This window comes from Myotis nattereri (genome assembly GCF_964212035.1).
Source record: "Myotis nattereri genome assembly, chromosome: 16".
In the NCBI taxonomy this organism is placed as follows: Eukaryota; Metazoa; Chordata; class Mammalia; order Chiroptera; family Vespertilionidae; genus Myotis; species Myotis nattereri.
The window spans coordinates 9,737,004-9,808,932 of record NC_138091.1 but is presented as its reverse complement, the minus strand read 5'-3'; the positions used below and the strand labels follow the sequence as shown (position 1 = coordinate 9,808,932).

General features: G+C 47.6%; 1 protein-coding gene and 1 pseudogene across 2 annotated transcripts; both read right to left on the bottom strand.

The window, feature by feature from the left end:
- Positions 1 to 9,573: 9,573 nt before the first annotated feature.
- Positions 9,574 to 10,862, bottom strand: LOC308532628 (phosphofurin acidic cluster sorting protein 2-like; annotated as a pseudogene). Its single transcript has 2 exons — positions 10,184 to 10,862; positions 9,574 to 9,771 (listed from the first exon to the last, which is right to left on the bottom strand). The product of its transcript is annotated as a phosphofurin acidic cluster sorting protein 2-like (transcript).
- A 25,759-nt stretch (positions 10,863 to 36,621) lies between these two features.
- Positions 36,622 to 49,140, bottom strand: LOC308532627 (phosphofurin acidic cluster sorting protein 2-like; the record flags this gene model as incomplete). The annotated part of the gene is made up of 7 exons (XM_081110141.1): positions 36,622 to 36,861; positions 37,222 to 37,428; positions 37,780 to 37,960; positions 38,066 to 39,286; positions 39,389 to 40,180; positions 48,796 to 48,907; positions 49,119 to 49,140. 7 exons carry the CDS (start codon positions 49,138 to 49,140, stop codon positions 36,622 to 36,624), a joined length of 2,775 nt encoding a protein of 924 aa, XP_080966267.1.
- Between the last annotated feature and the right edge of the window lie 22,789 nt (positions 49,141 to 71,929).

The following is a 71,929-nucleotide window of genomic DNA, read 5'->3' as shown; positions in this document are numbered from 1 at the left end:
TCACAAAATGTAATAGCATGCAGCCATTAAAAATGATGAAAATATTTACAGAGTATGCTCACCAGCACATTGAGTGAATAAAAATAATTTAGTAAGAAAACAAAAATTGGAAGAATTTTGTTAACAAGACCTGGGTGATTTTTACTTCCTTTACATTTTATTTTTAACTAGAGGCCCAGTGCACAAAAATTTGTGCACTCGGGTGGAAGGGGGTCCCCTCAGTGGGCCTGTGCCCTCTCGCAGTCTGGGATCCCTCGGGAGATAACGCCCTGCTGCCTTAGGCCTGCTCCCGGGTGGCAGAGGGCAGGCCCAATCCCTAGGTGCAGCCCCTGGTCGGGCTCAGAGTAGGGCCGATTGGGGAGTTGGGGCACTGCCCCCTGTCATGCACAGAGCAGGGCGGATCGGGAGGATGCAATGCCACCCCCAGTCATGCTCAGAGTAGGACTGATTGGGGGATTGGGGCGCTGCCCGCTGTCACACTCAAAGAAGGGTCGATAGGGAGGTTGCAGCACCACCCCTTGTCATGCACAGAGCAGGGCCGATCAGGGGGTTGAGGAGCTCCCCCCTGTCACTCAGAGACTAGGGCCGATAGGGGAGTTGGGGCACCGCCCCCTGTCACACACAGAGCAGGGCAGATCAGGGGGTTGTGGCACCACCCACTATCACCAACAGAGCAGGGCTGATTAGGGGGTTGGGGCGCCGCCACTCTCACACTCAGGGCAGGGCCGATGGGGAGGTTATGGCTCTACCCCTTCACACACAGAGCAGGGCCTATAGGCGGGGCGGAGGGCGGGGCGATGCACCCTGTCACACACAGAGCCGTAGGGCGATCAGAGGTTGGGGAGCTCCTCCGTATCAGGTACAGAGCAGGGCTGATCAGGAGGTTGGGGCGCCTTCCCCTGTCACGAACAGAGCAGGGCGGATGGGAGGTTGCGGCCCCACCCCCTGTCACACACAGAGCCACAGGGCGATAAGGGGGTTTGGGCACTGCCCCCTGTCACACTGATCCCGGTGCTGGGAGGCATATTACCCTTTTACTATATAGGATAGAGGCCTGGTGCATGGGTGGGGCTGGCTGGTTTGCCCTGAAGGGTGTTCTGATTCAGGGTGTGGGTCCCCACTGGGGTGCCTGGCAAGCCTGGGTGAGGAGATGATGGCTGTTTGCAGCTGGTTACACACTCTTCAGGGTTGGGGTCCCCACTGGGGTGCCTGGCCAGCCTGGGTGAGGGGCTGAGGACTCTTTGCAGCTGGTCACACACCCATCAGGGTGGGGGTCCCCACTGGTGTGCCTGGCCAGTCTGGGTGAGGGGCTGAGGGCTGTTTTCAGGCTGGCGGGTGACGGAAGCTCCCAACCGCTCCTTTTTTCCTTTTTTTTTTGAATTCTGGGCCAGCTTTAGCTCTGAGGCTCCAGCTCTTAGGCCTCCGCTGCTGAAAGTAAGTAATCGAAACAATGTATAAGTCCAGCTCTGACTCCAGCTCTGAGATCCCAGTTCGCTGAAAGCTGGTTTCTGGGGTTTTTTTAGCTTCTATATTTATTAAAATGTTTCAAACTGCAGGCTCAGAGCCTGGCAAGGCAGGCGGGAAATGTTGGAATCCTCCGCCACTGAAGCAAGCAAGCCTAATGTTAGTTTCAAGCTGCCTGGCTGCCGGCCGCCATCTTGGCTGACAGTTAATTTGCATATCTCCCTCATTAGCCAATGGGAAGGGTAGCGGTCGTACGCCAATTACCATGTTTCTCTTTTATTAGATTAGATGATATTACAAAAATTCAACAAAATCCAAATAGTAGAAAATAAACATATGTGGATACAAATTTAATATGGAAGTTAATGCAACAGTTATCATAATAAAAAGGAAGTTTGGCACATAAAAATAAAAAGCTGTGGACCAACTTATTAATAAATGTGACTAAGAGGACCAAACATGAGCATATCTACTTCATTAGCTTATACTGGAACACAAGTATGGTTTAATATTAGGAGAGCTTTAAAAGCTCTACACCTATGCTCTACCCCTATGTTCACTGCAGCATTATTGACAATAGCCAAGATACAGAAGTAACCTAAGTGCCCATCAACAGATGACTGGATAAAGATGATGTGGTGCATATGTACAATGGAATCTTACTGGGCCATAAATAAGAAGGAAATCTTACCATTTGCAACAACATGGGTGGGTCTAGAACAGTGGTTCTCAACCTTGGCTGTGCATTAGAATCACCTGGGAATCTTTTTAAAATCCTGATTTCTGGGCCTTATCCCCCAGAAATTCTGTTTCTTTGTTATGGGGTGGGGCCACAACATTAGTAACAAAGAAACAGAATTTCCGGAGGATGAGGCCTAGAAATCAGGATTTTAAACAGGTTCCTAGGTGATTCTAATGTGCAGCAAAGGTTGAGAACCACTGATCTAGTCTAGAAGGTATTATGCTAAGTGAACTAAGTCAGGCAGCCAGAGACTATTACCATAGAGCTTTATGTATATGTGGAATCAAAAAAAAAAACAAAACAAAACAAAAACAGACTCATAAAAAAAGAAAGAAAAGGAATGGTTACCAGAAGGGAGGGTGTGGGGGTGGGTGAAAAGGGGAAGGGAAATATAGTCAATAATATTGTGATAAGTTTGCATGATGACAGATGGTTATATGAATTGGTGAGGTGATAAAATAGTCAATTCACTATATCGTACACCAGAAAAAATATAACGTTATAAGACTGTATGTCAACGATACTGAAATTAAAATAAATTAAAAATAAATAAATAAGTTTCTCAGATGCTGTACGTTTGTTAAGAAATTAAACCTAGGAATGAATAGTCTAAAATAAAAACCGTATCTTTATAAAAGTTAATAAAAAGTGCTAGGCACTGAAAAAGCACCTGATCAAAAATGCAACTGCTGAAACTGATTATTAAAGTACTATTTTCAAGTACAAACAGAAAGATAGTTGCTAAATGTCTTTCACTTAAAATCCTCTAAATGTCCTCATTGCACTTGGAATAAATTTTACAGCCTGAACAGGATTCGGCAGGCGTGGGGACCCCGTTGGCCAGCACAACGTCCTGTCTCACACTCTCCTCTTAACTCCAGCCACCCTGGCCCCTATGTCATTCCTTCACCCCAGTGGGCTCTTTCCCACCTCAGGCCTTTGCACACACACCTCTCTGTCTGCAAGGCTCTTTGCTCAGGACTTCATAGGACTGACCTTTTTTCTCCTTTACATCTCACCCAAAAGAGACATCAACATGTGGAAAGTGTTCTTTATATCATGGAATTAAATAGAGTTTATGTATATTCTCTCATTTTTTATTTTTAAAATTTTGATTCCACCTTCATTCGGTTTTCAGAAGGAAAAGACAGTAAAATATATTAATCGTAAATACATTAAAATGTCTTGGGTGAGATCTGAAATATTGATCTAAAGTTTTCCCCTCAATAATTGAGCAGCTGCCCCAGTGCTAATTGCTGCCAAAGGGCCCCCACAATAATCCCCTGAGTCTCATGTGTGCTGCGCCCTGTTCCTGATGTCGCTGCCCATCTCCCAGGACCTGCTCACTCCAGCACCAGGGCCGCACTGCTTGAGAGTCCTTCCTAATTGACAGAGCAAGTCCCCTTCCTATATTCTTGTCAACTGTTTCCTGATTTGTTTGCATATTTATTTGTAGCTAAAATTTAGAAGAGTGTTTGTTTCCCCAAAATCCTATTATAATTTTTTACTTTAAACTAGAGGCCCAGCGCTCTATTGAAATCACGGGAGGAGGCACCCTGAAGGCTGCCACAGGAGTTGGACCTGACCCATGCTGCAGGCAGTGGGACCCACACTGACTTCCTCACCAGGCCCCCCTGCTCCCTTCCTGTGTCCCTTCCTGGGCTGCCCTAGCCAGGCGCAGTGACTCTGCCCATCCCAGGCCTCCCTGCCCCCCCTGCTTGTGTCAGCTCTGGCTCAGGCAGGCCCCCTGTGTCTGTCTCTATCTCTGTCCCTGGCCTCACCTGCACAGGCAACCTCCTCCTGTCTGGTCGTGACCCTTTAAAGCAGTGGTTCTAAACCTTCCTAATGCCGCAACCCTTTAATACAGTTCCTCATGTTGTGGGGACCCCCAACCATAAAATTATTTTTGTTGCTACTTCATACCTGTAATTTTGCTACTGTTATGAATCATAATGTAAATATCTGATATGCAGGATGTATTTTCATTGTTACAAATTGAACATACTTATCACAAAAACAATATGTAATTATATATGTGTTTTCCAATGGTCTTAGGCGACCCCTGTGAAAGGGCTGTTCAACCCTCAAAGGGGTCGCAACCCATAGGTTGAGAACAACTGCGTTAAGGCTTCCTGGCCTAATTTGCATATTACATATATATGTACATTTTAGATTAATCCAGGAGAGTATGTCCCTTTATAATATTTTATCTTTCTATCCAGAAATGCGTAAGTCCATGCATTTGTGATTAAATGGAGAAATAGAGTGTTGGAAGGCCCTGGGCAATTCCTGTTAACATCTTACTGCTTTAGATTATTTTGTTGATGTTACACATGGTATTTCCACCTGATGATTGTTTACATACATATCTTACCTAATAATAGACAAACATGCAAATTGGCCATACCTTTGCTATGCCCACCAGCCAATTGGATGAGTATGCAAATTAACCAAACAAAGATGGCAGTTAATTGGCATACATAGGCGCGGAGCTGGGAGTCCCCTGCCCAGGCAGTCATTAGGCCTGGGCAGTGGCGGAGCCAGCGATGGTGGGGAACATGGGCGGAGCCGGCCATGGCGAGGAGCTGGACGTCCCCTACCCAGGCCTAATGACTTGGCCACAGGCATTAGGCCTGGGCAGGGGCAGAGCCAGCAATTGGTGTAACTACAAAGGAAACACCATTTCTGACTGCTCATTGGCTAAGCTCCCTGTATGCTACTTGTAATATTCTTAATAACTTGCGTAATGAGAATCGAATAAGGTGATCTAAGGTATTTTTACCACACTCCTGGAGAAAAAAAGAAAGGTCTGCTACTGGAGGGCTAAGCAATGTCATATCCTGCCCTAGCTGGTTTTGCTCAGTGGATAATGCCTCGGCCTGCCCACCACAGGGTCCGGGTTCAATTCTGACTAAGGGCATGTACCTAGATTGCAGACTCCTCCCTGGCCTGGGCCCAGGTCAGGGCTCATACAGGAAGCAACCAATCAAAGTGTTCCTCTCACTTTGATGTTTCTCTCTGTCTTTCGCTTTCTCTTCCACATTCTCTAAAATTCAATGGAAACATATCCTCAGGTGAGGATAAAAAAAGGAAGAAAGAAAGAAATGCCATATCCTGTAGTAGAGCTCAGGAAGTATGTCTCAGCGCTGTGGCTGTTGCAATGGTGTGAGCACACTCCACGATGACATGCTTCCTTGGCACACCAGGAAGTAGCAATGCCCGCCTGAACTAACTCCTAGAGCCACATGCATAGTACCCCAGCCTTTCACCCCCGAGGGATCCCCTACTTCAATATCCTATGAAAGACACATCTTGAAAATCCCTAAAGAAAGTTGTCTTTTTTTCATGGTGAAGGGACTGGAGTCCGTGTTGATGAAAACACCTTGGTGGCTGTGGTGACTGGCAATGGCTGCAACAGTGGGGTGATGGGGCTGGTGCCTTCCCCTGATGAGCCCGGTCGCCTCCCACAAAGGGAGGCCAGACTGTGGCTGAGGCCCGCTCCCCAAGGGGAACAGGGAACAGGCCTAAGCCGTCACTAGGACATCCCCTTAGAGCTCCCAGTATGTGATAAGGGGTAGGCTGGGCTGAGGGACCCCCCACAACCAGTGCACAAATTTTCGTGCACCGGGCCTCTAGTGTATTTATAATAGTAATGGGCAATATATACTAAGTGCCTACCATATGCCAACTCTCTATGTTAAGCACTTTATTATTCAATTTTATCCTTGCAACTCATTTTTCACGTGAAAAGAACAAGACGTAAAGAATTCAGCTAACGTGCCTGAGGTTTTAATGCAAGTGGCAGTGCCATTCTTATCACTACAGTTTTCTTTGTCAATCTTCACCCAAGGATAACGTTCCCTGGCCCAGACCAGGGCCAAGGATCTAGCCTGCAACTGAGGTATGTACCTGGACTGGAATCAAACCCAAGACGTTTCAGTCCACTGGTTCCCAGCTCTGTCTCTTTCTCTCACTCACAGGCTGCTCTAATTTCATTGGAAACATCCAGAATTGTCTTCTGGTCACTAGTATAAATAATCTTATTAAACTCACTGGGTTGGCAGGTCTAGGACTGGAAAGGTGAGCTCTATAGAGGCCAAAAGCATGATCAGGCTGGGAAATTCTGGCGGCTAATAAAAATCTTCAGGGTACTGGTCCAGTTAGATGCCCAAGATGCAGGAGATGACCCTGGGGAGAGAGATAGACAGACAGCAGGGTTTGAGGCCTGGCCTTTTTTCCACATGACCCTCCCAGAGCACCACTCAGAGAGCCTGGGGTCCTGTGCCTGCTGCTCCTGCCCATCCAGAAGGCAGACCTATCCCTTGCCCACATTCAACCTGGCAGTCCTGGCAGAGATGTGCCTGGTCATTCAAGAGGGCATGGCAGAAAGCCCACCTAAATGACAGCTCTGCAACAATTAGGGAACCGCCGTCGTCTTCTTCAGGGGAACCTGACATGCTCTCTCAGTGTCCCTGTACCCTCCTACTACCCTCCTGCCAAAATGTCAACTCCATGAGGACAGGGAGAGCTGGTTTCCACTCTGTTCATGTCACTCATTGGCACACAGTAGGTGCTCCAGGAATAGCTGATCAATGAGTAAACGAAGAAAATCCATCTGCATTTCTGATGTCCAGAGACTACCTCACACCTCAAACTTTGGCTCCTGCTCCTACATGCTACCTAATTCACTAGCTGCCCTGTGGGGTTCTTCTCCTCTAATTGACAGTTAACTCCCATGGGTAGAGAGCAACAGCCAAGCTGCCACTGAGGAGGTTCTACCAGATTAGTGAGCACGGTCCCGGGATAGGGGTGCAGACTGGGCTGGGATTAGAAGCAGAAGGGTATGAATTTTCTGAGGGGCTCACTCTGTCCATTGACTTCCCCACTCGCCCACTCCACCCATATCTACATGCACAGTTCTCTGAGTCCTTCCCTTTTTCCTAGAAGAAGCCCTCAGACCTCTGCCCTCTTGCAGAAGGAAGAGTCCTTGCAGAAGTCCTCTCGACTAGAAGGAAGCTCTGGAGTGCAGGCTTGGGGTCTGCTCTGTGCACTGGATTATGGTCAGTGCTTAGAGATATGTCTGTACCTGGCAGGGCTTCTCATATATTTGCTGAATGAATGAACCCAAACCATGCCCATCTCAGACAGCTGGGTGAGTCTGAACTCCACCTCTCAAACATGGGGTTTCTGATCTGGCTTCACCAAGGACCGGGACTCATAATGGATCTCCAATCTCTTTATCTAATGAGAAAAGTGCTTAGCCCTGAGCCCTGAGTAGAATCACAAATTTGGCAGAGACATTGTCAACAGAATGAAAAAATAAGCAATTGGCTAAAACACAGCCCTCCAGCAGACCTCACCATTGTCCAGGCACCCAGAGGCACCCCACTGAGACCCTTCAATAACCCTATTGGGCCTCACATTCTGGGGAACAATCACTTAGAGACATGCAGTGACCTGAAGATTCACAGCAAACAAGTGGCCAAATGACCACTGTGCTGTGCAGGGGCAGGAGCTCACCTGGTACATGGTGGATCCAACTCCTGTTGTAGCAAATGATCTATAAAAACACAGAGAGGTGGGGACAAAAGTGGGGTCCCTGCCCAGGAAGGTGGCATCAGGTATTTGCCCAGTTTGTCCAGTCAGTGTGCCAGGTGGTCAGTACCACATTGGTCCTTGGTGTTTCTCTGCTGTTCTGCCTCACGAGGATGGAGTTTATGGGACAGCAGGAGCGGGTAGTGCTGGGGCCACTGGGATGGGTGGCAGTGGGGCCCCAGGCTGGCTGACCAGCCTCTGTTCTCAGTCAGGTGCCCCCGTGGGAGGCCAGCACTGAGTCGGGCAGAAAGGGAAGCTGACTCCCCTGGGAGGCGGAGTCCAGGCTTCCAGGAGGGGCAGGTGTTGGCATTGAGAAGCTTTCTCAATGGCAGTTTTTGGGTCCTGAAGACCATCACCTTCAATGATTGCCCAGCTCAACACTGTTGGCCTCCCACTTGCCAGAGCATTCTGGGTAATAAGCAGAGCAGTTGGGGGCTCCCTGTGGGCACCACCACGTTAGTTTCCAGGTTATGAGCTTATTCACACTGAAAGGGTTACACTTTGTGTTTCAAGAGTCTGTCTCGGTGCTAAACCGAAATGTGAACAGAAAAGCAGCTCATCCTTCCCGGGCTGGGCCAGGGCAGAGGGAAGGGTAGCGTATGGACAGGCTAAAAGGTGGGGTTGGAGCTTCCCACTATGCAGGTGGGGAAGTGCTGGACGTGGGAGCTCCAGGCTGTTCCACTCCACACGGTCAACAAGGACCCACAGTTGTCCTGCTGGTGCTTGGCCCTGCTGAACAGGCGGCTGATGCCCTCCAGGCACTGGCTCTGGTTCTCCAGTTCCTTCTCCTTGGTTTTCTTGGGAAAACACATCACCTTCCTGTTGTTCTCCTTGTCCATGACCTGGAGGGCGTGGCTGCAGCCTCACCACTGCTGGGCAGCCTGCTCACGTGGAGAAACTGGAAGGGGAATTGGAGGGTGTTGTTGGCGGTAGCCTGCGCTTTGTTCTCAGAGTCTCCTTTTCTGTCTGTGGGCTGGGCTGCCATCCAGGAGTCCACCTGCAGCCCCATCAGCTCAGCTCCAACACCCTGGCTGGGGGAGGACTCATCTCCTCTCACTGGCGGGGAGTAGAGAAGGATGCGTGATGCCTCCTTGTTTGCCGCAGACCCGTATGGAGGGTGGACAACAGCACTCTAGAGCCCAAGCGGGCCGCATAATCTGAGTTTCTTGAGGCGACCCAGAATGGTCTCACAATACCAAGCTCCACAACCCCCACGAAGGGAATGATGTTCGAGGACTCCTCATTGGGGCTCCTCTGTTTGTAGGTGAGTGTGGCCTCCATGATGGGCAGTTGGTGGACACAATTGGCTCCTGTGACGCACTGTGTGGTTCTCATCACCATGGGCAGCGTGTCCTGCACAGCCCTCTGGGCCTCCTTGTAGAACAGGTCCCGCCTGGGCAGGTTCTGGATGAAGCTGTTGTAGCGGTAATGCACAGAGCCCAGGTACCTGGCCACAAGGTAGGAACCCAACTGGATGACCAGGAAGTGCATGTAGCCCAGCCAGGGGGAGAGAGGCATAGGTTGTAGGACAGCAGCTCAGGAAGACCCATTACACGGTGCTTAAGAAATGCTGTGCCCCTGACACCACGATCTTCACAGGCTGGGGGTCTCGGAATTATAGAGAAGGTATCTCTGTTTCCACGAGATGATGGTGCTGAAGGCTGCCTGGACCTCAGCCTTGGAGAAGATGCACACCCCGGGCAGCATGTGTTGCTGCTGGACTCAGTCGGGAACTGCCCCTGCCAGGCAGGGGCGTTGAGGAGGAGGATGTTCTAGGGCAACTGGCTGTCAGAGATGAGGAAGTGGTTCAGCTGGTCATATACCGTCTCCCTGAGGATCTGCAGCTGGCTCAGGGGGTCGGGGCAGTGCTTGTTGTCCAGGCTGTTGGCCCGCTTGTTTCTGGCTCTGCCACCTGCTGCTCCTTCAGGGATGTGCTCCAGGCCCAGCGGCCAACGTGCTCCCCCTGGGATCTCGTGGAAGGGATAAGGAGAGACTCGGTCTTGGTGATGCGCCCACTGGTGGCTTTGGGCTCATCTTCTCTGTCACATGGGTTGGACCTGGAGGCTCCTCCTGGTGCTGGCACTGTGGATTCTCTAGCACTCCATCTGAGAGCTGGGCACTGTGGATGCTCTAGCTGGGCTGGGACAGGCCTTCCAATATGGCCTGAGTCAGGGCTTCGGGGTCCTGAAGACACTCTCATGGGCCACTCTCACAGTTCTCGAGTGAGTCATACAGCAGATCTAGGTCCTCCTCCACCTCAGGCACATGCTCCGAAGACTCCTGTTCTGAATCCAGGACCTCCTCCCACTCTTGCACCCTGAGCAGCTACGCCCCAACTTTCTTGTTGGCATCTTGTTGCCTGGTCATGAGTGGCGATCTTACTACACTTTGGTGTTGCTTTTTGGGATCCTCAAAGTGGAAGTCCTCCTCCTCTTGGTCCTGTCCATGCCCGGGATGATAGCTGCCCTGCTGATCTGAGACTATTTCATAATCTATCTCTGAGTAATGAACCAGGGACTTGGACTTGGGGCCAGCCTTCTGGGTGCTGTCCTTGGGGTCTATGGGCTGGCTGGACAGGGAGGACATGCTGACCTCATCCATGTGGGCAGATTCCTCCATGTTGGTGCTATGGAGTCTCAGCATCTGGCCACCCTCGAGGGGTCACTACATCACCTCTGCCATGTCGATGGTGCCCATGGTGAGTGCCCGGTAACCCAGAATGGTCTGGTTGTTAAGGCGCTGCTTCTGCTGCAGCAGGATCTGTAAGTTGTTGCCTTTTTTCTTGAGAGAGTGAGGGTACTGTAGGGGGATGGTCAGCGCCAGGTCGGTCTTCACGTGACCAAGACGGGACAGCGGAATCTCATCAGACCTCAAGTTGTTTAGGGCCCTGCATTTTTATAGTGATCACCACAGCCCTGAGCTCCTTCTCCAGCTTCTTGTAGATGAGCAGCTTGGTTAAGGTGAGGCTACACAGCCTGGGTACGCAGGTGGGGCTGGAGCATTCCACTTCCCAGGTGGAAAACAAGTTCATGGGCACCTGTGTGTTGAGTGCGGCGGGCATGCTTTCCTGGCCCGCGGGCACCGAAATGGTGGTCTGATTTCTATCCTGTCTTGGGAGAGGGTTACATGCCATCAGAGGCAGCTCATAAACTGCCAGGTGGGTTGGGCACTCCAGCTCAGAATGAACCCCAAGCACTCAGTGATTGGTGGCAAGAGATGGGACTGGTGTGATTCCAGGGACCACAGGCGAACCTGGCGGCGTGGCAAACTCAGAGATCTAATGTAACTGAAAAGGTTTGTCTGAACTTAAAGTGTTGTTTGTTTGTTTTTTGGTTATTTTTAAATAAAAGCAGCTTATGGTGGGTACTGTTGTCCTAGGTTGTCATCTTCCCTGAAAACGTCAATCTTTATATTAACTGAGCCTGCCTATTTTTTTAATAAATCTTTATTGTTCAGATTACAGTTGTTCCTCTTTTTCCCCCCATAACTCCCCTCCACCCGGTTCCCACTCCACCCTCTGCCCTTACTCCACACCCCCCTCCACTGTCCTCATCCATAGATGAACAATTTTTGTCCATTCTCTTCCCGCATCCTCCACATCCCTTACCCACTCAGAATCGTCAGTCCACTCCCTCTCTATGCCCCTGATTCTATTATATTCACCAGTTTTTCTGTTCATCAGAATATTTGTTCACTTGATATTTAGATTCACTTGTTGATGTGTATTTGTTGTTCATAATTTGTATCTTTACCTTCTTCTTCTTCTTCTTCTTCTTCTTCTTCTTCTTCTTCTTCTTCTTCTATCTTCTTCTTCCTCTTCTTAAAGGATACCTGTCAGCACTTCATATAATACTGGTTTGGATGGTGATGAACTTCTTTAACTTTTTCTTATCTGTGAAGCTCTTTAACTGACCTTCAATTTTGAATGATAGCTTTGATGGGTAAAATAATGTTGGTTGTAGGTTCTTGCTATTCATCACTTTGAATATTTCTTGTCACTCCCTTCTGGCCTGCAAAGTTTCTGTTGAGGAATCAGCTGAGAGTTGTATGGGTACTCGCTTGTAGGTAACTGACTTTTTTTCTCTTGCTTCTTTATGATTCTCTCTTTGTCTTTTGCTCTTGGCATTTTAATGATGATGTGTCTTGGTGTGGTCCTCTTTGGATTCCTTTTGTTTAGGGTTCTCTGTGCTTCCTGGACTTGTAAGTCTATTTCTTTCACCAGTTAAGGGACGTTTTCTGTCATTATTTCTTCAAATAGGTTTTCAATATCTTGCTCTCTCTCTTCTTCTGGCACCCCTATAATTCGTATGTTGGTACGCTTGAAGTTGTCCTAGAGGCTCCTTACACTATCTTCTATTTTTGGATTCTTTTTTCTTTTTGCTTTTCCGGTTGGGTGTTTTTTGCTTCTTCGTATTTCAAATCTGTGACTTGATTCTTGCTATCCTCTAGTCTGCTGTTAGAACTCTGTATAATGTTCTTTATTTCAGTCAGTGTATGTTTAATTTCTAGGTGGTCCTTTTTCATAACCTCGAGGGTCTCACTAGATTTCTTGAGGGTCTCACTCAGTTTATCGGTGGTCTCACTAGACTTATTGAGGGTCTTACTAAATTTATTGGAAGTTTCTAGAAAATTCTTGAAAAACCGTATAAGTTGGGTTTTGACCTCTATATCCAGTAATTTGCTTTCCTCCATTTCTGTCATTTGTGACCTGTTTCTTTGTCTCTGCATTTTTATGCTTTCCTGTGTTGATAGAGTGTTCTTTCTGTGCTAGCTATCCTATAGGGCCCAGTAGCTCAGCCTCCCCAATTACCGGAGGTGGACACTCTTGGTGCACCCCTTTGTGGGCTTTGTACACAGTCTTGTTGGAGTTAAGCCTTGGTTGTTGTAGGTATCACTGGGAGGAATTGACCTCCAGGCCAATTGGCTGTGAGAATGAGCTGTGTCTGCAGTGAGAGAACTTCTGTGTTGAAGACACCGTTATAGGGCAAGACTTGCTTCACTGGGGCTTTAGTGCTCACTGAGTCTGTTCCCTGAGTGTGTCCCTTATGGATCTGAGAAGTTGTGATCTGAATGGTCCCACTCTGACCACTGGGTACAATGGCTCTTGGATCTCTAAGGAGGTGCTAATTTAGCCTCTGCCTAAGGCTGTCCAGCAGGAGCCCAGCTGTGAAGCAATGCAAACCACTGGGGGCCTTGGGCCTTCTTTTGGGTATTCTCGCTTTCCATGACCCAGCTGCAGTTTTTTAGGTAATTTTAGATTGTAAAGGGCCAGGCCTTTCATATGCAAAAGCCTCTGTGCACAGCTTGGGTGGGGCGGGGTATCAGGATCAACAGGGCAGAGCAAACAGCTTTGGCTTCTCCTCAGTCCTGCCCTAAGAGGCCCTGCTTCTCAGTGTCTCAGTAATCACTGCAAGTACCTCTGATAGAAAGCCGCCCTCGAGTTCCGACTGATGCCAGACAGTACAGTTTCTCCTGTGTGAGTCTGGGTCCCCAGAGACTCACCTGGAACTGGAGTCAGGGCTGTATGGAGATTGTGCCTCCCTCCCGATTGAAAAAGACAACCATGTCCTCAGTTGGCAGCCCTTTCCATGTGCACCTCCGTACCTCTGCACTTTACCTCCGCACCTCCTCTGAGTCTCAGTGTGCTTTTCTCTTTCCTTCTAGTTGTAGAATTTCCACTCAGCAGCCTTCCTGTGGTTCTGGATGATGTTCGTTTTGTCTTTTAGTTGTATTTTTGAAGTGGTTGTGCGAGGCAGCAATTTCCAGTGTTTACCTATGCCACCATCTTGATTTTCCCGTCTATTTTCTTTTTACATCTATAACAACATATTTTTGTAATGTCACAGTAATTTTCCTTTTTATTGAGACACTCGGAGCACAGGCACTGCTCTGGTCTCTGCAGAGACCACACATCCCCTCATTGCTATTGAGTTCATTGTTGACTGTTTACTGACCTATACACACCTAAGTTTAAGAAGTGCATGTCTATCATTTTACCTTTTTTCCAGGCCCAGAGATTTCCCTGCTGTGCTTTCTCCTGCTTCCCTCATCTATCAACAATGAATTTCATGAAACCACACAAGTCTCCACTTTTGATTGTAATGTTTAAAATGAGGTGCAAAGCTCCATTCTCTGGAGCATAATTTTCTCATTCCATTGAGATTTTGCTTCACTGCAATTGTCTACATTTTGGCTCAAAAAGGTCAGAAAAATTCTGCACAGGTTTCCATGTTTTCTAGATGGACAAGAGAAAAGGTTCTCGGCAGGCAGGGTAGACTTGGGGGTGAGTTATGATGTGACACATTGGTATTTTAGTCATTTCTTAGTAGAGAATGGACAACAGCTCCCTGTGTTACCAAGGTCACCCTGGGATTTCTGACAGAACATCCCATTCTAAGATGGGAACACAGAGGATTTTCCTGGGGTGGGAGAGTCTGGATATGAGGACAAGTGGGTTGTTCAGGGCAGCACCACTGACATGACAATAGGAGGGGGTCACGTCCAGGTCGCACAGCAGTGAACAGCTGGATCGCCAGCCCTGATAACAGGTCCCCCCTTGGTAAGTAGTGCAGCCCAGGTTGGCCCCGGCTCCTGACCTGGAGGGACCATGGGGATGTGGTCCTCTGGGAAGCAAATGGCAAAGCAACAGACTTGGTATCTTCAGCCCCACGTCCTTTTGGGAAAAGCATCCCTATTAATCATGATGATGTGTGAGAGTGGGAGAAGGTTTATAATGATTGTCAGGCCAACATGGACACTGGGAGATGGGCATTAAAACAGGAAAGTCTGTAAAAAAAATACAAAAATACCCTTGACTGAGCATGACGTGAAATGGAGCAAGGTCTCTCTTCTGATATTCCTAAAACTTTGTGGGCAGTGACTTTGCATCTCATCTGAAGGGGGCTGGACAGTGAGAGTGGGTTGTGGGGAGGATACAGGCCCCAGATTCCTTTGGAAATTGGACTCTAGAAGGGACCTAGCAGAGTGGCAGGGCAGTTACTGGAACCCAGGGCTACCTTTGACTACATGGGATCCTGGAGTTTGGGTCACCTCAGCACCTGCACTCACCCTGCAGGAGTACAGCACACTGGAAGAATTATGGGGCACCTATGCCTCCTGCAGAGGCATGGAGGTGAGGACCCCATCTTTCAGGTCCTCTCAGTTCTCCTGTGAGGAGCTCTGGAAAGACAGTTCCCAGTCACAAGGAGGAAAGCCTCAGAGCCCAGTTTTGCTGGTTCTCTACCCCTGTAATCCTCCACTCCAGACACACACACACATAGTGTGGTCTGCTGAGATCTCCACTGCAGAGGAAAAGGTGTGACAGCCTGAGGGCTAGGATTCCCATTGGCACCAATAAGGGACCCCTCTGGAAGCCCATCTCCACCTGCCTGCCCTGTCTTAGTGGGTAATCACAGCAGGACCTCTAGGTGATCCACTGCCTGCGAAAGCTGTCCCTGCCCCAGAGTTCTCCCTTCAGGTCCCTCTTCCCCAACACATGAAGGGGAGGGGATGTGGGCTGCACAGGGATGGCACACAGAGGTGGCATGGCCTGAATGGGTCTGACCCCAGCCACCTTGTGTTACCTGTGGCCAAATTCTAGGAAGTGGACACATACGTCAGGGATGAGGGTTGAACCAATGTCTGCACCGTCTGAAAAAGCTCTCACTGCGGGGACTCCGGAAGCAAGAACACCAATCACCGGGAACACAGCAAGAGAACATGTTGCACTGGCAAAAGCCTCCTGGCAAGTGAGCTGCCTGTTGGGCTACATGTGGGTGCCTGGTTACGGGGGTTTTAAGTTATATTGGGTAGTGACCTTATTGTTAGGTCAGAGAGAGCCCAGGATCGGATACATGCAGACATGACAAGATAATGGACTTCCCCTGGAATTTCTCACAGATCAAGGTGCCAGACACAGATACCAGCTTCTTCTCCCTGAATTCACATACCCCCACACAGATAAGAACTTCGTCCTGAATATTCCGTCCATTCCCTGCAGCAGAGAATTCCTCAGCTCATGTCCCCACCCCTCACCCAACCGCAGTATAAAAAAAGCGCCCCCCTCCCTGTTGGCGTGAATCCACGTGCCCTATCCTTGGGGTACGTGGGTCTCCCGGTGACGCAGAATAAACCTTTTCCTTTCCTTTCTTTTCTGATTCACTGGACTCTATTTCTTGCTCCGCCTCCTGAGCCACCTAACCTAACATGTGGTGCCTTGAAACCCAGGTGGCGCGAGCACTCCATTTGGCCGTGCCTCCACGGCTCTGGGTGCCCGCCTCTCCCTCCTCGTGGCTCTGGACCCATCAGGACCTCATCTCTTCAGCTCAGCAACTTTTCCCAGTTTGGCAGCATCAGCGGTGAGTCCCGCCCGGCCCCGTTCCGGTCCAGGTGGCCGCCTGCCCGCCAGCATCTCTGTCCTTAAAACGTGGCCATGTCAGAGATTGCCTCTCCCGACCCTTCCAGGAAGGCTCCTCCGGACCTAGGGGCCTCTACCCTGCCCACGGTCCCTCTGTCCCTCCGTAGTGTGGATTAAACTGCTGGGACGCCAGCCTTTAGCCCCGCTACAGGCCACGGGTATTGCGCACGGGGAATCCAAATTCCAAACCTGACCTGAACACACCTCTAGGGTGCCAGCTCACCAATCTGGCTAAACACTGGGCCTGTCCCGGAACAGCTTCCTTTTTCTGTAGCCCCAGTACTGTCACAACGACCTCAGTAATTTCTGCCAGTGAACTGGGAAATTTGCCCAAGTCTCTCTCTCTCAGTCTCTCTCTCTCAGTCTCTCTCTCTCAGTCTCTCTCTCTCAGTCTCTCTCTCTCAGTCTCTCTCTCAGTCTCTCTCCATCTCTCTGCATTCCCCATCCCTCCCCCAAAGTTCCTTCTGCCATTTCTCCTCCTCCTGTCCTTCCTCCTCCCTCCGGGCTGTCCTTGCTCCGTGCCGCTCCCCACACCAACGAGCCCACCGTGTGTGTGTGTGTGTGTGTGTGTGTGTGTGTGTGTGTGTGTGTGGTGCATGTGGGGGTGGGTTCATGTGCTGTGTGTGGGTGGCGGAGCGCCGTAATCATCATCATTGTCTCTGTGATCTCCCACCCCCCCCTTCACCAGAGGCCACCACAAATTCCCCCGGCGTAAGCCGCCGCTCTCCCACCGGCCTCGTGCCCCTGTCCGTCCACACTCTCCCCTCCTCCTCCCTGCTGGACTCTCCTCCAGCCACGCCTTCCCTCGACCCACTGGCCCCGCCTCCCCTCTTCTGCCCGCCCCATGGCTGCCGGGAACTCAAACCACCTTTTACAACCCCATGCCCTCCTCCGTGCAGTTGGTCCATCCGCGCACCCCCGCAGCCGCTAACGCTGTAGCCGCTGCGGGAGCTGGAAACTCAAGTCCCCTGCCGCCCCTGCCTGCTTTCCCAGTCGGTACACACACGCCTCCATAGGCTCTACCTTCCTTCTGTCCTTCCTCCTCCTTTCTGCCCCTGGGAGGTTGCGGCTTTTAAACTGAACTGCCAATACCTCTCCCAGGCCCACCCAGGCCACCTCTCCCGCGCTCTCCCCTTCCCTTACAGGCCTGCCTTAGTAACCTGTACCCCACGCAGTGCCCTCTGTAAGGTCTAACCACCCGCCTTCCACTGAAACTCCGCCACCATGACTGCCAGCACTTTAGTTCACAGGTGGCCGGCCAGTTCCCTTTGTGAGAGGTTGCAGCTGTGCTCTCTTCAGACCCTCTTAACGAGAAGCTTCCTTCTCCCCTAGAGCCCAAATCCTAAGAACGTCAGCTCCAAAACAGCCTCTTCCATTTCTGCGCCCATTCTACCCCTGCCATAGTACTGTCCAGGAACTGAGGGCATAGTCTGAATCTATGCCCCCAACTCTCTAACCCGACCTTTAAGGTCTTTATTGGTCCTCAAACCCAGGTCCGAGATCGAGTGAAAAATGGCCTTGAAGGTTCTTAATGCCCTGGAGGAGCAGGCACAGTCAGAATGGGAGGCCTGCCTTCCACAGGAGGTAGACCTGCAGACACGCCTTAGTTGTTTGTGGCCCTGAGGTTGACGGCAGCCTCCATGGCCCTAAGGTGGCTGTGAGCGGTGGGGGTGAAATGAAAGGAACGCCACCAGAGAATGCTTCAAATGCAGAAATGAAGGCCACTGGGCAATGCAGTGCCCCTGGCCCCAAGCTCCGACCAAGCCCTGCCCGGCGTGAGGTCAAAATGGTCACTGGAAGAGTGACTGTCCCTGGAAAAGTGGCGGGCCCCTTACGCCTCAGAGTGGGGGGACCACCCTTCCAGTCCAGGACACACCCGCTGGCCATGTTGGAACTGGCTGAAGACTGAAGAAGCCCAGCCTCGATGACTCCATTCCCCTTGCTGAGCCTCGGGTCACAATGAAGGTAGTAGGTCACCTTCCCGGTTGACACGGGGGCTCTCTTCTCTGTCCTTCCCTCCTTTTTAGGGCCCCTTTATCCTTCCAAGATCTCGGACATGGGTATTGACGGCAAATCCACCTGCCCTCTGGCCACTGGACCCCTTCCCTGCCTCCTTGATGATAGCATGCCGCATGCCCCTGTTAGGACGAGACATCCTCACCATCCTAGTGGCCATTCTGCAGCTCACTCTGAGCCCTTCAGCTTCCCTGCTCCTCCCACTCCTGGCCCCCTCCCTTTACAGGGACAAAGATCCTCCACTGCCATGCATCCCGTTATGGGGCCCAGTTGTCCCAGACCACAGTAGCCTAGCTCAGTCGTAGCCTAGCTCAGTCTGCACCATGAATGCCTTTTCTCCTTCTCTCCACCACAACTGTCCCCTCCTCTGAACTGAAAACTGCTCTGACCTCGCCCCATCCCCTTCCACCCTTCCCAAAGGAAAAAATGCAGCAACTTTAAAATCCAAGCGGCTAGAGGCCTGTGAACAGGCTGCGCGACCTGCTCCCTCCCTCTCTGCCTTTTCTCCAGCCTCCAGGTCCCTGGCTTCCACTGCTCCTTCCATTTTCCCTTGGATATCAGCGCATTCTATCATTTCTTCCCACTTTCCCTGCAATACCTATCTCTCTCAGGCTCACCGAGTGCCTCCCACCATCCCCGAAGAAGATTCGGCGTCACCATCCATGACCGGATGAGCCATCATTCCTCACAGGCTCTTTCGTGGCAAGGGACCCTCTAATTTTGCTCAGGTTTTTCATATTTTCAGGTGAAACAGACATGGAATGATGAGGGAATCATCAATTCTACTGTCTGGATGGGAAATCCTCTAGTGTCACTCTCTATTTACGAACCCTGGACCTACTCCTATGCCTACCCTCATCAACACAACTTTCCATCTACTCTCCAACATCAATCCCTCCTCCTCTACATTCTGCTGGATTTCTGTCACTGGCTCGAACCCTCATCATAGCCACTCAATTCCAGCCTATTGGACCATGTAACTAAACTCTCTCTAGAAATTCACAGCTCCTGGCCAGACGTCCTGCCCATGGCCCTGACCAAACTCCAGCTACACCAAGGAGCCCCACTTTCTTGAGCCCTTTTGGCTCTTCTTGCTCAACCACCGTCTCCTTACTGATCCCTCTCCCCTGGGTACGTATCTCCTATATCTGTCTTTAACCAGGCAATTGCTCTGAGAACACGAGAACAGGTTTCTGCCCAAGCCAGAGCTGACCAACCAGCACTCCCAAGACCAACCCTTCACCCTGGTGACTCGGTCCTCCTTAAGAACCTACAACCACAAGCCTTGGATCCTAGGTGGACAGGACTTCACACTGTAATCCTCACAGTCCCCACTGTGGTCAAGCTGCTTGGCGACCTGTCCTGGCACCGCCTCTCCAGACTCAAGAGGAACCCGGAGCAGCATGACATCTATGAATGTGAGGTGTTGGGCCCCACTAAGGTCTGCCTTAACCGCCCTCCCCTCCTCCTTCCTTCTCCTCCCTGCCGTGTGCAACCTACACCCACCCCCACCTGCTTATGTGTGGAGGTTCAAGGTCCGTGAAACCTACTACCAGAACAGCAAACAAGTCACCTGGCAGGTAGGATCTCAGGACTGCCCTCTGTTCGGATGTCAGACAAAGATCCAGATGGCTGTCGACATCCAGTCAGTGTCCAAAACTGGCTGATCCTATGTCTGTTTTGCTTACAACCAGCGGAACCCAGACAGATGTAATCAAGATGTCAGCACCTATGGGGTTGCCACGGAAGAGACTATCATACCACACCACAGCCAGTCTCACCAAGGCCAGCCCAGGTACCTTCTTTTGGTGCAACGGCACCTTAAGGAACTGCATGAACTCCTCTGATCCCGGGCCTTGCTTCGTGGTCACAGTAGTTCCCCAACTAACCTTGTATGGAGAGTCGGAGCTCACTGGTTGCTCCCTCCATCCCATCCCTGGACCCGCCGGGCTGCCTTCCCCCCTGTCATGTTAGGGGTGAGTATTGCTGCCTCAGTAGGCCTCACTGGGGGGCCCTCGGGAACAGTCTGGTCACTGCTCAGTACTTTAATGACAAGCTCCAGTTAGCCCTGGAGTCTACTACCGCCTCTTTTTAGCCTCCCTACAGTGACAAGTGACATCAGTAGCCCAAGTAGCCCTGCAGAAGCAGCTCGCCTCAGACCTTCTGACTGCAGAAAAAGGAGGAACCTGCATATTCCTTCGGGAAGAATGCTGTTATTACATCAATGAGTAGAGTAGTGGAGCAAAACGTAAACATACAGACCCTGACTAAGCTGACTGAAGAACTACATGCAGGACACTTCTAGGACAACTCTCCTTCCGGCTGGTTCCAAAGCCCCTTAGCCACCTGGGTCCTACCCATGATGGGGCCCCTGATTCTCACCTGTGTCTTTTTTTCTCCTAGCCCCCTGCCTCCTCAAGTTCATCCACTCCGGGATCACGGAGATGTCACGAGTGACTGTGAATCAGCTCCTGCTCCATCCCTACACTCGGCTCCCCTCCGACCTGCCTCTGCCAAACCCTGGCCTTTAACTGCCCCCTCTCCCCCCTTCGCCGCCCTTGGTCAGCTGGAAGCAGCCAGAAGGAGTCACCATCCCTTATCACCAAAAGGCCCTTATCACCAAAAGGCCGGGATGTTAGGTCGGAGAGAGCCCAGGATCGGATACATACAGACATGACAAGATAATGGACTTACCCTGGAATTTCTCACAGATCAAGGTGCCAGACACAGATACCAGCTTCTTCTCCCTGAATTCACATACCCCCACACAGATAAGAACTTCGTCCTGAATATTCCGCCCATTCCCTGCAGCAGAGAATTCCTCAGCTCATGTCCCCGCCTCTCACCCAACTGAAGTATAAAAAAAGCGCCCCCCCCCCCCGTTGGCGTGAATCCACGTGCCCTGTCCTTGGGGTACGTGGGTATCCCGGGGACGCAGAATAAACCTTTTCCTTTCCTTTCTTTTCTGATTCACTGGACTCTATTTCTTGCGCCGCCTCCTGAGCCACCTAACCTACAAACTTATACCTGGTATTGTCTTCCCTGAGTCCCTTCATCTCATGACAGCTATGCAAGTAGTCCGGTGGGCTGCTGTCTGCAGACAACTCTTCTGCATAAAACACCTTTTCTGTACACAGTGGCACCAGCACACCCCTCTACCCAGCCCCCTAGAAGCTCTGGGTGCAGCCAGGGTCCCAGACTTGAGGAAATCTTCCTGGGTGCAGACTCAATCCCTCATTCTTACCTTTTCTTGATCCTGGATCAGTCATTGTGCCTGTCAGGGCCCGTCACTGTCCTGCCTGCACAATGGGTTATGGAGCAAGTGCTTCTTATGGCTGTTCAGGCTACTGTGGGGGAGGAGCTATAAAGTAGGAGGAGGACTGTCACATGTAGGTAGTGCCTCCAAACTCTTTTCCTTCCTGTTGTCACCTCCTCTGTGTCTGCTTTTTTTTCTAATCCCCCCCAAAGTCATCACATCTAGAGTGAATGTGTGTGTGTGTGTGTGTGAGTGTGTGTGTGTGTGTGTGTGCACATGACAGTGCTCCCTTTCTGGACTCCAGAACAAATCAGCCCCCACAAAGGGAGGAACAGGCAGAAGCTGCCCAGTATGTCAGGATTTCTAATGTCCAGACCAACTCTGTGGGGAGGTGGGAGCCTTCGCCTGGAAGGTGTGAACATTCCTGAAGTTTGCACTCTGAATGTCATGTACCCTGGCCAATACCTGCCTAACCAAGGGCTTCAGTTTCTCAATTACCCAATGAGGGTGTGATCCACAACTACGTAAGCATGAGCTGAGCATAAGGGGGCCCGACTTTCTCCACTGCGGGTGGGTTGTGGACAGAGGTGCACCTTTGTGATTCCAGATCTGGGCGCCATTTCAGAAAAATACTGTCTAGGCTGCCAAGTGCTCACAGTCTCCCCTGTGCCATCTCCATGTCAGCACACGATTCCAGCGGCACAGCCTTTTCCAGAGCCCCTGAGCAAACCTGGGGGCACCTAGGACCCCCTCTTGGAGGACACAACTGGGTTTATTTCAGTCTCTGCATTCTGACCGTCTGTGATCCGGGGCAAGGCATGGACCTCTCGGGTCACTGGCTCCCTCCTCCATGACTCCCCATGGACTCCACCTTCCTCGTGTGGTGTGAATGTGTGCCCTCCCTTTTAATGTGGCTGTTCTTAGTGACTCCATAGAAGACGGCAAAGGGATCCAACACGACCTCCATGATTTGGTTCTCAAAGCCGGTGCTTGGGACAGAGAGAGTGGTTGAGCATCGTCCTGTGCACTGAAGGATTGCCGTTCCTGTTCGGTTCCTGGTCAGGGCCCATATCTAGCTTGTGGGTTTGATTCCCAGTCTGGGTGCATATAGGAGGCAACCTATTGATGCTTCTCCCACACACTTTTGGTTCTCTCTCACTGTCTCATAAATTTAAAAAAAAATAATTTAAGAATTTTAAAGCAAATCCATTTTATTTTTTTAATCTTGATTGTTGAAAGGGTTACATATGTCCCCTTTTTACCCCATTGATGACTTCTAGCTGATCCCTACCCCCCACCCCAGGCCTTCACCACCCTATTATCTGTGTCCCTGAGTTATGCAGATATGCATACAAGTTCTTTAGTTGATTTATTCCCAACCTGAAAAGTTTTTCTTTACCTGTCAGACTGCCTATCATCAACAAATCAAAAAATGACAAGTGCTGGAGAGGATGCGGAGAAAAAGGAACACTTGTGCAGTGCTGGTGGGAATGCAGACTGGTGCAGCCACTATGGAAGACAGTATGGAGTTTCCTCAAAAAACTGAAAATGGAACTCCCATTTGACCCTGTGATCCCACTTCTAGGAATATATCCCAAGAAACCAGAAACACCAATCACAAAGGATATATGCACCCCTATGTTCATAGCAGCACAATTCACCATAGCTAAGATCTGGAAACAGCCTAAGTGCCCATCAGTAGATGAATGGATTAGAAAACGGTGGTACATCTATAGGATGGAATACTCTGCTGCTCTAAAAAGGAAGGAACTCTTACCATTTGCAACGGCATGGATGGAACTGGAGAGCATTATGTTAAGTGAAATAAGCCAGTCAATGAGGGAAAAATGCCACATGATCTCATTCATTCATGGATAATAAAGACCATTATAAACTTTTGAACAATAATAGACACAGAGGTGCCTCAAACAGATTGTCAAACTGCAGCGGGAAGGCCGGGGAGGGTTGGGGGGCAGTAGGTAGGGGGGTAAGAGATCAACCAAAGGACTTGTATGCATGCATATAAGCATAACCAATGGACATAAGACACTGGGGGATAGGGGAGGCTAGGGTACTGTCTAGGGCGGGGGGAAAAATGGACACAGATGTAATACCCTTTGTAATACTTTAAGCAATAAAAAATAAATAAATAAAATAAATATAAATTGATGCTTATCCACTTGCTTACTCTGATCTGCTCTCTCTCTCTCTTTCTCTCTCTCTCTCTACATTGAGGAATAAGCCTCTGTGCTATGAGTTGCTATCTGGAGAAACCCATGTGACCCAACACTGAATGAGACCAACAGAGAGAGAGGAAGTCAGGCCTTCCATCCAAACTGTATCCCAAAGACCCCCCCCCCCCCCCCCCCCCGCTCCCCAAAGTGAGCTCAGACCCTCAGTGACAGAGATCCTGCCACAGGTGAGACCACAGTAGTCCCAGCTGAGCCATGCAGGATTCCTTGACACAGATGTGTGAGCTAATAAGTGTGTGTTGGTTAAGTCTCTAATGTGGGGTAACTGTCAGCAGTAGATCACTAGCACAGTGGTCCCACACCAGACCCTGGCCCTGCCCTTCTATCTCTCTCCTTTTTTCCTCCCAATTGCCTCCAGGCCCCAGCCACTCATTTCTCACACACTCTGCCTCCATTTTGGATGATGGCTGTGAAACTTAGGAAAGGACCTGCAAAGTAGAGCCAAACTGAAAAGTGTAATTCGAAAGAAGAAACAGCACCTGTTGAGACCACAGTTCTGAGCTTCCAAGGTAAGGAGACGTGCCTGGAAACATGTTCCTGTAAGGCCGCTGAAACCTCCCTTCCCCCTCTTAACTAACTTTTCCAGTAAGCACTGGTTATTGTAAGATCAAAGAGAAAACCCCCCCCCTCCTCCTGTGTTTTAACTGACCTTTCCAGTAAGCTCTGGTGCCCTGGTCTGGTCATAGCATAGCTAGCTTATCTCTTCCTGGGATCGGTTTGTGTAAAGACAAACCACCCTGCCCCTTAGGCAACTACTAACAAAGGTCTGTCCCTGCAGGAGATGAGTTAACTGTTAACCTAGTTCCCTGTTTTCCGGCCACCTGCGTGTGGTTTTTGCCTTTATAAACTCATGTTCTGCAATTGCTCAGGGCTCCAGTCAGCCAGCGCTTCCCTTGTGTTGCTGTCTGTCTGCCTGAGAGCCCCTGCGCTGCGCTTGTAATAAAAATCCTCTTGCTTTTGCATCAAGTTTCGGTCTCCGCGTTTGACTTGGGGTCGTCGCCCCCTCCGTCGGACTCACCGGGAGTCTTGGGACCTTACATTTGGGGGCTCGTCCGGGATTTGGGGTGACCACCCCTCAAGCGCCGACATCGGTCTTGGAGGTAAGCAGACTCCGGAGTCGTTCAGTGTTTGTCTTGTCTTTTGTTCGTTCTCAGTTTCGGTTTTTCGGGAAGACAGGTTGTCGGCTCCGTAAGGAGTCGGCTCCTCTGGTCGAAGGGACTTCGGCCAGAAAAACTGTCACCCTGGGGGACGCCCCAGGGACGGGTGGTGACCAAGAGGAGGTCTTGGTCACTTCTGGTTCTGGCTGTCCGGCAACGGGCACTCGCGTGTCCGGCCGGACTAGCATCAGGGAGGAATATCATCCCTCAGCGGCCGTTCTGTATCTGGGTAAATTCTTGTGGATCCGGTGTCTTGTCGCGTCATTGTTTGTTCTTTGTTTTTGTCTTCTACTCCTCCTCTCCCATCCAGGTAACATGGGCCAAGGAAGCAGCACCCCTCTTTCTCTTACAGTGGCACACTGGAAGGACGTCCGGAGTCGGGGACTCAACCTTTCCGTCAGTGTCAAGTAGGGTCCTTGGCAGACTTTCTGTTCATCCGACTGGCCAGCCCTAGGCATGGGGTGGCCAGCGGATGGGACTTTTGACCTGTCTATTATTTTTGCAGTAAAGAATAAGGTGTTCCAATCAGGCCCGGCGGGCCACCCGGACCAGCAGCCGTATATCGTCGTCTGGCAGGACCTGGTCCAAAACCCTCCCCCTTGGCTGAAACCCTGGCTGCGCCCGGAGCCTCCTGGGTTTTCGTGGCCCAGGCCCCCGCCGCAGCAGAAGATCCCCAGCGCCTGACGGGGCTGGTCGAGTCCCTTATGTTCTCTCACCAGCCCACTTGGGACGACTGTCAGCAGCTTCTCCAGACTCTCTTTACTACAGAGGAAAGGGAGCGGATTCTTTTGGAGGCCCCAGTGAGATCCAGCCCCTTAGGGGTGCTGTTTTGGACGCAAAGGGAGGCAAAACCTCCCCTGAGCCATTTGTGGAGACTGAGGGGTCTCTAGGGGGTGCGCAACCTGAGAAGTTCCAGGGCCCCGGAGAACTCCCTTCGGATCCAACGAACGGGCAGGGGACGTTCGCCCATCCCTAAAAAAAATTCATCGGAGTCACCTGAAAAACCTCTAGAGGTAGGTTCTGGGACCGGTCACTGGTGGTGGACTCAAAAGAGGGCTGGACGCAGCGGAACCTCGGAGTCCGACCCCCGACGCGACGGCGTCTGGGGGTCCTGGTCTGGGCAACCTTAGGTTGCATTTGTCTGGTTTGTTTTGTCTTTGCTAGCCTTTTTGGTTTTGGATTTTTGTGAGCCTTTTTGGTTTTGTTTGTGTCTTTTTGGTTTTATTTGTTAGCCTTTTTTGGTTCTGGTTATTGTTTGTGAGTCCAATATGTTCAGTCTGTCGATTTTGTCATTTCGCCGAAATCCTCTTGGAGGACATTGAATGGTTCTTTCCTTCCTCTTTAACTTTTGGGGGATTGTGTGAATGGATTACTGATGTAGGTTATCAAGGATCTCTAAGGGACTTGTCCTGTATCTGGAGGAATGGCTTCTAGATGGTATTCACCGTCTCTGGGACTTCCAGGAGGGAAGTCAAAACTCGGACTGGCAAAGGGTTTGAGTCTGGCCTGTCTTTTAAAAAAGGTAGAAGAGAAGCGTTCCTAGGCAGTTTTCTACTGCCTCTGTTCAGGGACTTGTTCTGTATCTCTGCACAATTGAAACTGATTTGTTGGTATTTTGTGGTGTAAATGTGGCACGCGCCTGTGTAAAAATGTTTTTGTTTGTTTCTGTTTTGTTTTGTTTCCTTTGAAAAAAACCTTCTAAACATCTCCTGAGTTTCTGTGGTGATTCAAAGTTTTAATGGGGAATGTATCTAGTTGTCGTGTCTATTAGTCTTGCTTTCTTTGTTCAGTATGAGTACCGTTTCTTTCTGGATGAGACATGGGTCGAGAATCCTGTCCTGGGATGTGGGAAAGGGAGGCCCCCACATCTGTTCCTGTCAGGCCCCCAACAGGGGACTTGGGCAGTGTTCCTGTTATCTGCTCAAGATCCCAAGACTGTAAAAGTACTTGTTCACTGAAAGGGTGTAAGTGTGGATGTTTATTTAATGTTTGTATGTCTAATTAGGCATAATTATTTGTTCATATAAGTGTGGAAGTCTGTGGAAAAAAAAATGTTTGATTTAAGGCTGAATGCTCTGACCGATAGCAAACTGGGTTCTTTTCCAAAGGGCGCTTGCTCTCTGTCAGAGGTGGAATCAGCCCGCCTAACTAGTAAAAATTGCTATCTGTTTGTTTACTAAGGACATTGATTTGCTCTGTGATATTTCTGTGTTGGGTTGAAATTTTGGAATTCTAAAGTAGATTTAAAGGTATTTGTGGCTTTTCTTGTCTGATTGGGACATTCCTCAGGGCACAGAGAATTTATAGGCCCTGCCCCTGCCTGTGATGAACTGAGGATCTTTCAGGAGACCCTCCAGGCTTTTAGTAAAATTTCCTGCACACCCTAGTCATACTCTGCCTTCTTTTTCCAAGGCGACTAAGAGTCATTTTCCTCCACAGGGATTGTCTTCCTCTAACTCACAATGGGAAATAATACAGGCCAGTGTCATTTGGCTTGCTGGTTAAAGGAAGACAATGGGCCCTGGAATCTGTAAAAGTGGGCGGGAATAAAGCTGGTCAAATGTACTGAAAGGGTTCGGTACCTGTTGCTGCTGGCAGAGGAGGGGCTGATATCACCTTCCAGTCTTCCAGTGCACTCCCTTGGGAGAGGCCTGATCGCTGCTCTGTCACAGGGGATGGTACGATGGCAGGGGCCTGGTACCCAACCCACTGCCACAGGAGCGCTTTGTAATGTGCAGGGCATATTTCCCCCGGCCAGCTAAGGGCTGCTGGCCCCCACCATGCCACCATTGCTGGCTGGAGGCAAGCGCTTTTTCCAGTGGAAACAGAGAGAAAAGGGCTGCCAGATAAAAATGCCTCTTCCCCTGTGGCGGGAGCACCTCCACTGGTCACCTGGGGACCTGCGTCAAGCTCCCCACCTCCGCCTATCCAGCTCCCATCTCCCGCACCCTCTGGTCCTCTGCTCACCGGGGTGTAATTCCCTCTCATCCCCCGAGGGGTTATTTTGAGTAGGTGGTGAGGAGGAAAATTCCCTGCGCCTCCTTGTGCCTCCCTGCGCCCCAATGAGACCCAAGAACCCCCAGGGACAAGGCCTCCTTGGACACTTTTCACCGCGTTCTGTTGGGGGTTTCGGGGGGGGGGGTTGCTTAAAAGGAGGTAGAAGGAATGAATTGGTCACAGCTGGTAGAGGTAGCCCAGAAAGTCGTTAACAGTAGGGACACCCCAGAGGAGAAATAGGACTAAAGGAAAGAAAAGGCCGGCAGCAAACTAGGAAGAAATTAGTATGCCTATTGTAGGAAGTAGGGGCACTGAAAGAGAGACTATCCTGGTAGGTTAACAAAGGAAAGCGGAAGGCTGAAGGGAAAATGCAGGCTCTGAAGGATTTACACTCAGGGAAGGGAACTAATAGGGCCATGACCCCCAGTTAGTTTCCTGGTGTATTCTGGAGCAGCCTATTCAGTCTTGACAGAGCCAATGGGACCTGAAACATCTAAGAAGACATCGGTCCAGGAAGCCACCGGACAAACTGCCTTTTTCCTTGGACATCAAAGAGAACTGTGGACATTGGAAAGAACGTGGTAACACATTCGTTTCTGGTCATGCCAGTTTGCCTGTACCCCTTTCTTGGACGTGATCTCTTACAGAAACAACAAGCCACCATATCCTTTGAGGGGGACGGAGCACACTTCACTGTGGATCCAAGGAACCCAGGCCCCGACCCATCTACCCCTGGCCGCATTCTTCTAACCTGTCCTCTCTCAGATGAATATCTCTTGCAGGAAAGGGCCAATGTGACTCTGCTTACTTGGGGAAATTACGTCTCTTTCCCATGGTTTGGGCAGAAAACAACCCCCTGGAGTTAGCAAGTCATCAAGCACCTGTAGTGGTCCAATTGCAAGCCACCGCCACTCCAGCTTGTGTTCGGGAATACTTAGGGGCAGTTGGATACTGCCGCCTGTGGATACTGGCGTTTGCGGAGATTGCTAAACTGGACCGAAGTGGAACAATGGGCTTTTTGAGGAGCTAAAGAAGGCTCTCATCTCAGCACCTGCCCTAGCCTTGCCAGACGTCAGGAAGCCCTTCCACCTCTACGTGAGTGAGGTAAGGGGCATTGCCAAAGGGGTTCTCACCCAGACTCTAGGTCCCTGGAAGAGACCTGTGGCCTATCTGTCTAAGAGACTGGACCCCGTGGCTGCAGGGTGGCCAGCGTGCCTCCGGGCAGTGGCCACCACAGCATTGCTGGTAAAGGAGGCAGATAAACTGACTTTGGGCCAGGAACTAGCCCTGACAATACCCCATGCTGCGGAAGCCCTCCTTTGAGGTGCTCTGGAGAGATGGATGTCAAACACCAGGGTCACCCAGTACCAAGCTGCCAAGGAAGCCGTGCAAAAACCAGTGTGGCCTTTACAAGAGAAGGTATTGGCAGAACAGAAGCAAGCTACCAGAGGACCAAATGCTTGGTCGACTCTACCAGATAGCAGACTGTTGGTCCCAGAGGCTCTAGGTCGGACTTTAGTTGCCCAGTTACACCAGGCTACCCACATAGGTGTCACCAAGACTTCTGAACTTTTGTGAGGCAGGTCACAGGTAAATGCAAGGTAAAGAGGGTCCCCCTGGGAATTCGGGCCCAGTGAAACTCCCTAGGAGAGCATTGGGAGGTGGATTTCACAGAGATTAAGCCACCGACATCAGTGTATAAGTACCTGCTAGTTTTTATAGACTCTTTCTCTGGATGGGTTGAAGTCTAGCCCATCAGGACAGAATCTGCCTCTATAATGGTCCTTCAGCAACAGTATCAACCTGTATCCCTAGACGAAGGTCTCTAGTTCCATGATTGAAACTCCCCAAAAGAAAAGGGGGGAATGTAAGGCCACTGAAACCTCCCTTCCCCCTCTTAACTAACTTTTCCAGTAAGCCCTGGTTATTGTAAGATCAAAGAGAAAAACGCCCCCTCCTCCTGTGTTTTAACTGACCTTTCCAGTAAGCTCTGGTGCCCTGGTCTGGTCATAGCATAGCTAGCTTATCTCTTCCTGGGATCGGTTTGTGTAAAGACAAACCACCCTGCCCCTTAGGCAACTACTAACAAAGGTCTGTCCCTGCAGGAGATGAGTTAACTGTTAACCTAGTTCCTTGTTTTCCAGCCACCTGCGTGTGGTTTTTGCCTTTATAAACTCATGTTCTGCAATTGCTCAGGGCTCCAGTCAGCCAGCGCTTCCCTTGTGTTGCTGTCTGTCTGCCTGAGAGCCCCTGCGCTGCGCTTGTAATAAAAATCCTCTTGCTTTTGCATCAAGTTTCGGTCTCCGCGTTTGACTTGGGGTCGTCGCCCCCTCCGTCGGACTCACCGGGGGTCTTGGGACCTTACATTCCAGCATCAAGAAGGGTTCAAGAATCTGGAAAAGGCTGTGCGCAGATGACATAGAAATCCGGAGACTGATAAAGAGTCCGGAGACGAGTTATAATTTTGAAAGGCATTGGGGGTCAGAGGACCTTCAGCTAAAGGGACTGAAGAGTACCTCCTTGTCTAGGCCCCTTGCTTTTATTAACACAATTTGTCCTAAGGCAAGGTGGAGATAATACACTTCAAAAGGTAAGGTTTCAAAGGGTACAGAGGCATTGTCAGTTTGGGGAATAGCCTAAGGCTGTTCAGGTGTTTGGCCAGTAGGAGGCAATAACATGTAGATTAAGATGCCTTTTAGCTGTCTGGCAGCCACAATCAGTTTCCTATTCAGGTTTGGGGAAATGCCTTTAGCCATTCCCAACATGTGTGACTCAACCCTGTTGAGACCCCAAGTTTCATCAACCTTTTGATGAACCTCTTAAAATTATGGCATGCTGGAATTGGTCTACTGCAGAGACACTACAGGCAAGGCAGGCGGCTGCCCCTCCAGGCCCACTCCAAGTGCATGCAAGTGCACTGTCATCACCAAGGACCTCTTAGGGAGACCTGCCCCTGATTTCCAGACCTCCTTTAATTTCACAAGCCTTCATCGGCTGCCATTGTAAAATCAGGATGAAGAGGGTAGACAGGTACTTATTCATCTTTCTGGTTTAGAAATCACATCCTAAAGAGAGCCTGTGCAGTGCCCCCGCGATGGGCTCACGTTCTCAGGGCTTATGGTCCTCAGGGGTCAGTGGGAGGTCTCATCAGACTCCATTCAGATTTCCTTTCTCTCTGTGTCAACCAACAGGGCTGATCTCCTTGAGAGCAGGAACCCTGGGTGTGGTCCCCAGTGAGCGCCCATTTGTCCTGAGTCAGTGTAGCTTGTGCCATGGCGGGGTGCTGTACAAGGCTGCTAGTCCATCCTCACCAGGGTGGTTCAGAGCACTGAGGAGGATTGATGGAAAAGGAGAAGCCAAGCTGTCTCCACAACCTTGTTCAGCCTTGGGGCGTGAGAAAGAATGGCTGCTGGGCTCTGGAGAGACAGAAGAGCCTCAGGCAAAAGCCCAACTGAACCAGAGCCTAGGGTCTGAGGGCAGACAGACAGAGGCTCTGACCCCAGAGGAAATTTTGAAGCGGTGCCTGTGGAGGAGATGAGTGTGGACCCGGGCCCTGGGACATTCCCTGTCCCCTCTTCAGTGCTGTGGGCCGACAGAGGAGATGCTCAGAAAGCTGTTCAGTGCCCGTGGGGCAGGGTGGACTTTGTGTCCAGGTGCAGGTGTCAGTAAGGGTTCAGGAAATGCTCTCTGCTGGTTAAACCCTACAGCATTCTGCAACGTGGACCTCAGGGGGCGCTTAAGGCCAGGCTTTGTCCATGTGCTGGTGGGAGATGAAGTCAAACAAAATGTGGGTTTGCAGCCCTGACATCAAGGGTCCCTGCCCCAATGCTGGTGGGTCAATTTCCCCCAAAGTCCCATTGTCTTGGGCCTCAAGTACATCACATCCTTAGAGCAGATGGCTCCTGAGAGACTCATTCTTCCCAAACTATGACTCATAGTAACACGACGCAGGCCCAGAAGAAACAGACTTGCTCAAGACTCTGAAGGATTGTAGAGTTAAATTTTATGGAATCTAAATTAAATTTATATTTGAGTATTTCATTACATTTTCTTTAATTAGACTGAATGTTACTGAATAGTATGAAAAAATACATAAAGTTAAACATATATATGATGAACACAAATATTTTAAAACTTCATATAAATGAGGGAGGGAGCCCTCTCTGTTGTGGCAGCTGACACACGCTGTGGCCCAGGATCTAAGACCACAGGTTCCAACGGAGCTGAGGTGCGTTGCTCACAAGCTGCAGGTGGGTCCACATCTGGAAGTTCAGTGACGGCTGTGCCTGGAGCCGGCTCTGGCTCTGGAGAGGGCAGCAGAGTAGGCTCCTGAGTTGGTGTTTCCCCTTTAGGTGTTTCTTCATCTTGCTCTGGAGCTGCTTCTGTAGATCCAGGAAGAGAACATGTTACCACCATGACTGCCTTTTGTGTGCCTTACAAGGAAGAAACCTCCCATCTCCATCACGGAAGTCCCAGTTCAAGGCCCCACCCCAGGAAGCCCTCTAGACTGCAGGCCCTGGGCAATGACCTGAGTGGCTCTGTGCTTCTGCCTAAGCTCAGCCTCTGGGAGCTCTTTTCTGTGTGGGCCAGCCTGATCCCCACTCACCCACACCACCCAATCCACACGCACAGCTCTCTGACTCCCTCCCTTTTTTCTAGCAGAAGCCCTCAGACCTCTGCCCTCTGGCAGAAATCTCACAAGGCATGAGATCCAGGGTGTTGCCAGCTTCTCCAACTCACAGTCCCCATACTCCCCTTAAGGCTCGGATCCAAAGCCCATTCACTTTTTCTGCTGGTCTAGAGATCCACTTTCTGCTTCACAGTACGTGTAGATCAGCGATACTTTGAGGAAGAAGTCATATGGGCTGTACTGTGGATGCTACCTGGCTGTGCAGCCCAGTGTGACTGAAATCACTCCTGACTAGAAGGAAGCACTGGAGTGCAGTCCTGTGGTCAGGGCCTTTGCTGAATGAATGAGCCCAAACCAGCCCCATCTCAGAAGGCTGGGTGAGCCTGGGGTCCCCCTGCTCACCCCTGGGATTTCTGATCTGACTTCACCCAGGACAGAGACCCCTAATGGAATCTCCAACATCTTTATCAAAAGGGAAAATAGCTTAGCCTAAGTCCTGAGGAGAATCACAAATAAGGCACAAGTTTCTTTAAAAGAAGAGAAAATGGCCAATTGGAACAACCACAGCTCCACCAGCACAGCTCTCCAGAGTGCAGGCTTCCAGCGGGCCTTTTCCTGGGAGGAACCCCCCTCCCACCGCCCCAAGTCCCTACAATAACCCTATGAAGCAGGGCCTAGGCTCTCCCCATGTTCAGAGAAACAAACACTCAGGGACATGCAGGGATCTGGAGACTCACAGCAAGCAGGTGGCTGAGTGACCACTGTGCTGTGGAGGGGCAGGGCTCACCTGGTCCATGGTTGGTCCCACACACGTGGGTGCGACCCAAAAGTTCTGTATTAACACAGAACGGTGGGTGCAGACCAAGGTGGGGACGCTGCCCAGTAAGCTGGGCACCAAGTATTTGAACAGTTTTTCCATTAACTGTTCCTGGGAGGTCTGCACCTTACATGTCCATTTTAATTTTTAATTTTTTTTTTTTTTGTTTTTGCCCTGTGAAGGTCAAGCTTATTTGGAAGCCTGAGTGAGTGGTGTTGGGGACAACATGGAGGCCCAGGGGTGAGCTGAGAGGCTTCCATGTTGGGCTTAGGATGCCCCCACTGGGAGCTCAGCACTGTGTCTGGGCACAGGGTGGATCCAGCTCCCTGGGAAGCAGAGTCCTGGCTCCAGGAAGGGCAGGTGGAGAAGGTGAGGGCAGTTCTCTCTGGGTGGGTCAGGGTCCAGAAAAACAGACTTGCTCAAAGCTTTGAGGGTTTTTAGGGTTAAATTTTATAGACTCTAAATTAACTTTCTGTTTAGTACTTCAGTATATTTTCTCTATGGTACACTGTATGTCATTAAATATCGTAAAAATATAATAAAATTATAAACATATGTAAGAAGAATATTACACATTTAACACTGTGTCTAAATGGGGTTAGGAGGGTGCCCTCTCTGCTATCGCTGCTGACACGCGCTCTGGCCTGGGATCTAGCACCACAGGCCGCACAGTTGCTGGGGTGAGTTGCTCAAATGCTGCAGGTGGTTCTTCTGCCTCTTGAAGTTGAGTGAAAGCTGGGCCTGGATCCGGCTCTGGCTCTGGAGAGGCCACTAGGGTGGCGTTGCCCTTGAGGGTTTTCCTGGTGTTCTTCTGGAGCTGGTTCTGTCGATGCAAGAAGAGGACATGTTACCACCCCCACTCCCTTTTGTGTGCCTTCCAAAGGCACACTCACCCACACCACCCCCGGAGTCCTCCTTCTCCTCCTGTCTCGGCCTCAGTGGGCTCAGGTGCTCCCGCTGAGGCACTGGGCCTTGTTTGGCAGGTAGGAGACTGCAAGTTGAGCTCTATGGAAGCCAACAGCATCATCAGGCTGGGAAATTCTGAAGGTGCTGGTCCAGCCAGATGCTCAGGATGCAGGAGATGGCCCTGGGGAGAGAGATAGGTGAGCAGCAGAATGTGAGGCCTGCCTTTCCCTTCCACACGGCCCTCCCACAGCACCACTCAGAGAGCCTGGGGTCTTATGCCTGCTGCTCCTGCCCATCCAGAAGCCAGACCTTCTCCTTGTCCACCTTCAGTCTGGCAGTCCTGGCAGAGATGGGCCTGGTCACCCAGGAATGGTTGGCATGAAGCCCTCCTACCTGACAGCTCGGGATCAATGAGGGAACCACCTGTCCCCTTCTTCAGGGGAACCTGACATGCTCTCCCAGTGTCCCTGTTCCCTCCCATTAGGACTGAGAGGCCTGGTGTCCACCCAGTTCATGTCACTCATTGGCACTGAGCAGGTGCTTCAGGAATACTGACCAGTGAGCAAACAAACAAACCCCAGGGCCTTCCTATCACCTCAAACTTTGGCTCCTGCACCTACATGCTGCCTCATTCACTAGCTGTCCTGTGTGGTTCTTTGCCTCCCACTGAAACTCAACTCCCACAGGGTGGGGTACCCCAAGCTGCCACTGAGGAGGTTCTACCAGATTAGGGAGCAAGGTCCCGGGATAGGGGTGCAGACTGGGCTAGAATTAGGAGTGGAAGGCTATGAATTGTCAGAGGGGCTGTCTGTCCACTGACCTTCCCACTCACCCACACCACCCATATCCACTTGCACAGCTGTCTGACTCATGTCCTTTTTTCTAGGGAAGCCCTCCGACCTCTGCCTCTTGCAGAAATCCCACCATGAGTGGGATCCATGGTTTTGCCAACACCTTGAATTCACAGTCTCCATACTCCCCTCATGGATCGGATCCAAAACTGACTCACGTTTTCTGCTGAACAGAGGTTTACCATCCTCTTCACAATGCGCGAAGATGCAGCCATAGGGAGAGGAGGCCAGGAGGACGTCACATCAGGTGTTCTGTGGACACTATGAGCCTGTGCAGCCTAGTGGGACTGAATCGCTCCCTCCCAGAAGGAAGCTCTGGAGTGCAGGCTTGGGGTCTGCTCTGAACACTGGGTTATGGTCAGTGCCTAGAAACATTTCTGTACCAGGCAGGGCTTCTAATATACGTGCTGATTGAATGAGCCCAAACCAGCCCCATCTCAGATTGCTGGGTGAGCCTGGGCCCCACTGCTCACCCCTGGCATCTCTAATCTGGATTCACCTGGGACAGAGACCCCTAATAGTATCTCCAATCTCTTTGGAATATTAGAAAAGAGCTAAACCCAAGGCCCCAAAGAGAATCACAATTTGGCAGTGGCTTCTTCAACAGAAAGAGAAAATGACCAGTTGGTTCAATCACAGCCCCTGCAGCAGACGTCTCCACTGCCTAGGCTCCCAGAGAACACTTACCAGGGAGGAACCCAGCGAGTCCCTACAATAACCCTATGAGCCTGCTCCCTGCTTCTGGGAGGTTTCAGAGGAACAAACACTCAGAGAGTTGCAGTGACCTGAAGGCAAACAGCCAACAGGTGGCCTGGTGAGCATGTGCTCTGGAGGGGGAGGGGCTCACCTGGTAAATAATTGGTTCCACAGCTGCTGGGTGGTAACAAATGTTCTGTAGTAACAGGAACGAAGGTGGGTTCCCTCCTCAGGTAATCGACCACTTTGTCTAGCCAGTGTGCTAGGGCGATGCGCACCATACAGGTCTTTTCTCTTTCTGCCTGTGAGGCTGGAGTTCACTGGTAACCCTGAGTAGGTGGTGCTAGACCAGTTGGCTGTCGGGCAGCTGTTTCCCTAGGGCTGGGCTGACTGGACTCCAAGTTCTGCTCAGAATACTGCCCTCAGAGGCTAGCCCTTGACCTCTGGCTGCCAACCTCTGAGTCTGGGCACAGGTTGGAGCTGTCTCCCAGGGAAGCAGAGTCCTGGCTTCCTGGAAGGGCAGGTCTTCAAGGCCAGAACCCTTCTCACTGAGAATGTTGGGCATCCGGAGGCCAAAACACATCTTCCATGATGCTCTAGCTCAACACTGCCCTGCTGAGTCCCACCCGCCACAGCGTTCTGGTTACTGAACAGAGCATTGAGGAGCTCCCAGGGAGGAACAACCCCCTTAGGTTCCAGGCTGTGAGCACATTCTCTTTGCGTTCCCAGGGTCTATGTCTATAGTAAACTGAACTGTTCACAGAAAAGCAGCTGGGTCCTTCTGGTCTTGGCCAAGGCAGAGTGAAGGGCAGGGGAAGGGGCAGGGCTAGAAGGTGGGATTGTTGTGTCCGAAGATGCAGATGGGGAAGTGCTTGACGTGGGAGGACCACTGGGCTGACAACTGGAAAAACGCCACGTCATTCCACTCCACGCCATCGATGATGACCGGCAGCATGCTCTGCTGGTGCTTGGCCCTGCAAACCAGGCGACCAATGCCCTGGATGCACTGGCTTTGGGACTCCACATTCTCGTCCGTGGTTTTCTTGGGCGCCTTCTTTTTTCTCTCCTTGGTGACCACAGCCATGGACAAGGCAGGTGTTGCTGTGCCCTCACCACTGCGGGGCAGCCTGCTGACCTGGACAGACTGGAAGAAGCACTTGAGTGTGTTTTTGGTGGTAGGCAGCTGTTTCTTCTCTGTGACTCTCTTCGTATCTATTGGCTGGGCTGCTGTCCAGTAATCCACCTGCAGCTCCATCATGTGTGCATGGACACTCTGCCTGGTGGAGGACAGGCTCCCACTCATTGATGCGGGGGAGAGTGTGTTGGGTGAGGCCTTCCCGGTAGGGGACAGAAGCTCACCGGAGCAGGAGGTGACTACATCATCTGAGCCTCCTGACATGGCTGCAGATGGTTCCACTCTTCCAACCTTCACTGCCCCCACAAAGGGGATGAGCTGTGTGGACTTTTCATTGGGGCGCTGCTGCTTAGACATGAGAATGGCCTCAGCAATGGGCAGCAGGTAGACACAGTTGGCCCCTGCAACGTACTCAGAGATTCTCGACACAACGTCCTGTGTGTCCTGCAAGGTGTTCTCAGACTCCAGGTTGTTGAACATGTCCCGCCAGTACAGGTCCTGGAAGAAGTTGTTGTAGCGGCAGTCCATGGAGCCCAGGTAGCTGGCCAAGGGGTGGGGACCCAGCGGGATGACCAGGAAGCGCATGTAGTCTAGCCATTGGGGTGGCTGCTGGGACAGCTGCCTCACGAAGACCCGCAGCACAGCGTTGAAGTAGGGCTGTGCCCCTGCCACCGCCATCTTCACAGGCGTCAGGGCCTGGGAATCGCAGTTGCAGTATCTCTGCATGTGTGAGACGATGATGCTGAAGGCCTCCTGGACGTCATCTGTGGAGCAAGTGCACACCACGGGCAGCGAGTGCCCCTGCAGGATGTCGGAAAGTAACTGGCCCTGCCAGGCGCAGGTGTTGACCAGGATGATGTTCTCGGGCATCTTGTCCTGGCAAATGAGGATGTTGTGGAGCTGGTCACGGATGGGCTTCCTGGGGATCTGCCACTGGCTCTGTGGGTATGGGCTCTCGTTGTCCAGTCTGTTGACCCACTCATTCAGGGCTGTGCCGCAGCCCCGGTGGCCAGCCTGCTTCCTCTTGGACCTGCTGGAGGGCAGGACCAGAGACTTGGTGAAGCGCACTATGGATGGCAGCTTCTTGGTGAACCAATGCTGGGCGGAGGACCCTGCCTCCCGGTTGTCCTCCAGCTGTGCCAGCTGCTTCCCAGGGGTGCGAATTGTGTGGGCCATTGAGTCAGAGCTACTATCGCTTGACATGCTGTCAAAGTATCGCCTGAGTTTGGGCTTTGGGGTGCTGGGGACACTGATATCGTCCTCCGTGTCTAGGCTACTGTCACTAGAGCTCAGCACAATATCATACCGACAGTGCAGAGCCTTCTCCACTTTGGGGACATGCCTCACAAGGGCCTGTTCTGAGGATATGACCTTCTCTGACACTTGGGCCATGAGCATCGATGCCACGGCTTCCTGGTGGTAATGGTGTTGCCTGTTCATGCACCTCCTTCTTACTATGAGATTCCCTTGGTCCAAGTTATTCTCCTGGGACTGCCTGTGGACGGCATTGTGACTGGCCGGCTGCTCAAAGAAGCAGCTCTCAGATGTGCTGGCGAGGTGGTTATGCGAGGTTTGGGCCTTAGTGCTGGCCGGCATGGCAGTGGCCTCCTGATCGATAGGCTGGCGGGACAGGGAGGCCATTCGAATCTTAGTGGTGGGTGTGCTGTAGGCCACAAGTTGGGAGTCACTGTGGCTTGTCTGCTTGCCTCCCGGGGCCCTCGCGTTCTCAGGCGGGTGGGCCAGACTCAGAGGCTCCTTTTGGATCCTGGTGCTGTGGAGGCCCCGCATCTCCATCGGCAAGCTGGAGTCTGACAGGCCTTCCATGTATGGCCTGAGCTTGGGATTGGGGCTGCTGAGGACACTGTGATTGTCCTTCATGCCTGGGCCGCTAGACAGCACTTCAAAGTATGGCTGAAGCTTAGGTATGGTGGTGCTGAGGACGCTGCCATCGTCCTCAGTGTCTGTGCCACTGTCACTGGGGTTCGGCAGCATGTCATACAGGAGGTCCAGGTCCTCCTCCACCTCTGGGACATGTTCCCCATGGTCCTGCTCAGGGTCCAGGACCTCCTCCAAACCTTGGACTGTGCGCAGCCATAACAGGACTTTCTGGTGGTAGTTCTGTTGCGTGGTCAGGGTGCTCCTTGTGAATATGAGAGTCCCCTCATCACAGTCACCCTCCTCCTGGTCAGCGGTGTGGTAGCTGGCCTCCCGCTGCGAGAAGAAGCTCTCACACATGCACTCAGAGTAGTTGTCCGAGGACTCAGGCTCGGGACTGGCTTGCCTGGCGCTGTCCTCCTGGTCGATGGGCGGCATGGACAGAGAGATCTGGATGTTGTCCACCTTGCTGGTGGGTGTGCTGTGGGCCACAAATCCATTGTCCGTCTCACTTGGCTGCTTGCCTCCCAGGGCCCACGAATTCTCAGGCATGTGGGGCAGACTCAGAGGCTCTGTTTGGGACCTGTCACTGTGGCTGCCCCACATCTCCGTCTGCAAACTGGAGTCTGACAGGCCATCCAAGTATGGCCTGAGCTTGGGCCTGGGGGTGCTGAGGACTCTCTCATCATCCTCCAGGTATGGGTCACTTTTCCTGCGTTTCCCCATCATGTCAGACCGAAGGTCCCTCTCTGACACTTTGGACCTGTGAAACAGCGCCAGGACTTTCAGCTTCAGGTTTCCTCCTATTGACGGCCGCTGCTTCTTTGGCTCCCCCTTCTCCAAGGCATCCTTGTGCAGGTCCTGTCTGTGCTTTCCCCTGCCGCTGGCCTGCAGCTCATCCTGCCCCTCGTAGTTCCCTGCCGACTTGGCCTTAGGGCTGACCTGCATGGCACTGTCCTCGTGTTCGATGGGCTCACTGCACAGGGAGGAGATCCAGATCTCGGCCACCGCAGTGGAGGATTCCTTGATGCTGGGAAAGAGGCTCACCATCTGGCCACACCTGGGGTTTCGCTGCATGACGTCAGCCATGTGGATGACGCCAGAGGCCAGTGTCATGTAGCCCAGGACATTTCTATTCTTAGAGCACTTCCTCTGCTCCAGCATGATCAGGAACTTGTTACCTTCTCCCTTGAGGAAGTGGTTGTACTGCAGGGAGAAGGTGAGCGCCAGGTTGGTGTGCACTGGTCTACTGCGGGGCAGCACAATCTCTTGGGACCTCAGGATGCCCTTGGAGTCCCGCATCCTCACGGAAATTACCACGGAGTTGAGGTCCTTGGCCAGCTTCTTGAAGATCACTAGCTTCGTTATAGTGAGACTACACCACCTGGGCACGCAGCTGGGGCTGGAGCAGTCCACCTCCCAGGTGGCGAACAGGTTCTGGGGGACCAGTGTTTTGAGCACCGTGGACGTGCTGGCCAGGCCCACAGTTCGTGAGGAAGCTGCAGCTGCTGGCACCCTACCGAACCTTTTCCTACTCAGGGTTGGTGGTTTTTTCTCCTGTGGTGGGACAGAGGAGGGACATGATTGGTGCATGAAGTGGGGCATGAGTGAATCAAAGGAGAGTGTGGCCACACAAAAAGCGGCCACTCCCTAATCTGTGATTAGGTCAGGGAAGGCCTGGGTGATGGTCTTTTAACCTCAGAGACCTAAAGTTATCACAAAGATGCTTTGAAATTAAAACGTTTTAACTAAAAGCTGTTTACGGTGGGTCGCTGGGTCCTAGGTTGGAATCTTCTGCAAAAAAGGTCATTATTTACCTTAACTGAGACTGTCTACTGTCTTTTGGAATCTACAAGAACATAGCTTTGGAATGTCAAAGGAATTTTCCTTTTTTTTTGGATACTCTGTGCTCTGTGGAGACCACAAATCCCCTCATTGTTATTGAGTTCATTGTTGGCTGTTCTGTCCTATATCCCCCTATGGGAAAGAAGTATGTGTCTGTCATTTCACTTTTCATCCAATCTATCACCAATGGATTTCATGCAACTCACATACATCGCCACTTCTGACCGTAATATCTAAAATAAGGTGACAAGTGCCATTCTCCAGAGCATTATTTCAATCCATTGAGGTTTTGATTCAAGGCAAATGACCATTTGGCTCAGATAAAATCTCAACAATTGTTCACAGTTTTGAATGCTTCTGACATGGACATTTACTTGGCACAATACAGCAGGATCCCAGAAAATCTCACCCAGCACCACGCTGCAGACCTACACCCGGTGCTGGCATCCAGCAAAGGGTCCATTGACGCACCAGTTCCCTGCCTGCCGGTGAACCTGTGACACTTGTCTGTTGGATTCAGGACCTTCCCTTGCTTGTGTTGCTGACTTTATTGGAGCCTTATTTTGTAATACTCTTAGCGGAACAAAAGTTAACAGTTCATAGATCCCAGGCTATGGAGAGACAGGAGGGAAAATGGGACTGGTTTTTCCCCCTGGCTTTCTATAGGATTTGCCTTTTGAGAGTCTGGGCAAACACCTTAGCTGTTTAAGTGAGAGCTGATCTTGTTCAGCTCAGAAGATACAGGGGCACATCCTCCTTCCTGCATGAATCTCAGATGTTCTTAGACAACTGAGGATCTTTGCGGATGTGTCAGAGGTCATTCCTCATGACATGCAGGAGCCCCATAAGGAAATTCCCACACAACTGCAATTAAACTAACTGGCTCTTCAGGGGGAGCACTAATGAGGTTTAGTCCACCTCTGCTGGTAGCCCTTCTGGTTGTTGTAGTCAGCAAGGAGAGAAACTGAGGCACATAAGAAGGTTGAATGAGACTCTAGGGGAGTGAGCAACTTGCAGCTCAACCCATAAAGCAACAAACTTTAACCCACTACATAACACTCCTAGAAACTGTGCTGAGACTCTGAAGATAGCAAACAATAAAAACAACAGCAACAAGCACACCTATAATTAACATGGGAAGTTGTGCCTCCATGGCTGGGAACTCCCAGGCCCCAGCCCTCATTAATATTCCTGATAGGAAGCCTTGACTTGCAAGTGCTTTACAGAAGTGTAAATGTAGGAAGATTTAACTACAAAATATCAACTGAGAAATGGCCAATATACAGTTTTCTTTGGGTGCCTAAATTAATTTTTCACAGGCAAAATAAAACAAAAGAAACAAATAACTATAACAATGGCGGCCTGAAAATTGAACTGATTGAGTGCATAGGATGCACATCTTGATTTGGAAATTAGAAACTTCTCAGGAGAAGCACAGGGAAATTCTCTTTAAAAAATAAATGAACAAGAAATTTCAGAGATTACCTTCCAACTCTCCTGAAGCTAATACATGCTAACACCCCATCCTCCCCCTTCTATAGCACGTCCCCTATATCTTTTGCTCTCTGAGCTTCCTTGTCCAGATGTGTTCCTTCCCTTCCCTTCTTTCTTCCCCTTCTGTCCCCTCCACTGCCCCTCCCTACTGACTTAAGGGAAAATGAGATTAGGAATTCTGCCAACTCCCTTTGGAGAAAAGCTGCTCTCAGCCAGAGAGGAATCAGCAATCATCCTCCATTTTCTCTATGGCCCTGATTGGTTCACAGAGAAATTTAACTGATGGAACATGTAATCCTGGCTATTTTAACCTATTGCAATTAATATACTCCTGGTTTCTGGGAGCAAAAGCAAGAGAAGTACTAAATAAGGTTTATAGAAAACTCCTATAGAGAAGCCTCCACACTTTAGGGATATAGGAAACTGAAACAGGATTTAGAAAAAGGATACAAACAGAAACATGCCTAGGGCTGCTCCAAGCTTGTTTTTCCTTCCCAGTGATACTTTGGGAGAATTTTAAATGATCATTAAAAGGGAAGCCATTGCCCTAGCCAGTTTGGCTAAGGAGATAGAGTGTTGCCTGCAGACTGAAGGGTCCCAGGTTTGATTCTGGTCAAGAGCACATGCCCATGGGCTTGATCCCCATTAGGGGGCGTGCAGAAGGCAGCCAATTGGAGATTCTCTCTCATCATTGATGTTTCTATCTCTCTCACTTTCCCTTCCTCTCTGAAATCAATAAAAAAAATCTATTTTAAAAAAGGGGGAGGGGGAGAAGCCACTAAGTACCCTGTATATATTGAGGCTATTTTATTTGTTTTTAACCACAACCAATTAATTGCTTTCACCATCGGAATAAAGCTTTCCTACAAATGTCTGTTTTTTAATCAAAACCTGTTTCCTTCCAACTAGGGAATATTATGAGAATATATATGGTTTGCTTATCAAATCTTCCCCAATTCCCCTGTTTAGTGAGTGGGGTTTTTTTTTTTTTACTGTTTAATGAAATCAGTGATGCTGACATATGCTTTCTCCAGAATAGTAACATATATACTTAGAATAAATGAACCAGATACTGAACCAAAAGGGAAAGTAATGATTTTAAAGGAACCTTCCAGGAGGAAACTAAGCTTGAGACTGACCAAATGTTTGCTAATCATCTCTTCTTAAGTATTATCTTCCACAAGACCCTGAGAGATGGCTGAACAGGGTACCCACCCTACTCAGAATGGCCCCAAACAGCCCAGAGACATGCAGACATGCCTCTAACACTAGGCTTGCTCATATGTCTGCCTAAAGATGGGGGGCCAGCCCACAGTGAAGTGAGAATTCTCTTTTGGGGTACATATTCACCAAATGGGAGTAACTTGACCCTGAGTGCCTCAAACAAGAAGCCAATCTTCTTTTGTTACACCAATTACCTGGTTGCAATATAAAGTGGGTAACAGAGAGGCTTTGGCACCATTAACTTTAAGACTATCTTGTACCTGGGACCTGTGTTTCCATTCCCAGGGGAGACAGATGGCGGTTTCATATACCTGAAAGTCTTTATACCTCTCAGAGTTGTGAGCTTTCTGGAAACTAGAAAAATATTCCCAAATAGAAAGAAACCATCCAAAACTGGGTGAATGAATTTGTCAATCCCTTGCTAACATTTGGGGGGGCGGGGAGGGGCAACCCAGTTCCTGAGGTATTGAAAATGACTATCCTTGTTTTACAAATGAAGTTTTCAAGGTGCCATAGGTTTTGCTCCAGAAACAATTCAAAGCCCACAAAGTCCTTCTCCCTTCCCCAAACCTCCCCTATTCATTTTGGAGTCTTACAGGTAATTGGCTTCATGCAACCAAAGTCCCAGAACCCTTGAAGTGAAAATACCTGAGTTCACCAAGACGTCTTGTCTAGGCCATTTATAAAAATACAAATCCCTGGAAGATATGACTTATACCAATAGAAAAAACAATACCTTACCCACCTACACAAATCTCTTTAGCTTTTTCCACTATATCTTTCTAACTTAGTAAGTTTTAATGAAAGTTATTAAATATCTACACATTTTGAAATAACGTCAATACTGACAAATTGATTGCTTGACAAGTCTGAAGTTCACTGCTTTTGGGGTTTTTTAATTGCAGAAGGTCTGTACAATGGATTTGGAGCTGTTGATGTAATGTTTTTTGCTTTGCTGAAGGTGTGTTTTTTCAAAGTAAGAGTTTGATTAAAATATGTTCATCAACGTCAATCTAAGGAATGCTGTTTGTTCTCTTGTGTGCTTATGATTGGAAATTAATGCTCCTAACAGTTAAAAGTTCCAGTTAAGTTGGAAGAAATTATACAGTTATGACAATAGAAGGCTTGAGGTATAGAGAGTCATATTTGAAGGAAAAGGGCAGATGTAAGTTTGTCTAAGGATAGTTATTTCTGAATGGGTAAGAAGGTTTGTAAAAGGTGAGGAAAGGTTTGTAAAAGGGGGTATAGGCTATACAATTTTGTGAAAGTTTTATATAAAAATATTCTTTTATTTCTCTACCAAAAATATAATTCAAATTGTGTGTATAGTCTTTGTGTGATATGTGTTCATCTGTGTGTTATGTGTGGTGAATTGTCAGCCTCCATATGACATTACTAAGATATAATCTTTTATTGGCCTACAAAGATTAAATGCTTATGTAAATTAAGGAGAATTCTGTAGTCTGGACAAAATACTTAATATTACAATTGTTTGCAAGTATGATGAATATCTTTTAGAGTTAGGTACCCTAAGTCTGTGTTTGCTTTACATAGATTTACAAAAAGTCCATGGCATAATCTTTTGCACAAGTGTATTTGCAACCTTCCCAAAGTTTCTATTGTAAGACACTTTTAAAACAGGAGATGACTTTGAGTCAATTCCAATGGGCCCTGGAGTACCTCGAGGATTTATTCTCTCTCCTTATTAGAGAAACATTTTTAACTAATTTAGGACTACTTAATATGCTTGAAATTACCTGAGAAGCTTTAAAAAATTAAAAAATATAAATAACTGTGCTATTTGTGTACCCATATTTTTATTAAAATGGATGTTCTAAAGATTTCAACCTAGGAAGGAACGTAGAAAGATTCAAGAAAATTTCAAATAGGAAACACTCTGGTATAACAGTGGTCTTGGTGTCAGCGACACCAGGCCAGCCAAGAGGATGGTTCCCTGTGAGGGTGTCTGGCAGTTCGACTCAGGGTATTTGTGGCACAAACATTGGAAGTTTATGAATTATATCCAATTCTCAATATAAGAAGCCATGGACAATGTTTTAAAATCTTATATGCTATCTGTTCCTTTTATATTGAAATTATGTATTGAATCCAAATATATACATATACTTATATATTTTCATATCGTTCTCTGTAATTTTACAGTAATTGTTGTTATCCAAAAATTATTGCCTTGAAATGTTATATTTTACCAAAAAGGCAGTTTTTCATCAATTGCATTGCAATCAAAACTATAACCATACCACTTTGTTTTCTCGTTCATAGATATTGTTTTACTTTACTGCATTTTCAAATATGTTACATCTTTAGAAAAATTCATGAAAAGGACTCTTGACTTACTCTATTTTTTTATTCTTTTCATAGATTTTATTGATGAGAGAGAAACATCGATCAGCTGCCTCTGGCACAATCCCTACTGCAAATGTGCCTGCAACCAAGGTACATGCCCTTGACCTGAATTGAACCTGGGACCCCTGAATCCTCAGGTCTAAGCTCCACCCACTGAGCCAAACTGGTCAGGGCTTGACTTACTCTAAGTAACAGTTTTCTACGCAGGTCACATCTCTGAACTGAATGAAGAAGTATAGAACTCTAAGGAATGACTGAATTCACGAAAATACTAGCAAATAACCAGGATAAACAACAAAATGGGTAGGGAACTAAATGAAGAGAAGATGCTTATTATTGTTATGACTCTGTTTAAAATACTGCTGATTTTTAAATCATTTTGTTTTTCAAATATAAGGAAAACTAAAAGCAGAAATTCTGCATTACTATCCATGACTCACTAGGAAGGTTACAGGCAATGATACATTAGTGACATTCATTTCACAGTAATCCCAAGAGACAAAGACTTCAAGGACCAAAACTTACAACCTGGAGATTTTGTTTATTGAAACACATTAATTAAAGACTCTCTCCAATGTGTTAAAAAGGATGTTACCTTATTAGAGGTCTAAGCATAAATGACACTACCCTCCATCCACCAAGGAGACTGAAGACTTTTCAAGGATGAGAAACCACTGGGCGTGGGGGCTGACAGCTTTCCCAAGAAGTCAACAAGGCCTGGATGCTGACAGACTACTGCTGCTCAAACCTTCTTCTTCTATCTCCTAACTGTTATTGATTATATGTACACCAACTGATTTTTATATTTTTATTACACATCTTATTACTTATGAGGAGTTGAATTTCGATATCTGCTAAGTTTTCCCACCTACTAGACAAGTACATTCTAATGATCAGTACGGTAAGGAAACAGTAGAGAGTCTTAATTCTTCAGGTCAAACATAGCATAAGTACAAGGAACAGTGGATGAAGAAGGAAACATATAATTAGCTTAATAAACAATTATGAAAATACATGCAAAGGGTTTTTGGTTGGCTGGGATGCTTATTTTCCTTAGTCACTTTCTTGTCTAGTAGTCGACATTTTCTATTCCTAAGCAGTGTTCCTGCTTTAATGTTGTTGCTTTTGTCCCTGGTATGTAAATGTTATACTAGATGCAAAATACCAAAACTTAAGACAAGCAGCAAACGGACTCTGCTCATGTTAGCTCAAAATATAAAATTGATACAGAATATTTTTTAACAAGAACACATAGGATCTCATGGCCTCCCATGCACCTGCCTTTTTATTTTGATTAATAACAAAAATTCCACTTTGAATGCCATTTAAGGTTATAGTCTTACCTTATCCCGAATGGTCCATTGTTCAGGAAGACATAACACTAACACTCATCATCAATGCATAATTTGTATTGATTTTTGAATAAAAGGAGGATGTGTGAATGAAAAAGGGGCCCCATGCTGACCTGACTAGCTCAGGGAAGTCCTGCAAGGCAGCCTTGCAAACTCAGAGACCTTAAGTAACTACAAAGGATGGTCTGAAATTAAAACACTAACAGGAGCTCATGATGGGTCGTCAGATCCTTGTCTGGCATCTTCCCTGACAAAGGTCAATCTTTACCTTAACTGAGTGTGTGTACTGCCTTTTTGCCTCTATGATAACATATCATTGGATTTTCCTTATTTTGGACACCTCATGCTCAGGCACTGTTCTGTGCTCTGCGGAGATCAGAGATCCCTTCGTTGCTATTGAGTTCATTGTTGACTTGAAACTATCTTACATCCACCATTGTAAAAAAAATATGTGCCTATCATTTTATCCTTTATCCAATCACAGAAGTGTCTCCAATTTGCTTTCTCCTGTCTCCCTAATCTATCACCCATGGATTTCATGCAACCCACATAAGTCTGCACTTTTGCTTGTATTGTATAAAATAAGGTGCAAAATTGTCATTCTCAGGAGCATTCTCTCAACCCATTGAGATTTTTCTCGCTCACAATTGTTGACACTTGGGATCAAATAAACACACACAAATTTTTCAGAGCTCTGAAAGTTTTTCACATTAATAAGAGAAAAGGTTCTTGGCAGGAAAAGTAGAATTGCAGGTGAGGAATATGAAGCACATTAGTATCTTAGGCCATTCTCTTCGCAGAGGACAAACAGCACATGCTTGTATTAACAGTGTCACCCGTGCGATTTCTGACAGAACATCCCAATGTATGATGAGCACACAGAGGCTTTTCCTGGGGGGGAGGATTTGGATGTCAGGACATGTGGTATGTTTAGGGTGGCACCGTCGCCATGGCAATGGAAGGTTTTAAGTCCAGGTCCCACAGAAAAAAGACGTGGATCTCTGTGATAAGCAGTCGCGGTCCCCATACAATGTGCAGCCCTGGGAGGCCCCAGCTCCTGACATGGAGGAGACGAGGACCCAGATTCCTTTGGGAACTGGACACTAGGAGGGATCTCAGGGGAGCAGCAGGGTGCCTTCTGGAACCTGAGTCCTGTTGACTCCCTGGGGTCCTGGAGTTTGGGTCAATTGGGAACCTACACTCACCCTGCGGCGGTGCTTCAGGCTTGAGGATATCTCAGGTGTCTGTGCCGCCTGCAAGGGCGTGGAATTGAAGACCCCATCTGTCGGCTCCGGTCCCCTCTCCTGTGCAGAGCTCTATCAAGACAGTTTCCAGTCACCAGGGGAAAACCTCAGAGCCCTGTTTTGCTGCTTCTCTAAAACTTGGGGCTCTCCACTCCAGACACACAGAATGTGATCTGCTGAGACCTCTACTGGCAAGGAAAAGGCATGACAGCCTGAGGGCCTAGGACTCCCATTGGCATAGATAAGGGACCCCTCTAGAGCCCCATCTCCACCTGCCTGCCCTACCCTGGGGTGTGATCACAGCAGGACCTCGAGGTTATCCACTGCTCCAAACACTCCCGCGGTTCTCCCTGCAGGACCCCCTATCCACCACATGAAGAGGGGGGATGTGGGCTACACAGGGATGGCCCACAGAGGAGGCTGGCCTGGCATGAATGGGTCTGACCCAGGCCACCTTCACTTACCTGAGGGGATCTTCTTGAAAACGGCCAGAGATGTCGGGCACGAGTGGTGAACCGTCTACAGAGTCTGGAACAACGCTCCCTGCAGGGTCTCCGGGAACCAGAGCCCCCACAACTGGGAACACAACAAGAGAACATGTTGAACTGTCAACTGTCTCTTGCCAAGTGAGTGGCAGTTGGGCAGTTGCTAGAAAGTGGGTGCCTGGTTACGGGGGTTCCAAGTTCTATTAGGAAGTGACCTCACTTCCTGGAATTGCCTCCCTGATGACTCCCCTCACCTAATAACAGCTATAGATAGTCCTGTGGGCTGCTGACTGCTCACCTACCTTCTCCATGGAATACCAACATTATACACAGTGACACGAACACACCCTCTCCACAAGGTTTAGCTGCAGCCAGGGTACTAGGTTTGAGGAGACAGACCAGGGCTCAGACTCAACCCCTCATTCTTACCTCTTCTTGATCCTGCATAAGTCATTGTGCCTGTTAGATCCTGTCTCTTCTCTGCCTACACAATGGATTATTGCAGTGTGTGCTTCTTAGCGTTATTTACGCTCATGAAGGAAGTAGCTATAAAGTAGTAGGAGGAATGCCACAAGGCAAAAGTGCCTACAACCTCTTTTTCTTCCTATTGTCACCTCCTCGGTGTCTGATTTTCTTTTAATTCCACCCAGAGTCATTTGATTGTGTGTGTGTGTGTGTGTGTGTGTGTGTGTGTGTGTGTGTGTGAGAGAGAGAGAGAGAGAGAGAGAGAGAGAGAGAGAGAGAGAGAGAGACAGAGAGAGACAGAGAGAGAGAGAGAGATTGTGTGCGCGCACACACACATATGCTAGTGCTAGGTTGAATTGTGTTAACAAAGCCTGAATACAGTAGTTTGCAGAGGCAAGGATTAATTTCATAGCCATATGACTTCAATGATCCTGTGGAACTGAAAAGACTTCCTGATTTTTTGGATTATTCATCTTTTTTCTTATTGTAAGGATGAGAGTAAGAACTTACAAGGTCATATGTCAGAGTGGAAACCAGAAGTTGACATTTTATTTGACAATGGCTTGTGGGGGATATGACTTCCATTTCCCCCTTTCTAACAGCTCCAATTTCCATATCCAGGTGGTCTGGGGAGTTTGGGTCAAGGCCCCAGAGTGGAGTTATCAGCACAGCTCACTGACCTGGCCAGAGTGATGATGGTTGTAAGTGGACATGTGACTTCAGTGAGTTGAATAAAATTCTTTTTATTAGTCACAAGAAAAAAAGTTCCGTTTGCATATGTCTCATGGCCTTGTGAAAACATGGTTTTGGTCAATAATCATGTGAGAGGTGCAAATGAAAACCAAAACGAGGGCCCTGGCCGGTTTAGTCAGTGGATAGAGTGTTGGCCTGAGGAATGAAAAGTCGCGGCTTCGATTCCGGTCAAGGGCACATGCCCAGTTTTGGGAATTGATCCCCGATAGAGGCATGAAGGAGGCAGCTAATCAATGATTCTCTCATCATTGATGTTTTTCTCTCTCTCTCTGAAATCAATAAAAATATATTTTTTCAAAACACAATGGGATACCGTCTCACACTTGTCAGAATGGCTATCATGCACAAATGAAGAAAGGACAAATGCTGGTGATTATGTGGAGAAAAAGGAACCCTTGTGCACTGCTGGTGGGAACATAGACTGGAGCAGGCATTGTGGAAAACAGTCTGGAGCTTCTTTGAAAAATTAAAAATGAAACTCCCATTTGACCCAGTAATTCCACTTCTGGAATATATCCCAAGAAAGCAGAAACACCAATCAAAAAGGATATATGCATCCCTGTGTTCATAGCAGCACAATAGCTAAGATTTGGAAACAGCCTAAATTCCCATCAGCGTAAGTGCCCAACAGCAGCTGAGTGGAAAAAACCTGTGGTACATCTGCATAATGGAATACTATGCTGCTGTAAAAAAGAAAGAAGTCTTACCAGTCACAACAGCTTGCATGGACATGGAGAGAATTATGCTAAGTGAAATAAGCCAGGCAGAAAAAAATAAATATCACATGGTCTCATTCATTTGTGGAATATAATGAATAACATAAACTGATGAACAAAAATCGATGCAGAGACAGAGAAGCATCAAACAGACCCTCAAACCTCAGCAGGAAGGCAGGGGAGAGTGGGGGAGAGAGTAAGAGACCAAGCAAAGGTCTTGAATGCATGCAAATAAGCATAATCAATGGACACAGTCATTAAGGGGGTAGGGGCATGTGCTGCAGGTGGGGGTGGCTGGGGAGGGGTCTAGGGGAAAAATGGAAACATATGTTATACTTTAAACCATAATAAAATAAAATAATACAAATATTTCTCTTAGTAAAAAAAAAAACACGAGAGCTAGTGCTCTTTCTGGGTCCCAGAACAAAGCGCCCCCTGAGCAATAGATACGGAGGAACATGCTGGAGCTTCCCAGTATGTCAGGATTTCTAATGTCCAGACCAACTCTGTTGGAGAGGTTGGAGCCTTGGCCTGGAAAGTCTGAACATTCCTGAACTCTGGGCTCTGAATGTCATGGACATTGGGTGATATCTGCCACTCAATTTCCCAATTTTCCATTGAGAGTTGGGTTCAGAACTGCATAAGCCTGACCTCACAACAAAGGGGCCCAGCTCCCTCCACCCTGGGTGGGCACTGGACAGAGGTGCATGCCTGTGGTTCCAACTCTGGGCTCCTTTTCAGTCAAATACTGGCCTAAGGCTCATTTACCTGCTGAATGCTCACCATCTCCCCCATGCCTCTCCATGTCTGTGCATGATGTCACCAGCAGATCTTTTTCCAGAGCCTCCGAGGAAACCTGGGTGCAGCTAGAACCCCTACTTTGAGGACACACCGCTGGGTTCATCTCAGGCTCTGTTGGGCTCAGTATCTTGTTCATTTATTTCTAAATACATATTACCCTTCTGGAAAAAGCATGTGTGGGTATCACTGATTTCATAAAACAAACAAATAAGCAAACTAAACACCTCTCCCAATCAGCTGATTTGGGGCATATTTTATTAGCAAAGATAGATATTTGCTAATATTGCTATAACATTCCCTAGTTGGAAACAGGTTTTGATTAAAAACACACATTGGTTAAATATTCCTGCCATTTGCAGAGATGCTTTACTCTGAAGGAGAAGATAATTAGTTGGCTGTGGTTAGGAATAAATAGAGTAGCCCCAGTGTCTACAGGGGTCTTAGTGGCTTCTCTTTCTATGATAATTTCACCTGCTCCCAAACTATCAGTGAGAAGGGAAACACCCATGGATCAACCCTATATGTGTGTGTGTGTGTTTGTGTTTGTGTGTGTGTGTGTGTGTGTGTGTGTGTGTGTGTGTGTGTGTGGTTTGTTTGTTATTGGTTTTCTACATCCCATTTCAGTGAACAGATTTCTCTACAGGAATTTTCTTGAAAGCCTTATTTAGAATATGTGTTGCATTTGCTGACAAAAACCATTAGCTATATTAATTGGAATCAGTTAGAATATCCAGGATTACATATTCTAAGAGTTAAATGCCTTTGTGAACCCATCAGGGTCATTGAGAAAATCAGGAACATTTGCTGGTTCCTCTCTTGCTGAGACAAGCTTTTCTCCAAAGGGAGTTGTTAGAATTCCTATTCTCATTTTCTCTTAAGTCAGTAGGAAGTGATAGTGGAGGGGACTGAAGGGAAAGGAAGAAGGATGGAAAAGGGTGCAGAATAGAGTGGGGGAACTAGAGAAGGTGGAAGAATGGGGTGTTGGCAATTATTACCTTCAGAAGAGTTCAGAGACAGTCTATACAATTTCTAATTCCTGAATTGTTTTTAATGGAATTTATATGTGCTTCTGAAAATCTCCTGATTTCCAAATCAAGATATGCTTCCATTCATTCATTCAGTTTAATGTTAGACCTGCCATTTTCCTAATTTTTATTGCATGCCAAAAATTAATTTAGGCACACAAATAAAACTGCACTTTGGCCAATTTTTGGAGGATATTTTCTAATTAAATCTTCCCAATTCTGTAAAGCACGTGTAAGTAAAAGCTTCCTATCAGGAATATTAGTGAGGGCTGGGATCGGGCATCTCCTGGACTTGGAGGCACCACTTCCCATGTTAATTTTATGTGTGTTTTGTTGTTGTTGTTTTGTAGTTGTGTGTATGTGTATGTGGTTTTTCTTTTCTTTCTGATATCTGCAGAATCGGAGCAAATTTTCTAGGGTTGTTATATAATGTAGTTGGTCAACCTGTGTTGCTTATCGGTTGAGCTCCATGAGGCTCTCACCCCTCAAATCACATTCAAACCTCTGATGTGCCTCGGTTGATCTCCCTGCTGTCTCAAACAACCAGAGGGTCAGGGACCGGTTGACCAAACCTTATGGGTGCTCCCCCACCAGAACCAGTCACTTTAATTGCAATTGTGTTGAAATTTTGCTTTGGGGCTCCTGCACATCATGAGCAATGACATCACACATCCACAGAGATACTTAGTCCCCTAAGAATACCTAATACTCGGACCTGAGGGCGAATATGACACTGTATTTTTGGAGCTGATTTAGTTCAACTCTAATTTAAATGATAATGTTTGGGTTTTTGTTTTGTTTTTTTTTTTTTTTTTGCAATGATTCTCAGAAAGCAATTCCGATTGGAAAGCCACAGTTTAACAACAGCCACCAATGTTTTTTTCCTACTGTCTTGTCTTAACCTAAGTTCAACCAACCCTTAATCTTAGTTCTATCTGGAATATTTAAAAATACAGCTGAAATAAATCTCACCCTCTACCACCAACAAGGGAAAAGTCATGGATTTAAGATACAACTCACCCAGGTTCACCCAATGGGTGGGGAACCAGCAGTTCAATGGGTCCTTTGTTGAATCCCGACACCATGTCCACGGGTTGGTCCTGGGTGAGCTCTTTTGGAATCCTGACCCACTACGTCAAGTAAATGTCAAAGTATGAAACATTCAAACTTGTCAAGAATTTTGGTCGTTTATTTAAGTCCCACTGTCAATAACTGGCAGGATGAAAATCTCAGCGGATTGAGATATTCTCTCTGGCAGTTTTGCACCTTATTTTATACATTACAATCAGAATAGGAGATATATGGTGGTAACAGGAAACCCAGTGGTGATGCATTAGGGTTTCAGAGAAATCAAAGCGGCGAATTCTCTGTGACTGGATAAAAAGTAAAATGACACAGAGATACTTCTTTTACATGGTGGATATAGGATAGTTACAAGTCAACAATGAACTCAGTAAGAATGAGGGGATTTTTGGTCTCCGCAGAGCATTGCCTATGTGTTGAGGGGCCTGGAACTAGGGAAATTCCTTTGACATTCCAAATTATAATGTATTGTAGATGCCAAAAGGCAATAGACAGGCTCAGTGAAGGTAAAGATTGACCTTTGTCAGGGAAGATGCCAGCCTAGGACATGACTACCCGCCATAAACTGCTTTTAGTTTGAAAGTTTTCATTTCAGAACATTCTTTTTGATAACTTTAGGTCTCTGAGTTTGCAAGAGCAACACACAGGGCTTCCCTGAGCTAGTCAGTGAGCATGTGGTTCCTTTTCACACACACAGTTCTTGGATCACTTGTGCCCCAACTCCTGACATCAGTCACTGAGTGCTTAGGGCAGTGGTCGACAAACTCATTAGTCAACAGAGCCAAATATAACAGCACAACGATTGAAATTTCTTTTGAGAGCCAAATTTTTTAAACTTAAATTATATAGGTAACTACATTGTTATTAACTTTATTAGGGTACTCCTAAGGCTTAGGAAGAGCCACAGTCAAGGGGCCAAAGAGCCGCATGTGGCTCGCGAGCCACAGTTTGCCAATTATGGACTTAGGGTATTGGTCTGAACTAAAGCCCCAACCCACCTGGCAGTTCATAAACTGCCCCTGAGGGAATGTCCCTCCTCTGTCCCAACACAGGAAGAGAAACCATAACGCCAGAATGCAGCAGGACCTGTATGTTGTAAGCAGATGCAGCTACCTTGCTGCCCACAGTCCTGGTCTCTACACCTCCCACTCCCCCATCCCTGTGCCCAGGTTCAACACCAATGCCCAAGAACCGGTTTGCTACCCAGGAGTTGGACAACCCCAGCCTCAGATTCGTGCCCAGGTTGTGCAACCTGACCTTAATGAAGATGGTGGTGTTCAAAGAGTTGGAGAAGGACCTCATCTCCATGGTGATCGCCATGAAGATGCAGTACTCCAACCTCATATCGATGGTGATCACTGTGAAGATGCAGGGCTCCAATACATCCTACGGGAGTATGCTGTTCCCCAGTGAACAACTGGAGACAGTCCTGGGGTTGACCTCACTGCAGGACCCCCACTTCCTCTGTGAGAAGGCAACAAGCTACAGGCCCGGTAGCACTGGAGGAAGTGCTTTAAGAACCAGACCATCTGGAGCTAGAAGACACTCCCTGTGGGAGCCATCCGCATGGCCAAGGTCAGGCAGCGAACCCTCAAGGGTGGACAAAGTGGCCGAGGAGGCTTCTGCTAAAGTGGCCGAGATCTGGATTGCTCCCTGTCCAACCAGCCCATCCACTGGAAGGACAGTGCCATACAGGACAGATGCAAGGCTAAGTCAAGGGTTAATTACTCCGAGGGGGTGCATCAGAGCTTCTACTCTGAGCAACAGGCCAGCAACTATGCCACGTATGGGCCGAACCTGGCTGAGAAGGGCATTGACATGGGGATGCTCAAGAAGTAGGGGCCATGGATATTAGGAAAGATGTGCATTACCAGGCCACAAAATATCAAGGAAAAAGTGGTGGCGTGGCTGGGAAAGTTCAAAGTGTTGGAGGAGGCTGTGGACTCGAGCAGGACACAGCAGAGCATGTCCCAGAGTTGGAGTGGGACATGGACCTTCTATTTAACACACTGCGAAACCCCAGGCACAGTGGCCCAGACATGGAGGATGAGAACAGCACCCTCAGCACCCACAAGCCCAAGTTCAGACTCTTCTTTGAAGGGTTGGCACACTCCAGCTCACAGACACAGACGGAAGCATCCACAGGGCCTGGAGCCAAGAGGAGCCTGCAATTATGGCCAAAGTGCAAGAAAACACGTGAGCCCTCAGGCATCAAACAGCCCAGAGACATTATTTCAGACTCGGCGGCCCACAGCACCCCCTCCCCCAAAGTCGCCTGAATCTGGGCCTCCTCCATGTCTAGCCAGTCCACTCACCGTGTGGACAGCGCCATGTAGGCCGGCCCAAGACCAAGTCTACAAATCACTACTCTAAAAAGGAGTATGAGAGCTTCACTGAGCAGGTGGCCTGTGAAGATGCCACCCATGGATAGGAACTGGATCAGGAAGCAGTGACTATTGAAAGTCACAAGAAGGTCTATGACAAGCAGAATGTAGTGGCTTGGCTGAGCAGGGCCTAAGTGTCGGAGGAGGCCCTGGACCGTGAGCAGGACCCTGCAGATCATGTCCCCAAGTAGAGGAGGCCCCGCACCTTCTGTCTAACATGCTGGAGAACCAGTGACAGTAGCCCCGACAGGGAAGAAGATGACAGCCTTCTCAGCATCACCAAACCCAAGCTCAGGCCATACTGCGAAGGCCTGTCACCTTTCAGTTCAGAAATGGACATGGGGAACATCCATGGTGCCCAGAGCCAGGAGCAGCTTCAGAGTTTTAGCTGGTTCCGCAGAGGGCTAGTGTGTTGGCGCACGGAGTAAACGTTCCCGGGTTCAAATCTGGTCACGGGCACAACTGTGTTGATTACAGGCTTGATCCCCAGCCCTGGCCATGGCACATGCAGGAGGCAAGCAATCCATGTGTCTCTCTCACATCCATGCCTCTCTCCCTTTCTGTCTCTCCCCGTCCCTTCAAGTTTCTCTAAAAATTCAGTGGAAAAATAACCTCTGGTGAGGGTTAACAAAACAAACAAAGCAAAACAAAGGAGCCTCCTAGTCCAGCTGAAGTGCCCAAAAAGACCAAGCTCAGTCAGCAATAGCCAAGGGACAGTGTCTCCCACTTAGAGCCCCAGAGCATGCCCACCCAGGGGAGCACCCAGCACCGCCCACGGACAGCCCGGAGGCAGAGACCTCAGCCCTGGACATGCTCACCAAGAAGATGCTGCTCACTAGGCGCATCACCAAGACTGAGTCTCTCATGCCCTCCACCAAGGCCAAGGGGAAGCATCCCCGCCACCATGGCTGGGCAGGTTCCTGAAGGGGCGGCAGACGGCACAGCCATAGAACAAGTGAGCCAAGAGCCCAGACAATGAGCATGTCCAGACCCAGGGAGCCAGCTGCAGATCCCCAGGAAGACCACGTACAACCAGCTGAACCGCATACTCATCTCTGATGATCAGCTGCCAGAGAACATCATCCTGGTCAAACCTCTGATTGGCAGGAGCAGTTCCCCTCGGACACCCTGTAGGGGCACATGCTGCCTGTGTTGTGCACCTGCTTCATGGCTGACGTCCGGTGGCCTTCAGCTCCATCATCTGGTGGATACAGAGATACTGTAACGATAATTCCCAGGCCCTTAAGCCGCTGAAGATGCTGGTGGAAGGGGCACAGCACTACTTGAGCGCTGTGCTCTGAGTCTTCCTGGAGCTGCTCTCCTACAAGATGCTCGGCTGGCTGGGCGATGTGCACTTCCTGGTCATCCCGCTGGGTTCCAACGTTGTGGCCAGGTACCTGGGCTCCATGCATTACCGTTACAACAGCTTCTCCCAGGACCTGGCCTGATGGGACCTGTTCCATAATCTGGAGGCCCAGAGCGCCATACAAGACACACTGGACATCATGACGAGAATCACGCAGTACATCACGGGAACAACTGTTCCTCTCAGCTTCCCATCGAGGAAGCCTTGGTCTCCTACAAGCAGAAGACACCCAATGAGGATTGCTTATAGTTCATTCTTTTCAGGGTGGCAGGTGAAAGTTGGGACAGTGCAACAGTCCTCAGACACGTCGGGAGACTCAGATGATGGACCCCTTGGGCTGCAGCGTGCTTTTATCCTCCCCTTTGTCCCTACCTCTGTTCACCAATGATGCCTTGTCATCCCATTCATCTTGTCAGTGAGTGGGGTTTGTCCTCCCCCAGCCAGGGCGATGGCGCCAAGCTGATGGAGCGGCAGGTGGATTACTGGACGGCCGTCCAGCCCACAGACAGGGAGAAAGACTCGAAGAAGAAAGACCTGCCTGCATCCAACAACACCCTCAAGTGCACCTTCCAGTCACTCCAGGTCAGCAGTGGCCAGGCCAAAGCAACACCCACCATGTGCATGACAGTATTCACCAAGGAGAAGAAAAAGAAGGTGTTGTTTTCACCCAAGAAAACCAGGACAAGGGCGTGGAGTCCAAAATCCAAAAGCCAGTGCTTGGGGGCATAAGCCACCTGGTTTGCAGGGTGAAGCAGCAGGAGAACATTCTGCGGGTCCTCCTCTAGGTGTGGTGTGGAATGAAGTTCTTCCAGCTGGCAGCCCAGGGTCCTTCCGCATCTAGCACTTCCCCATATGCATCTCCAGAAATTCTCACTCCACCTTCCAGCCCTGCCTGCGACCCTGCAGATGCCAAGCACAGGAGGGCCCACCTGCTTTTCTGTTCACCTTTCAGTTTAGTACAGAAACCCACCCTGGAAACACAAAGAGAAACCTTCTTAAGTACAAAAGTGCTCACTACCCGGAAGCTAATGTGCAGCCCCCACTGGGAGCCCCAACTGCTCTGCTGATTAACCAGAACTTTCTGGGGGTCAGGTGGGCAGTGCTGAGCTGGAGAATCATGGAGGTGAGTTTTGGCCTCAGGACCCCTAACACTCCCAGCGAGAAGGGTTCTCCCTTCTCCACCTGCCCTTCCTGGAAGCCAGGACTCTGCCTCCACAGGACTCAGAGCTGGTGGTCAGATGCCAAGGACTGGCCTCCCATTGCGGGCATCCTGAGCAGAACATGGAGGCCAGTGAGCCCAGCCCTGGGCCCCAGCTGCCAACCCGCCAAGCGGCCCCACACCATCCACTCGTGCTTTCCTAAAAAAATAGGTGTGTGGTGCAGCCCCCCAGGCACACCGGCTTGACACACTGGTGCAGTACCAGCTGCCCGCCTTCCTGAGCAGGGCCTATGCTTTCGCCCTCATCTCTCTGTGTTATGACAGAACATGTGTTCCACCCAACAGGTGTGGGTCCAACTATGTACCAGGTGAGCACCTGTCCCTGCACAGCACAGTGGTCACGCGGCCCCCTGCTTGCTGGGGGTCTTCAGGGCACTTCATGTCTCTGAGTGCTTGTGCCTCTACCACAGGGTGAACCTAGGGCAGTGATGGCGAAACTTTTGAGCTCTGCATATCGGCATTTTGAAAAACCCGAACTTAACTGGTGCCATGCCACATATAGAAATTTTCGGATATTTGCAATCATAGTAAAACAAAGAGTTATATTTTTTAATTTTTTTTAATATATTTTATTGATTTTCCACAGAGAAGAAGGGAGAAGGATATAGAGTCAGAAACATTGATGAGAGAGAAACATCGATCAGCTGCCTGCTGCACATCTCCCACTGGGGATGTGCCCGCAACCCAGGCACATGCCCCCGATCAGAATCGAACCCGGGACCCCTCAGTCCACAGGCCGATGCTCCATCCACTGAGCCAAACCAACTTTGGCAAGAGTTATATTTTTGATATTTATTTTATATAATTAAATGCCATGTCACAAAGAAAAATCAACCAATGAGTTCGCGTGTCACCTCTGACACACGTGTCATAGGTTCGCCATCACTGACCTAGGGTCAAGCTCACAGGTTTATTGTAGAAACTCAGTGGGGTCCTCCCTGGAAAGTGCTCTCTGGGTGCCTGTACAGTGGAGAGGTCTGCTGCATGGGCTGTGGTTGAGCTCATTGGCCATTTTCTCTGCCTCGTGACAAAGCGTCAGCCTCATTTCATTCTCCACAAGGCCTTGGGCTAAGCTCCTTTCTCCTTAGATACAGATTGGAGATTCTATGAGGGGTCGGTGTCCTGGGTGAAGCCAGAACCAAAAATCCCAGAAGTGAGCCATGTGGCCCCATGCTCATTTTATTCTTGACTAAAAGATTACAGAAAAGGAGTGGAAAAAATCTAAAATATTAGTGTCAGCACTGTGTAGTTGATGAGGGTAGAGGAATGATACACAGGAGGGCATATTAAAGAGCATGTCTTGCTGAGGAAAATAGAGATATGTGTAATAAATCACAGGGATACGTTTAAGTGCATGTACTTTAAGTTATGGGAAAACATCTTGTCATGCAAAATAGAATTCATTAATTTTAAACCTGCCATCTGAAATAGGACCTATTAAATGGGAAGCAATAAAGGATTTTTTAAAATAAGAAAATTTGACAAATGGAAGTTATTGTTTGCTTTGTTAGACATATTATATCAGACTAGCAGATAATACCCAGTCTTTTAAACAAAATAAATCATTACCACATACTATGCCACATAGGAAGTCTCAATAAATTCCAAAGAAGATATATATGTTTTTTCTCCATTGATATGTTCATGAACCATAATGCATGATGCCTATATATTCTCTAACCCTAATGCACTAAGGTAAGAAGTTAATAATAAAGAATAGCTTTAAAATCACCAAATATCTGGACAGTTTAGAAAATACAGCAGAAGCTGAAGTGAAGTATATTCTATACAAACCCTGAGTTCAAAAGAAATTATGAGTGAAATTATGGAATACTCCCAACTAAAAAACAATAAAGAAAAGCTGCATATCAAAAGCAGCCATAAAAGCCAGAGTTTTTGTTTTAAATAGACTTCTAAGGAAAGCATTACAGCTGGGAAGAGAGATTGAAGTATCCAAATAGAAAATTACAGAGAGCAACAGAGTGACTTAGAAGAAACAAGGAAAGGGGGAAACATAATGGCAGAAATCAGTAAAACAAAGAATTTGAAAAGCCTTCAACAAACCAGAAAACTGCTTCTCTAAAAATACTGGTAAAACAAACAGATTTCTAGCCAGACTGACCAAGAAACAGAGAAAAACGCTGTGCGCATATCGCTAACCAGTTAGGCAAAACGGACCAATACCTGGGAGGAAACAAACTATACAACCTTCCTCAAGAGAAAGTGATGCCCTGACTAGTCTATGAAAGAAGTTGAATTTGTAGTTAAAGCATCTAAGGAAGGGAATCCAGGCCCAGGTGGTTCACTGGAGAATTAAACAGAATAAATGAACAGACACTTCACTGAAGAGGCTATAACATGTCGCATGAGCACTGGAAAAGTTCAACATCATAAGCCATTAGGAAAAGGTTATTTAGACCACAAGGAGACTAACTGAAATAAAAGACTGTGATAACACTTGATGCTGGGGAGGATGAGGAAAAACTCACTCATACAGTGCTGGTGGGAATGTAGACTATTACAGTCACTGGGGAAAGTACTTTGGTTGTTTCTTATGAAATTCAACATGCAACTACCACACACCCCAGCAATTGCACTCTGGGGCATTTATGCCAGAGAAATAGAAACTTTCATCCACTCAGAAACCTGAGCACAAATGTTTATGGGAGCTTTATCTTAAAACCTGCAAGTGATCTCTGAAATCCCTTGTTGGGTTTAATATCTACATTTTATAAGAAATGTCTGTCACATAAAAATGGGTAGAGTATATGAAAAGGGAATTTCATAAAGGGAAACCCAAAACGTTAACAAGGTATGAAGAGGTATTCAATTGCACTTGTAGTAAGATATGCAGAGATGTTGAATTGTACTTGTAGTCAGAGAAGTAATGAGGCCCTCTTTACACCGATCTGCAAGACAAATTAGAGTGTGATGATGGGAAGTGTTGGTGAGGCTATGGGACAAATGGGAACATCATGGGCTATGATGGGAGTGTAAACTAGTACAGGCACCCAGGAGGACCATCTAGAAGTACTTAGCAAAATTAAATATGCACTTATATATTTGAATATTCATATATATAATTTTGCTAAGTCCGAAGAGCAAAAGAATCACCATAGGAGAACCTATAACATAGGCCTCTCATTCTCAATCTTGAACTGATCATTTTTTTTCTTTATTGAATAAGATGTTACAAATGTGTCATTACCCCACCAATATCACCTTATCTCCCCAATCCTGCCCTCCCCCTTTCCCTTCCCCCATGTTGTCCACATCCATCACCTATGCTGATATGCATTCATACAAGTCCTTTGGTTGATCTTTCCCCTCACCGCACCCCCCCCCCCCCTTCCCTTCTGGCTGAGTTTTGAGCATCTGAAAGATGCTTCCTGTCTCAGGCCATACCACCCTCAAAGCGCCCAATCTCCTCTGATCACTTTTTGAATAACATTTCCTTGGCTGGGATACAGGAGGGAGAGCAGGCCTACTGTGTGAAAATATAACCCCTCAGAGTCTAAGAGCATGAATCTGGTTCTTCTGATCAGCATCACTGGGTGGGAATGGACCAAGGGAAATATTGGCTAGAGTAGATAGCAAAGAGACACCTGGAATAAGGGTTCCCATACCTTATCCTGTCAATTCCACCTAAAGGACATTAGCCTTTTTTATGAGTATTTCCCCACTGACATAAATATCCTTACGCGATGTTAATTGCATTGTATATGAACAGCATGGCTAACAAATTCCTGTGACATGATGAAATGTGGCAAAGTGCTGTGATGGAGTCTAAACAGAGAAAATGGAACATCTGTGTACTTTCTTCTGCTATCATCTGAAAGTAAAGCGATAGTATAGGGAAAACAAAAAGAAGTATCACTCAAGGTGTACATAGGGCCACGTGAATATTTTCTGTAATTTTTAAAGTGTGACTATTCAGGATTAAATGTAAAAGAATAAAATCTATGTAGAATAAATTGTGATGACCTGTGTTCCTATTAAATCTTATATTCTGCCATTGCCTGTGTGTCTTTAAATAGAACATTAGGGTGACAGTTGGGAGACCTTTGAACTCCTGACTCCATCCCAATTTTCCTTCCCCAGAGCTACCTACTATCATCCACTTGGTGCTTGTCCCTAAGTAGGTTTATATAATTTTACTCAAAAGTTGTGTACACACAAGTTAATTTAGAGTTGTTTTTGCATTTTTGAAATTTGATTTCAATAGCATCATTCAGAATGTACCCTGACACTTTCTTTTCCACACAAATCATGCTTTGAGATTTGTCCACATTGCCACACATACTGCAGTCCATTAGTTTTACCGCTTTACTAGGCATTTACTATGATAACTTTATTCTCCTGTTGAAGGACATTTAGCTTATTTCTAGTTTTCCACCGTCATAAACAATGCTGAAATGGACTTTCTTGTATCCTTCATGGGCACATGAATGTAGCTTCTCTGGAGTATGTTGCTAAGAATGAATTTCTAGCAGGAAGGCCCTGCACACCTTAGGTTTTACTAGTGGATGCAACTTCACTGGCTGGTTCAGCCATCCCCCCTCCCAGCTGCTGTGGATGTTGGCTGCTCATGGCTCCTGATGGCCCTTCCCCTGTCCTGAGCGGGTAGGTGCTCCCAGTCCACTACCCTGGGAGGCCAGTAATGACTGGTACTGGGTAGATAAGCCTGGCTCCTTACCTAAAATGGGAATCACTCAATGGGTACAATTCCTCTTCCAGATCCCCTCTCAAGACCAGGCTCAAGGTAATGTGCTGAGTCCACATCTCTGCTCACCTCCCTCCATCTTCTTTTTCTGAGATCATTCCTTCACTAAACTCTGTCCCACTTCCCAGGAATCACTGCTGCCAAGGAACCTGGCCCAGGATGACTAATATTGCCAAAGTCTCTCCAGAAGGGCTGCACCAATGTTCACAGTTAGGAGAGGCTTGAAGGCTGAGAAAGAGAAAGCCCATCCTAGAGATGAGGTGGGGGAGGGGGAGAAGGCAAAGGTGCTGAGATGAAAGAAAGAGTTTTGTGAATTCAGCAAACTGAATGAAAGCCAGTGTGGCTGAAGTGTGGGGAGCAGAAGAAAGAGAAGGACACTGGTTGAGGTTGGAGATGTATGTAGGAGCCAAAAAGGAGACCTCATAGGCTGGTTTCCAATTTTTTTTTTCTAATTGTAAATAAAAGTTTTTGAAATGCTTTAAGCAGAAAGTGATAGGGTTCAATTTAGACTAAGAAAATTTGTGTGTAGAGAGAATGGTTTGGTAAAAAGATAAAACAAGCAGGGATTTGAGTATTTACACAGCAAGGAGAGTGGATCATAAAAATTAGTGTCAACATAGACAGTAAGAAACATAATGGGACTTTTAACACAACACTTCCTGTGTCTATAAAACACACAGACATACAAAGACATAAATTCTTTAAGCATACATGCCAATTTTGAAGTGGCTACTATGTGGAGGGAAAGGAAGGGAATGGAGATTAGCGGTAATAAGAGACAATAAAACCTGGAAGTTGTCTTGCAAGGAATGGTGGTGAGGAGGTGGGATGAATTGAAGCATGTTATTTACGGAGCCCTGAACCAAGAAAACAAAAATCAAAACAACAGCTACCACCCACCTCCCTACCCATTATTTCCCTTCGCCCTGTGGAGACCCACATCTGCGATGGGGAACAGGTTTTCAGAGAGACCTTCCAAATAATCCAACTTTTACCTACTAAGTGGGTGGAACTGGAATGGCAGAGGCCTTCCTTGTGATTAATGCAGCATCTGAGTCAAGGAACCTGGAGGGAAGAGGAAGCAGAACCTCCCTGGAGCCTCATTAGTAAGGACACAGATGGGAGCCCTGAGGCAGTCTCATGCCTGACCTGGTGGGGGGCTCCTGATGCTCCCTCTCAGCCTAGTTCCACATTTCCCTGGGGCTCCATGGTGCCAGGTCTTATCTCTGGGATCAGAGATAATCCAGGTTAACATGTCTTGTTATTTCCCCTTTGCACAAGTTTATGACCTGGTGCCAGGAGATCTGGGGACCAAACTTCCACCATGTCTGGTCGCTCTGTGCCTAGGTGCCCAGGGCAGGAGTAGACACCCATTAGGTATCAATAAACGCCTGTGGATCAAAAGTGATCGCTTGAAGCCATCCTTGATTGGGGGCAAGGACCTAGGGATTTCCCTCCACATTTTTCTTCAAGTGCCCAGAGAAGCACAGGGCATGCTCTGCAAATGCATTTGTCAGTTGGTGTTCAAAGAGTTGTTGAGGTGGTTGCTTTGTTTCCCTGTCTGGCCATGAGAGACAAACTCTCAATGGATAGAATAGAGTGGATGCCGGCTTTATCCAATGGCCTGCTTCTCTGAGGTGCTCTAGAGCAGTGGTTATCAACCTTCCTAAAGCCACGACCCTTTAATACAGTTCCTCATATTGTGGTGACCCACAATTTCATTGCTACAAATTGAACATGATTAAAGCATACTGATTAATCACAAAAACAATATGTAATTATATATATTTTTTACGATGGTCTTAGGCGACCCCTGTGAAAGGGTTGTTCGACCCCCAAAGGGGTCGCGACCTACAGGTTGAGAACCGCTGCTCTAGAGCCATATTCTCAGACACTGTTCAGGGAGATCCAACACCCAATGTTACTTACTGAGCAAGCTCATTGGTGGGTAGTATTTTCTTACTGATTCCTATCTGAATGAGCAGCTTGCGGGAAGCCAATCCTTCCTGGAATCTTAGCCACATGATCTCCCATTAGGCAGACAGTACTCATGTCTTCTGGGCCCCAAGACCTTGCCTGAGCCCTTGGGACCTTCAAAGGAAAGAGTAATTCTTGCTCAGGAGCAGTCCTGGATCTCAGTCCACTGACAAACAGACAGAAGTCAAATCACCTCAGATTCCATCACCCAGAGACAATCACATGCAACATATTAGTATATTTGTTCCTAGTATTATCCTGTGAATGTTGACATAGTTTCCATCTTGTCATTCTTATCTCACAAGAAATGTCTGTTGCCTGTAAACATGCTGCATAATATTTCATCTGTTTCAGTACCATCATGTGCTTAAGTATTGCCTAAATGGGTCTTTATGCTCTTTTTGTTTTTAAAATACATACATAATGCTGTGATGGATATCTTTCTTTATAAAATTTATAACATTTTGAATGATTTATGAGGATCTCTATCAGTGGAAATAGAATTATAGAATCAAATTATATGAACAATGATTCTTTTAATATCTTGTCATTTAAAAATAAAATCCTGATCATAATAATTTAGAAATGGACTTGCATGTTTTTCTGGTAACATACAAGCACACATATAGGTAATTAAAAATAGGATCACACAAACTTGTGCTTTTAATTTAAACTTCATCCTGGAAAATTCATGTCTAAATTAAGATAACAGGACTCCTTTTTACAACTGCACAAGTATTTCATTATGTATGCAAAATATTGTCTTTTACTCTGTTGTCTATTGATAGATGTTGCCGTAATGCCAAAATTTTATGATGACAGTGTTGTCATAAATTTACTAGTATTCATATATTTCAACGTTTACACTGTTTCTTGAATTCCTATAAAATTAGTTCAAATTGGAGTTGTGTCAAAAAGATTGAATATTTTAATTTCTATGGATGCTCTAAATCAGGGGTCCTCAAACTTTTTAAACAGGGGGCCAGTTGAAGGTCCCTCAGACCGTTGGGGGGCCGGACTATAGTTTAAAAAAAAACTATGAACAAATTCCTATGCACACAGCAGCGGCAAAAACACCCGGCGTGCCGAATAAACGTTTTCGGCGGGCCGCATGTGGCCCACGGGCCGTAGTTTGAGGACCCCTGCTCTCAATTATTCTCTAATAAGCTTGTCCCAATAAAATGTTTCCCTAAAATGTATGAGTGGCCATTTTTTCACAATCTTTCCAGTACTCAACTTTTCCTATTGCTCATCTGCAAATGAAATTATTTTTCCTGAACTTGTCAAAGGAAAGTGTGGTTAAAGTTGTTTCCCTGGCTTCCTAATTTAAAAGCTCCCCACTTTGTTGCTTTGACGCAGCGTTCAAAGTGTGGTAACATTTTCTGACCTCCTGTCCTTGTTTGCATTCCCCAATTTTACCTTTACTGTGACTTTCCTTTGCCCTGTTTCCCTGTCTTACTCAATTGGATTCTATTATCAGTAGCGCCTCCTCTTCCAAATTCATACCAGCATCCAAGACTTATGCATCTAAATACCTTCCTGCCCTCTCTCCTGCTCACCTCTCAGGAGTTCAAACATATTAACCCTTTATGGACCCTCTTGGAGGTCCCCTAGTCTAAAATGAAGGGTCATCCTTGATTTTACCCTACCTTGTATCTCCAGGACCCAGTCCACCATTGACATGTCATGATTTCATCTCCAAGTGGAGTCAGTTCTTTTTCTACTTTTCCTGCTCTTGTCCTAGTTCAGGCCACCATCCCCATCTGCTGGGCCTCTGCTCTCTCTCTTCTGATCTTGTCCTGTCTTCCACCTGTTCTCCTCCTGGCAAACAGAGTGATCCATTCAACTTAAAACCAGCCATCCCACCCTACCTGCTTAAGACACTTTAATGACTTCTCATTGTCCTTAAAACATAAAACAGAATGACTCACTGGCTTGTTGTGTCCCATGGACCTCCCAACCTCAACTAGTGTCTCTCACAGCCTCACTCACAAAACACCAGCACTGGCTTCCTTTCAGTCCTTGAGACACACTTTTGTGTCTTTGCAGATGTTCTTCCTTCTCTTTGCAAAGCTCTTTTCCCAACTCTCTGAGTATCAGACACTCTCAGCTGTCCGACTCAGCTTAAAGTCTCTCAGAGAAAACCTCCCTGACCATCTAATCCAAGACGTTGCCTTTTTCTCTCCCCCCAGCCCGCCCCACCATGACTCTCTATTCCAGATTACTGATTCCTTGCAGCATTTATGGGTTTGTGGTTATTTTGTCCTGTCTGCTTGCTTTGAGGAGCTCTCTCCTGTGCTGGTTTACAAAGTCCATGAGGGGAAGCAACCCAGCACCTGGCCCAATCCCACCATCATAGATAATTATATTCTTAAGATTAATTTCTAGAACTAGAATTTAATCTAAAGCATGTCCTTTTTGTTACTTTATTTTTTAAAGTCACAAAACGACAATGTTGAATGTACATTTTTCTCCTTTTTGGTGTGTGTGGAAAAATACTCAGTAATATGGAGACAGTATTTTTAAAGAATAACAGAGAGTGAGAGAGGAGAGGGGGAGAGAGAGAGAGAGAGACAGAGAGAGAGAGAGAGAGAGAGAGAGAGAGAGAGAGAGAGAAGTGACTGTGTAGCATACTTCCAAGACTTTCAAGAAATGTAAAATTAAATTTACAATAAACTGGAAGAACAAATATAAGCAGTTTGGTACTTGCTTCTGTGACTAATCTTATCACAATGATTTCTCTAATAAAAGCAAAGAGTTTCTTGGTCTCATGTATCTACAATAATTGTCTGTATCATTTATGATCGTTATCCTTGCATCTTGGAGAGATACCCTTCTCAATATTTGTGATTTAGCTCCAAGAAGTTCCTTTTGCTATTTCCTTAAGATATTAATCTTTTGCCAGACCGGTTTGGCTCAGTGGATAGAGCGTTGGTCTGGGGACTGAAAGGTCCCAGGTTCGATTCCGGTCAAGGGCATGTACCTTGGTTGCGGGAATATCCCCAGTAGGAGGTGTGCAGGAGGCAGCTGGTCGATGTTTCTCTCTCATCGATGTTTCTAACTCTCTATCCCTCTCCCTTCCTCTGTAAAATATCAATAAAATATATTAAAAAAAAATGATATTAATTTTTAAAAAAACAACAATTTGTTTATCTTCACCTTGAATTACCAGTAAGGAGTGCTGTGAGAATTAAAGCTGTTTCCCAGATCAGATTGGCAGGGCTGCATGAACCTGACAGTTTCCATGAACTTGGGGAATGCAAGTTGAAACTATCTCCCTGGAGGACACTCTGGCATATGTATAACAATGAAGTGTGCTTCCCTTTGAATGTACCTAGAAATCTGTCCAAAAGTGATGTGCAAACACATTGACTGATGCATTGTCTGAATAGGAACACAGAAAGAAAGCTAAATATCATCATCACAATATTGATTAAAAATATATATGATGCAATCACAAAATGTAATAGCATGCAGCCATTAAAAATGATGAAAAGGTTTAGAGTATGTTCACCAGCACATTGAGTGAATAAAAATAATTTAGTAAGAAAACAAAAATTGGAAGTATTTTGTTAACAAGACCTGGGTGATTTTTACTTCCTTTACATTTTATATTTAATGATATTACAAAAATTCAACAAAATCCAAATAGTAGAAAATAAACATATGTGGATACAAATTTAATATGGAAGTTAATGCAACAGATATCATAATAAAAAGGAAGTTTGGCACATACATAAAAACAGCTGTGGACCAACTTATTAATAAATGTGACTAAGAGGACTAAACATGAGTATATCTACTTCCTTAGCTTATACAGGAACACAAGTATGGTTTAATATTAGGAGAGCTTTATAAGCTCTACGCCTATGCTCTACCCTTAGGTTCACTGCAGCATTATTGACAATAGCCAAGATATGGAAGTAACCTAAGTGCCCATCAACAGATGACTGGATAAAGATGATGTGGTTCATATGTACAATGGAATCTTACTGGGCCATAAATAAGAAGGAAATCTTACCATTTGCAACAATATGGGTGGGTCTAGACCAGTGGTTCTCAACCTTGGCTGCCCATTAGAATCACCTGGGAATCTTTTTAAAATCCTGATTTCTGGGCCTCATCCCCCAGAAATTCTGTTTCTTTGTTATGGGGTGGGGCCATTCATCCTTCTCCTTGGCCTTATTCTAAGTGTCTGGCTCAGTATGGAATGGCTTGTCTGGTGCCACAACTAAAGAAATCTACATTACTCCCTTCTCACATGCCTGCCCTCTCCTTAAATCCCTCCCTATCAGTGAAACAGTCAAACCTCACTTCTCTAGTATCTCCAATATACAACAATGCTGTTCTAGAACATGATGTTAAAGGAAAAAGTGTACCAGTTGTGGCATAAAACTTCACATCTTGAGCTGACCATCCTTTCCATAGTTTAACAATATTAAATAGTCTGCCATGTAAAAAGGAAACCAAATTCTTTATTATACACTTCCAGCACTAACACAGAACCCTGTTCCTCATGACTGCGACCACCACCATCAATCCCACCCCTCCTCTCACAATACAAACATAAATTCACTTTTGGACTTGTAGTTTCTTCATCCATCCTTGTGTTTGGAGTCTTATTCCCTATCTCTACTCGTCTACAATATCGTCTTATTAAGTTTCGCTATCCTTAGGCAACAGACACTACTCAAAGGGTCCTGACCTCTATATATACTCTTTAGGTTAAGGAGGAGCCACTCACTTCAGCTCTGGTTGCCCAAAATCAGTGGTTTCCATGGTGTGGTTTGATATCACAAAGCCTCAGCGGACCAACCAGGAGGGTCCGGGGTGGCAGAGGATGCAGAAATCTCAGACACTCTGGTTATAGAACAGAGACCTTCCTCTTTACTCCTAAAATTTTTCCAAACTGACCTCTCTCTCTCTCTCATTTCCTCTAGTTGCATTATAGTCCAGCATATGGCAGGCAGGTGGTGTTTCCTGTAAGACAATTGCCATACTCCCCCGTCATTTCAGTGATTCATTCCACTATGTTCAGATATTAAAGTTTCATAGGATTTTGAGTATTGTTTTAATGGATATTTTATTTTTGAATAGTTCCAGATTTACAGAAAAATTGTGAATAACCATGTACACCATACCGAATTTCTCTTATTACTAATATCTTACTTATGTATGCGGCAAATGTAACATGAAGTGAATCATCAGTGAAACAGAGTGAAACCTCACTTCTCTAGTATCTCCAATATCCAGCAATGCTGTTCTAGGCCAAGTTGTTAAAGGAAAAACTGGAACAGTTGTGGCATAAATTTCAGATCTTGAGCTGACCAACCTTTCAATAGCTTCACAGTATTCAATAGTCTACCATGTAAAAAAGAAATCAAATTCATTATTATACACTGCCAGCATTAACACAACACCCTGTTCCTCATGACTGCGACCACCACCATCCATCCCACCACCCCAATACAAACCTAAATTAATCATCAACGTCTTTTTTTCCTTGCCAGTATGAGAAAGTATTTAGAAAAAAAATCCCCATTCAGACTTCTCTTTGTCCTTATTCTAAGTGTCTGGCTCAGTATGGAATGGCTTGTCTGGTACCCCAACTAAAGAAATCAACGTTACTCCCTTCTCACATGCCTGCCCCCTCCTTAGATCCCTCCCCATGAGTGAAACAGAGTCAAACCTCACTTCTCTAGTATCTCCAATATCCAACAATGATGTTCTAGACCATGATGTTAAAGGAAAAACAGTACCAATTGTGGCATAAAATTTCACATCTTGAGCTGACCATCCTTTCAATAGTTTCACAATATTCAATGCTCTGCCATGTAAAAAGAAAATCAAATTCTTTATTATACACTGCCAGCACGAACACAACACCCTGTTCCTCATGAGTGCGACCACCACCATCCATCTCACCCTCCGCCCCCCCCAAAAAAATACAAACATAAATTCACTTTATGACTTGCAGTTTCTTCATCCATCCTTGTGTTTGGAGTCTTATTCCTTATCTCTACAAGTCTACAATATTGTCTTATTAAGTTTCACTATCTTGAGGCTAAGACACTACTCAAAGGGTCCTGGCCTCTACATATAATCTTTAGGTTAATGAGGAGCCCCTCATTTCAGCTCTGGTTGCCCAAAATCAGTGGTTGCTATGGTGTGGCTTGACATCACAAAGCCTCAGCTTGACCAACCAGGAGGGGCGGTGGTGGCAGAGGATGCAGAAATCTCACCCTGGTTATCGAACAGAGACCTTCCCGTAACTCCTAAAATTTTTCCCCAACTGTCCTCTCTCTCTCTCTCATTTCCTCTAGTTCCATGAGAGTCCAGCATATGGCAGGGAGGTGGTGTTTCCTCTAAGACAATTCCCATACTCCCCGGTCGTTTCAGTGGTCCATTTCACTATGTTCAGTTGCTACCATTTCCTAGGATTTTGAGTGTTGTTTTAATGGATGTTTTATTTTATTTTATTTATTGTTTTTATTGCTTAAAGTATTACAAAGGGCAATACATATGTGTCCTTTTTCCCCCCTGCCTTTGACTGTCCCCTAGCCTCCCCTATCACCCAGTGTCTTATGTCCATTGGTTATGC